Below are 60,948 nucleotides of genomic sequence, written 5' to 3'. Positions count from 1 at the left end.
ATTTTAACACAGACAGGTCAGTTCCTGAGACTTAACGGCACCACAATTCTGTTTCTTTATGTGCACTTTGGGGTCACTCACAGTTTATATAAACAACAAGATGGTTGCTGCTTCAGAATGGGGGCGCTTTTTAGCTTTTTAGCTCCTCGGTGTCTACAGCGTTCCATGGCTTTTGGTCCTTGCACTGTAGTCTTCAATGCCAGCATGTGTTTTTTGTTTGTTTTGCCAGTCCTGGGGCTTGGACTCAAGACCAGGGCACTGTTCTTGGTTTCTCTCAAGGCCCAGTGTTCTACCACTTGAACCACAGTATCACTTCCGGCTTTTTCTATGGATGTGGTACCAAGGAATCAAACCCAGGTCTTTGTGCATGCTAGGAAAGCACTCTACCATTGGGCCACACCCTGGCCAGCCAGCATGTTTGAAACCCTTTCTGCTCTATCTTCAAATTGCCTTAGGTTTGTGTCAAATTTCCTTCTGCTTCCCTCTATTTTATTTTTGTTAGTTGACTAGTTTGGAACTCAGGTCCTGCATCCAGCTTGGCTTGGTGGGGTTTTTTTGGTTTGTTTTTGTTTGTTTGTTTATTTTGTTTTTTTTTTTCTGGAGCTCTACCACTTGAGCTATATCTCCATTCCAGCATTTTACTGACTGCTCAGATTCGATTTAAACCACAGTCCTGAGTAGCTAAGATTACAGGATTTCAGGTGTGAAGCACAGGCACCTGTTTTTACTTGTTGAGACAAGATTCTGCTATGTTATTGGGGCTGAATTAAAACACTTGTATTCAAACGATCTTCCTGCCTCTAACTGTGACCTGGCAGCTAGACTTCCCCTGCATCCCAGCCCTACAGAGATGTGGACATCTTTGGGGACATTATTCTGATGGTCATAATGAGAGTCCCATGAGGGGGGATAGTTTAAGACATGGAATACTTGGAAATATCTCACTGGACCTGGAAAGGTGGGAAGATTCACTGTGGGCATTAGCAAAGGCCTAAGCCAGGAAGCAGAGCAGCCCCTGCGCAGGCCTGGAATTGGGTTATTGTCTTTTCTGTAGGGTCTTTTCTTCCCAGCAGCCTCCTGTGCTTTGATCTGAGGAGTTTAAGCTGTCAATCATCATTGATCCCTGGCATTACCCAGGGTTCCTCTAAAGGCAGGTCAGCCTGTGGGGAGAGGTGAGAGGTAGAGTCTGAAGGTCAACAGCACCTACCCTCCCTTTTATGTGGACCCCCAAGACTTGAGGTCACCTGAGCCCCAGGTGGATCCTGGTGGTGCAGCGTCCGCCTGCTGTGCCATTGACGCAAGGAAGCTCGGACCTCAGAGCTGAGCCCCTGAGGTGCACGGTTGGCTTCGGACTGGTAGTGGGCAATGTGGTACAGTGCCCCAAACCACGAGGTCAGGTAGTACCCAGCTAGAAGGCAAACAGAGGTCAGCTTCTATGAGCACCTAGAGTCCCCTCCAGTTTGCCTGCCTTCCCTTCTATGGCTTGAAGAGGCATTTGAGGCTTCCCTGTGTGTGTGTTTATTGGAGGTTTTTTATGTGTGTGGGGGGGCATGGGGCTTGAACTGGGCCTGGGCACTCTCCCTGAGCTCTTCAGCTCAAGGCTATTGCTCTACCCTAGAGCCAAGCCCCATTTCCCGTTTTCTAGGGGTTAATTGGAGATAACAGTCTCAGGTTCTTTTGTGCCCAGCTGGCTTTGAACCTTGATCCTCAGGTCTCAGCCTCCTGAGGATTACAGGAGTGAGCCACCAAGCCCGGCTTTATTGGAGTTTTAACTCAGGGTCTTAGCGTGTGTGTGTGTGTGTGTGTGTGTGTGTGTGTGTGTTTATTGGGGCTTGAACTCAGGGTCTTGGCGCTGTCCATGAGCTTTTTATCTCTTCTGTAGTGAAGGTGAGGGCTCTACCACTTGAGCCACAGCTCCAATTCTAGCATCTTGCTGATTCACTGGCGATAAGTGTCTTTGGTGGCTCATGCCTGTCATCCTAGCTACTCAAGAGGCTGAGATCTGAGGACCATAGTTCAAAGCCAACCTGGGCAGGAAGGCCCACGAGACCATTGTCTCCAATGGAACCACCAGAAAGCCGGAAGTGGGGCTGTGGCTCCAAGCGATGGCGCACTAGCTTTGAGCAGGAGAGCTCAGGGACAGCGCCCAGGCCTGGAGTTGGGAGTTCAAGCCCCATCAAGGATGGAGAACAAAGTCCCATGGACTTTTCCTAACCAGGCTGGCTTCAAACTGGGAACCTGCGATCTCAGCCCCTAGGTCTCTAGGATTAGCAGGTGTGAGCCCCAGCGCCGGCCAGGCTCCCTGCTGGGTTGGGGCGGTTCTGGGAGGGGCGGGCTCACCCTCTCCCAGCAGCTCATCGGGATCCAAGAGCTCCATCAGAAACTCCACGTCCAGCTGCGTCTCCCCAATGTGGGGGCTCCAGATCAGCTCCTCGGTGAGGGCGGGCAGGAAGGCGTCGGCCCCGAGGGGCTCTACGTGGAGCCCAAAGACAGCGATGTGGGGTGGGGTGGGGTGGGTGCCCGCCTCCCACCTGATCCTCGGGATCTGCCTGCCGTCCTGTTCCCCCACCCCGACGTGAGCCAGGAGCTTCTTCTCCTCCCCGATCCGTAAGTCACTGCACACCCAGGTGAGACGCGCCCCCGCCCCGTCCTTTCACCTGGGCTCCCGGGCCCCGCACTCTCCAGGCCCGCGTAGATGTCTCCGCACACGGCCAGTAGCAGCGCCACCTTGCGGCGCGGGGCGCACGCGGCGTGCAAGCTGTGCAGGCGGGCGTGGATGCGGTTGCGCAGGGCGGGGGCGGGGGGCGGCCGCTCAAGCCCCGCCCCCAGAGGCCCCGCCCCCGGCGCGCCCCGAGGCCCCGCCCCCGCCCGCAAGGCCAGCTGTCTCCGGCGCAGTCTCTGCAGCTGCTGCGCCCGCAAGGCGCGGAGTCGCGTCCACAGGGCGGGTTTGAGGGGAGCCAGCACTGCCCGGCACACGGCAGCCTCCACGGCGGAGCCTGCGGGGATGGAGAGGTGACACCCCGACCCTCCCTGACAGTCCCCTCCCCGCGTCAGGCCAGGTTAGAGGACACAGGTGTGCTGCCCACTGAGCTCAAAGGCATTGGGTGGGAAGCGCACGCGTGGACCCGGAGATGGCACGCCGGAGCCCAGCCGGAAGGAGAAGGGGCCCCCCCTGTGCCCGCGCTCCCCATTACCGAGATTCTCCTCCTTCCGGGCCACCCCGGATCGCTCCCTGTTCTCAAAGACCGCCCTGACGTCAGGATCCTGGGCCAAGGAATCCCGGAGGTCCGTCAGGAGGTGGCGCACATCCTGAAGCAGCTCGGTGGCTGGGTCTCCAGGCCGCTGGGGTCCCCCAGAAACGGAGGTGAGGCGCGCTTGAAGGCCCCGGTACTGCTTGGCCACGTAGCTGCTCCTGACTCTGGCCAGAGCTCGGATGTGAGCGGTGAGAAGGTCGTCGTCTTCATCCTCCTCCTCCTCTCCCTCCCCTTCCTCCTTCTCCTCTGTCAGACAGGCCGGAACTCGGCTACGATGACCCAGTTCGGGGCTGAGCGGGCCTTCGATCCAAGAGACCCGGTGTGGGGCTGGCCTCGTGGGCTCTGCGTGGAGGGAGGACTTTCTGAGATGCCCGCGTCCTCCTCTACCAGCCACGCCCCTCAGCCCTCCAGGGCCCCACTAACTTGGCCCCTGAGTCTGGACCGTGGTCGTCTCCGCCTTTTGGGGGGGCTTCTCCATCCCCCAGGCGCCGTGGGTCTCCAGGTAGAGCTGATTTACCACACACAGTGTCCTCCGCCACGTGTCAAGTTGGACTCCACCAACCAGCCGTGGATCTAGGGACCGGTGCAAATGACAGTGTGTCCCAGGTGTTCAAGAGGCACAGGGAGAATCGATTCGCAGCCTTCACTCAGGCCCAGGCCTGACTCTCCTTCCTCTTCCAGCCCTTTCCACTATTAGGACACAGAGTTCTAGGCTCCAGTCTTCCCCCAGAATCTGGATGCCCCCAGCTCTCAGCTTTAAGCTTTCCTCTCCCCTCAAACCTAGTCACCACTGGGCCACCAGTACCTTACCCCCTGTAATCCCAGCCAGGAGGCTCAGATCTGAGGGTCACATTTCAGAGCCAACCCCGGGAAGAAAAAAATCTGTGAGACTCTAATGAACCACCCAACACAGAAAGGGCCGGGAGTGTGGCCTCGTGGTGGAGTGCACTAAGATCCTGGTTCAATTCCTTGGTACTACATACGCAGAAAAAGTCAGAAGTGGCACTATGGCTCCAGTGGCACAGCTCTGGCCTTGAGAAAGCCCAAAGGCAGTGCTCAGGCCCTGAGTTCAAGCTTCAGGACTGGTCAAAAAAAAAAAAAATCCAAGCCCTGAATTCCAACCCCAGTACTGGTACCAAAGCAACAAACAAACAATAACAAAAACCAAATAATCTGGGGCCTCAAGTGTAATCGCTGCAGTCCCTGGCAAGCGGACTCACCTGAGTGTCTGTCGCCAGGTCCCAGAGCTGCAGAAGGCAAGAGCAATGTTCTGGGCAAAATATCCCTGAGAAAAGATAAAGAGGTACCACCATGTGGATGGGGTGTCTTAGGGTTCCCATTCACGACTTCAATGGGGGTAACCTATACCTGCTGGCTGATAGGAAGGCCAGGAGAAGGGGCAGGTCTGGCATGCAGATGTTGGAGGAAGCCAGAGACACACCTAGAGACAGGGAAAGAGGCAAGAAGGGATGAGAAAAGAAACTTAGGGGGGGTCCAAACCAAAGAATATTGTAAAAATCTCTGCATGGATTGAAACAGGCAGGTGTGTGTATGTGTACATATGTATGTGTGTGTGTGTGTGTGCATGTGGTGCAATGGGGAAAATATATTGTTATGAAACTGGAAATTAGGGGCTGCCGTTTAGAGCCCTCCCCTCTCCCCCTTCCCTCTGTCACTGTTTACCCAGACCTAATATCCTTCCCTCTGTCACTGTTTACCTAGATTTAACACACCTGCCATTTGTTTACCCAGACCAAAGCTGTATCTTGAGACATCCTGGTGCCCACAATCAGATGCATCTTGACTATAGATAAAGTATGAGATTTGTACTGTGATCCCCTCCCCAACATGTTTGCTGGCCTCCTTTAAAAGTACCTGCTTTTATAAATCAGGCTGCACTCTGAGATCCCAACCTTGGGGTGTAGTCCTAGTACATCAGCTCCTTTCCTGCTCAATAAACTTTTTTTTTTTTTTTTTTGGCCAGTCCTGGGGCTTGAACTCAGGGCCCCAGCACTGTCCTTGTTTTTTTTTTTTTTTTTTCCTTAAGGTGAGAGCTCTACCACTTCAGCCACAGCACCACTTCCAGCTTTTTTTTTTTTTTTCTGTGTATGTGGTACTGAGGAATGGAATCGGGTTTTGTGCATGCTAGGCAAGCACTCTACCACTAGGCCAAACTCCTGTTCCCCCAAACTTTTAACATCTGGATTGTGTCCTGAGTGGTCTCATAGTTGTTCACCTCTGGACCCCACAGTGGTAAAAGAAGCCTGTTGTTGCTAGGCTCCCACCTAGCTACTCAGGAGGCTGAGATAAGGATCAAGGTTCAAAGCCAGCCCAGGCAGGAAATTCCACCAGACTCTCATCTCCAATGAACTACCAGAAAACCAGGAGTGGTGCTGTGGCTCAAAGTGGTAGTGTACTAGCCTTGCGAGAAAGAGTTCAGGTACAGCATCCAGGCCTTGAGTTCAAGCCCCAAGACTGACAACAACAAAAATGCTGATGATGGCTTTGAGTGATAAATTTGAGATGCACTGGAAACGTAGGATGAGTGCCTCACCTCCAGGAAACTTCTGGATCCGGTAGGTTTTAACTTCTCCAGGTGAAGGTCCTGTCCTCAATACCAGGACCTGGCTAGGATGGTGGCCCACAACCAGGAAACTCTGTGGGGTGGAGTGGAGGCAGGGGTCAGCTAGATGGGTGAATATTGGATTTTTGGTTTTTTTGCCTGTTTCCCTTTAGGAAAACTCTTCCTACTCTCCCCAAGCTTTTTTTTTTTTTGCCAGTCCTGGGCTTGAGCTCAGGGCCTGAGCACTGTCCTTGGACTTTCTCAAGGCTAGAGCTCTACCACTTGAGCCTCAGCACCACTTTTGGCTTTTTTTTTTTATGTATGTGGTACTGAGGAATCAAACCCAGGTCTTCATGCATGCTAGGCAAGCACTTTAACCACTAGGCCACACTTCCAGCCCCCAGCTCAAAATTTTTATTTCAAATTCATTTGATCTACTTTTCTTCTTATTCTTCTTGTTCTTTTCCTCCTCCTCCTCCTCCTCCTCCTCCTCCTCCTCCTCCTCCTCCTCCTCCTCCTCCTCCTTATTCTTTGCCAGTCATGGAGCTTGGAGTCAGGGCCTTAGGCACTGTCCCCGAGCTTCTTTTGCTCAAGGCTTACACTCTACCACTAGAACCACAGTGTCACTTCCAGCTTTTTCTGCTTATGTGGTACTAAAGAATCAAACCTAGGGCTTCATGCATGCTAGGCAAGCATTCTACCACAAAGCCACATTCTCAGCCCTACTTTTTTCTTCTTTTTTTCTTTCTTTTGGTCATGGAGCCTGAACTCAAATAAATTAAATAAAAATCTTGCTTCTCAGGGTCCACTTATATTGAAGAGGTGGAAAACAAACAAACCCACCCAGAGGCACCCTTCTTCCTGCCTGGTATGTGTATGTAAAGGCCCTGGGGCAGGTATTGGACAATGTAAGGACAGTAGAAGATTGCTGGACAGCTGGCCCTGAGGTCATGGTCTACATCAGCAAGACAAATGCCACTACACCCAACACAGTGGAAGACAAAATGCCTCAAGTAATTGAGAAATTTCCAAATTGTCTAAGGGTCAGGACCCAGGCCTTGACTTCTGGAGATTTGTCACTTGAACGAATGTTTTTGGGGTATGTTGCTGTAAGCATGAGTCCCCAGTTATATAGACTCACCCCTGGTGGCCACAGCTGCACAAGGCCTTCAGCTCTCTGGACATCCAGATCTGGGACTTGCCACACCCCCGATCCCCTCTGCAGGCGCAGAAGTAGCCCTGGGGTGTCAAAGGTCCCTTGAGGGCTCTCGCCTGCTCCATTTGTCTGTAGAGGAAACAGCCTGGGACGTGTGGGGGCCAGATGAGGAATGAGCATGCGCAGGAAGGGGGGAAGCCCAGGGACAGAGGCTCAGGGTGAGGATAGGGGTGTCTGGGTTATAGGGACAGGAGCCCTCACCTCTGCCCCATGGTGGGGCCCTGTCTTCCAGCAAGGCCATCTGGCTCAGCCATCCTCAGGGTGCCAGAAGCCAGGGATCCATCTCTGGGGCAGAGAGGAAGATAAAACTCAGGACGCAAGGCTGCTCCAGAAAGGGTAATATTTAAAATATGCATGCCAATCTGGGCCAATCAGAATGGGCCCAGAGACCCCAGTTTTTCCAGGGGGGTGGATCTCTACTCCCTGCATGGCAGGATGTGAAGGTCCAGGAGGTAAGGTGGGTGTTGAGATGAGGTGGGAACCCCATAACACCCCTTTCCATGCTTGACAGGTTTTTTTTGTCAGTTGTAGGGCTTGAACTCAGGGTCTGGGTGCTGTCCCTGAGAGCTAGCGCTCTACCATTTGAGTTACAGCTCCACTTCTGGCTTTTCAGACATTTATTAGAAACAGTTTCAAGGATTTTCCTGCTGCTACCCATCCATGGGATGGATAACCAAGTATCCATCCATCCATCACCCATCCATCCAGTATTACTGAACAATGGGCCCAGGTGACAACGTCCTGGGTGGAGGTTGCTAAGCACTATAGGTCCCTGTTCTGTGGGATGCCGGTCCTATCAGGAGACTGATAATAAACAGCTCAACAAATAAGCCTGCTCACCAGCTGGCTGGAGTGGGAGTATGGAGAGGGCAGAGGACAGGGGCAGGTGTGCCATTCAAGGAGAGCAGGAAGGAGGGGGTAGGAAGGAGAAAGATGCCCACCTAGGCCCAGGAGGGAGGGGGGAGGACATGGGTGGTGCCAGGCAAGGCTGCATGGGGCAGCTGCCTGGTGCCAGAAGGTAGCTGTGGGTGAGGATGCCAGATGTTGAGTCCCTGGGGGCCTACCTGTTCCGGCCGGGGAGCAGGAAATGAAAGAGCTCCCCAGAGAGGAAGCGAGGTGCAAAGGGAAGAGGCGGGGCCCTGGGGACATCTGAAACCCGGCCTTCCTCCCTCCTTAGAGGGCCCTACCCAATAGTGGTCTGTTTTCCCAGCCTGGAGACGGCCAGGGTCCAAGCTGGCCCCTTCTCCAGATGTCTTAGGTACCCACCGAATGAAGAGGCACACATCTCAGGCTTTATTCTTTTGTTTTTAATTTATCTCCAATAAGCAGTATCTTCTGCCCATCCCCACGTGGTAAGTGGGTCACAAGGGAAGTGGGGGGCAGCACCCACTTTGAGAACTGGAGGCAGCCACTGGGGAGCCCTTCAGGCTCCGAGCCCCCACCCCTAAAAAAAACTGGGGTGAGTATTGGTTTACTTGGCTACCAGACGCTGGGAAAGGTAAAAGGCATGGGGGTTCCTCAGCCTTCTGTCCTGTAAGTTATAAGTTTGGGGCCCCCCTGGCCCCTGAGAATGGTTAGAGATTAGGGGAGGCTGCTCCTGCCCCTGGGGTGGTTAGAGATTGTGGGTGTTAAAGATTGGCCAGAATGAAGTAGAGACGGTGGCTGGGACCCCAGTTTTGAGAGGAGGTGGTTAAGAGACAAAGTGGGGGTACAGCTGAGTCCTGCCCATGTGAGCTGCAGGGTGGAGGGGCTGTGCTGGATGGCTGGAGCATTCATCACTGGGGCCCCTCCTTCTCTGTGGTCCTGTCCCCGTCCTTGGCAGGAGGTGGTGACTTCCTGGGAGAAGCAGGGTTGGGGTTGGGTGTCCCTGACCCCAACTGGGCATCGATGCTGGCATGTTCCCTCCGGACCAGGTCTTCTAGATCTTTCTGCAAGGGGGATGGGGATGAGGGCAAATTTCACAGAAGTCATTGGGGACCAGAAGACGCATGAGCTGGGGTCCTGGGACCCCCTCAGTGGATGGGCTGGCATCACTGGGCTCCTCACCTTCCATCCCAGGAGGTCAGCAAGGGCCAGGCAGCCCTGGTCACAGTCACCTAGCCAGGCCACATCCCTGCAAAGCAGTGGGAGTCAGAGCTCTGGTGCTAACCCTGCCCCTCCCCCTCCACACCCCCCCCCCCCCCACCTACCTATAGGCCTTCTTGGAGTCGAAGTCCATGCCTCCGCCCAGGCCCATCATCATTCCTAGGAAGGGGTCTGTCTGCGCAGGGGGAGGGGGGACAGCTAAGAGCCCTGTCTTGAGCGTACCCCGCTTCCTTTCCTTCTGTGTTCAAAGGGGACAGCTGGGGAACCCAGATAGGGTTGTGCTGCCCCAGAGTGAGTCCATGTGTATTTGGAACATTCTTTTGTTCGTTTCCCAGGTAACAGAGGTGTGTGCGCAAGTGTGTGTGTGTGTGTGTGTGTGTGTGTGTGTGTGTGTGTGTGTGTGTGTGTCCGTGTGTGACGCATGCACCCACGAGCTAGTCATGGGGCTTGAATTCAGGATCTGGGTGCTATCCCTTAAACATTTTTGCTCAAGACTAGCACTCTACCACCTGAGCCACAGCTTCACTTCTGGCTTTTTGGTAGTTAATTGGTGTAAGAGCCTCCTGGCTTTTCCTTCCAGGGGGATGGATGGCTTTGAGCCTTGATCCTCAGACCTCAGGCTCTTGAGTAGCTAGGATGACAGGCATGAATTACCCCTCCCTCTTCGCAGAAGAGTTGCAATGGGACAGTCACTTGATGACAGGCTCCAGAATGACTGCAAGGTGAGCTGGACCCCGTGGGTGGGAGGGATGGGGCGGACCCCTCCCCTTCCCTCTGGACTCACCTGGCCCGTCTTCTCCTTGTTGATGAGCAGACGTGGGGTGGAGAGCGATGCCCTGGGGCGGGGAGCTGGGGGTCAGGCTCTGCCCTGGTCCCCCATCCCTTATCACCCAGCCCCAGCCCCAACCTACTTGCCAATGAGGGAGGCGAAGGGCTGCACCTGCAGGGAAGTGCCCATGATGATGAGAAGATCGGCCTTCACGAAGTCCTGTGTGGAGAGGCCGGGGAGGGCTCAGGAGCCACGGCCAGGGCCACGGATGGAGGGGGGAGCCCACCTCCTTGGGGGCATGGAAGGTTCTGGGGGCCACTTACCGACTGCATGCAGGAGAAGAAGCGTGCTGGGAGGTTCTCACCAAAAAATATGATGTCTGAGGCAGAGACAGACAGACCAGTGGACAGACACAGGGACAGAAGGACACAATAAACTGGGAGGTAGAGAGAAGACAGGCAGGAGGGGAGGTACACGCCAGGAGACCCCGGTGGGAGTTGAAGGCCCCTGGGGAAGCTAGAACTCTCATCATTCCAGGAGAATCAGGGCCCTTTGAGCAGGGTCAGTGTGTATGTGGGGGGTCCCAACCATAAATCCTATCTCCCCACCACCCCCACGGGTGTCTCTGGCTGGACAGCTCACCAGGCTTGACCACGCTCTGACACTTCTCGCATTTGGGAATTTCATCTGAGAAGATCTTTTCTGGAATGGGTGAGGGACAGACAAAGGGTGTGAAGGTGCTGGGGTGGACACAGCTATTTTTGTCCCTATATCACCCCCTCCTACCACTGAGGAATTCCTGGGGTATCCCCCCTTTTTTGCTAGTCATGGGGCTTGAACTCAGGTCCTGGGCACTGGCCTTGGGCTTTCTCAAGACTAGCACTCTACCACTTGAGTCAAGGCGGCTTTTTCTGTGTATGTGATACTGAGGAATCAAACCCAGGGCTTCATGCATGCTAAGGGAGCACTCTACCACTAGGTCACACTCCCGGCAGGGGGTATCTCTTTTGCTTAAGGAAGACTGTGTGTGTGTGTTTGTGTGTTGTGTGTGTCTCCACATGCCAGGACTGGGTCTTGGAATTCAGAACCTAGACTCTGTCCCTAAGTGCTTTTTTGCTTAACTCTGGTATTCTTCCACTTGGTTTCCCAGTTCAACTTCTGGCTTTTTGGTGGAGATAAGAATGTCATGGAAATCCAGGTACCAGTGGCTCATGCCTGTAATCTTGGCAACTCAGGAGGCTGAGATCTAAGGATCAAGGTTCAAAGTCCATAAGATTCTTATCTCCTATGAACCACCAAAAAGCAAAAAGCCAGAAGTAAAGCTGTGGCTCAAATGGCAGAATACTAAGCCTTGAGCAACAGATGCTCAGGGACAGTGCCCAGGCTGGTCTCCTGGACCAGCACACACACAAAAAAAGAATCTTTCTCATGGACTTTCCTCCCAAGCTAGCCTTGAACTTAGATCTTCAAATCTCAGGCTCCCAAGTAGCTAGGATTACAGGTGTGGGTCACCAGCCCTCGGCAGGAGAGCTAGCCACCCCCAGATGTCCAAGGGTGGCTCCTGATACCACTGTGAGCAGCCCATGAAAGCACAGAGACACTGAAAAACACAGCCCCTGCCAGGCCTCTGGGGTCCCCTCAGCTCACCCTGGGTCAGGAAGGGACACACAGATGATGCTGAAATGGGACAAGACCTTTGTCCCAACTGCTTCCCAGCCTTGGGCTGTGACAGCCGGCCTCACTCAGTCTTTAGGACAATACCTCCTCCTTTCCATTCAACAAGCGTCCACAGAGCATCGACTCTGTGCATGTAGGGACAGCCGTGACACACAATGGGGTGCTCTCTGTATGTCACCCCAGCTGTGTGGCACACTGCTCAGGGACCCTCAGCCCAGGGTGCTGGCTGGGGGCGGTCAGCAAGGCCACCCTCCAAAGGCCCTCCTATAAATGCCACAGCTGGCATCGTCTCCAGGAGACACCAGTGGCTTTGTCCAGTCAGCATAAAGAGCATCAGAGATGGCCCTTCACTGTGCAATAGTGAGCTCTGCACCCCGTACAATGACTGGGGGGGATCAGGCTCCTCCTGCCATGACACGTGTCATGGCTGTCATTGCTCCTAGATGCTCTGTCCTTATGTGAACAGGGATAACAACTCTGTGAGCCTCATCCCTGGTCCCCATCCCTCACCTGGCCTGTATCCAGCTCCTACTCCATAGCCTCTTATTGGCAATGTTCAAAATGGCAGTCAAAATGTGACTTCACAACTGAAGTCCATAAGAATCTAATGCAACTCAAATTTATAGCTGGGATTAGTGGCTCATGCCAGTAATCTTAACTACTCAGGAGGCTGCACTCCAGAAAATCCTAAAGACTTCATTGGTAGTGAATGACTGTGATTCCAGCTAAGTGGGAGGCTATAGGAAGAAGGATCACAGTCTCAGGTCAGGAAAAGTCCCAAGAATCTATTTGAAAAGATAATGAAAGCAAAAAAGAGTGGGGGCTGGGCAGGCGTGATGATCAAGGTTCAAAGCCAGCCTGGGCACAAAAATATCTCAAAGGACCTAAGACTCTTATCTCCAATTAACCTCCAGAAAATGGGAAGTGGGGCTCAGCTTAAGGGTAGGGTGGTAGCCTTGAGCTGAAGATGTCAGGGACAGCGCCCAGCCTGAGATCAAGACCCATTAAAAAAAAAAAAGGAGTAGGGGTTTGGCTGAGCTGTTAGAGCCCTTGCCTAGCAAGTATGGGTCTTTGAGTTCAAATCTCAAACCAAAGGTGGGGCTGGGTGCTGGTGGCCCACGTCTGTAATCCTAGAGACTCAGAAGGCTGAGATCTGAGGATCATGGTTCAAAGCCAGCCCAGGCAGCAAAGCCCTGAGACTCTTATCTCCATTGAAACACCAAAAGTGGTGCTGTGACTCAAAGTGATAGAGCACTAGCCTTGAGCAGAAGAGTTCAGATCCTGAGTTCAAGCTCCATGACTGGAAAACAAACCCACCAGTGAGGTCAGAGCATATAAAAGGACAGAGCTAGGGTTACATAAAACAGGCTGCCTGACTATGGTGGGTCTTGCCCTGGAAGTAGATGAACTTGGTGAGGAGCTAACCTAGATGATAACCAGACTTCCATTGCCGGCTTGCACCCGCTGGCTGCTCCCAAGCTACACAGTGAGCAGGACACAGGGAGCCCCCTCTGTGGAACCCCAATTGCAGGCCTCAGGACAACCTCTAGCCCCTCACCTTTCATCCAGTTCAACCCGTACTCCTGCCGGCAGAGGGCGCTGACACAGTGTGACGTGTGGAAAGTGCCATGGGCCTCCACCAGGTCCTCGGGCTCCAGCCCAGCCACTCGTTCCAGGGTGTCGATGTTCTGGAGAGAGAGACAGGGAGGAGGAGTCAGGAGCAAGACGGGTCCTCATGGGCCACAAGGGAGCTGAGGCCTCAAGAGAAAGACTGGAGAGGAGGGGGCTCAGGAGGAAGCAGTTGGCAGGTGTCTGAACACATCCTGTGGTGTGAGGGTTACAGGTAGACATCTGAAGGCCCAGGAACACATTCAAATGTCTATAAGGCCAGCTCCCTCCCTCCACTGGGCCCAAGCCCTGACTTCAAGCCCCAGTACTGGCACAAGCAGGTAAAAGAGGCTGGCGAATCCTGTCAAGACTTCTGGGCCTGGGAGGAGGGGAGGGGCGGCGGTTAACTATGCGTGGCTAGATCTTTGTCTAGTTACCGGCAGCTCATTGTCTGTACCCTGAAGGGTCATTGACTTTCCATTAGGAAATCTTGTGCCAGGTGTGCCATGCTCCACCCTGAGGACCAACAGGGTTCCCATGGCATTCCCCTGGGATTCGGGGTCCTGTGACAGTTCGCCTGAGATAGGCTGAGATGATTCTCCGGTGATGCTGTCCATGTAGGTCCCGGTTTGATGTGGAAACCAAGGCTGGGAAGGTGTGGCTCGCTGTAGGCGGGGTGAATGGGGGAGTGGCACAGCCCGTGTATGTGTGTGTGTGTGGGGGGCGTGTTGACAGGCATGGCACGCTGGGGGCGTGGCTTCAAGAGTGGGTGGGGCCATGGGCGGGGCGATGGGAGGCACGGTGTGGGCGGGGCTGCATGTGGGCGTGGTCGGGTAGGCGGGGCCTACCTGTGTGTAGCAGCGCAGGAGCTGCCCCTTCTCCTTCAGAAGGCGGATGAAGTAGTGGCAGATGGTCGGCTGTGGAGGAGAAAACCATGCTTGAGGGTTCGTGGGAACACTCTTCTTGATCATAGGACCTTCACTCTGGCCTGGTTGGGGGCAGGGACGAAGCAGCGCCCCAATCCGCCTTGGTAAGCGGCAGAGTTGGGTTTACAGCCCGGTAGCCTCGGAGCTCAAGCCTGAGATTGTCAGTAGCTTGACACATGAGGAAACTGAGGCTAGCAGGCAGTGTTGGACCAGGAAGGAATGCAGGCGGGGGCAGCCTGAAGCATGCATTTAATGACTCAGGGTTGCCCATTCCTCTTTGCACTTCCCCCCGCCCCCCAGCCTCTCTCACCTTGAATTGCCCAGGATACAGCTCCTTGGTGAGAGCAAAGAAGGGTTCTGGATGTTTCTGTAGAAGACAGTGAGAGGAGGTGAGAGGAGGGCTGGGGCAGGGTGACCCTCGACCCTTCTTCCCCTTCCTCCCCTTCTTATAGATGTACCTTGAAGTAGCCAATCTCAAAGATGGCCTCTGGGTAAGGAAGATGGTACTTCTCCAGGTTGGCATACAGGCCCGTGGTTGGAGAACGGAAGTCAGGGATGCCTGCGGCTGGTGGGGGGGGGAGGAGAATGAGGTCCAGAGACAGCCCCTCAGTGACGTGACCCATATTTGTAACTCCCTGACCCTCCCACTGGACCCCTGGAAATGGCTTCCCCACTCCTGAGTGTGGCTGCAGGGAAAGGGACACTTACAGGTGGAGATTCCGGCTCCTACCAAGCAGATGACCTTGCGACCTGGAGGAAAGGCTGTGGTCATGCAAGTGGTCTCCCAACAAGGGGGTAGGGTGGGTTGGTCCCCACGTCACACATGAGGAAGCCAAGGCTCAGCTCAGGGGACACTGGCAACTAGGAGATCCAGCCAGGGGACCAAGGATGCCAGAGCGATCACTGGCAAGGGTGGCCTAAGGGATGCGCCAGTTCAAGCCCCAATACTGGCATATACACATATCAAAACAAAAACACAAACAGGGTACTTGGTTCTCTGGCCATGTGATCCAGTGGCTCTTCCTCCCACACAAATATCCCTATGGCCTCACAAGGGGGCAGAGTAGATGTGGTCCCCAAGTTCATAGCAGGACAGAAAGAGCCCCGTGGTGGCTTCAGCTGCTGCCTCTCATGCAGCCCTGGCATCTGCCCCTCCTGCTGATAGACAGACACATGTGTGCCGCTGGGGACAGCAAGGTTGAACAGAGCCTTGGATCCCACTCTGGTGTCATCAAACCAGGCCTGGCTAGATTCAGGGGACCTGAAACCAAATCCTGATTCTGCCCCTTCTCTTTCTTCTTATTGTTTTTGGTGATGGTGGTGGACCTGAAACCGTGGCCTTGCACTTTCTATGCAAGAATGACACTCTCGCACTAGAGCCAAAGGTCCACTTCTGTTTTGATTGCTGGCTAGTAGGAGATCAGAATCATAGACTTTTCTGCCTGGTCTGGCTTTGAATTCTCAGCCTCTGGTGAAGCTAGGATTACAGGCATGAGCCACCAGGACCTGGTTCTAATTCTGCCTCTTTCAAGGTGTTTGGACCATTCTGTGCCTCAGTCTACTTCTCTGCTCAAATCACACCCAAATTGGCCTCACAGCTGTTCTGTGAAGATCAAGTAAGAGGACAACTATACAGTATCGAATCCAGAGCAAGGTCAACACTGAAGGCTCAGTTTACCATCATCATCATCACAATCATCATCATCATCATCATCATCATCATCATCATCATCATCATCGATCAGGTCGTACTGGGGACCTAGGGCTTGTACTTGGTAGGTAGATGCTCTACTGCTTGAACCATGGCATCCCTCCTTTAGTGTATATGTTGCTTTTGAGGCAGCATCTCATTAACTTGACCCAGAGTGGTCTTTTTTTCTTTTCTTTTTTTTTTTTGCTGGCCCTAGGGTTTGAATTCTGGGTCTGGGAGACGTCTCTGGGCATCTTTTGCTCAAGGCTAACACTTAGCACTTAAGCCACAATACCACTTCTGGCTTTTTTTGTGATTAATTGGAGATAAGAGTCTCACAGACTTTAGTGCCCAGGCTGGCTTTGAACCACAATCCTCAGATCTCAGCCTTTTGAGTAGTTAGGATTACAGGCGTGAGCCACCAGCGCCTAGCCAGAGTGGTCTTAAATCCATTGTTCTATGTCTGCTGCCCAAGTAGTTGGGATGACAGTTGTATACCACCATGTCTAACTAATTTAGTAATTTATCACTAATCCTTCCCTCATGGATACCCTCCTGTGCCAAAGACCCAAGATCCAGACGGAGGACGCTGGAAAGAATAAAATGGCTTTGTTGCCACTGCCTGGGTTTTCTAGCAGCCTGCCAGGCCCATGGTTGGGCACAAGCCGCTGGCTGGCCTGCTGCAGGAGGCTCAGGGCAATGGGCCTGTGGCCCAGAAGGAGGGAGGTAGAGCAGGAGAAGACATGCTTAACAAAAGGCCCTTTAATATCCTCAAAGGTCCATTGTCCCTGCCAAGGACTGCTCCGGGCCTGGTTTCTCAGACGTGGGTGACTCCACTTGGCAGCCTGAAATCTCAATCTCATGCTGCCCCAGCCAGCAGACCTCCACACACCACAGCTAACACAAGCTTCCCATAACCACAGCCCACCATCCCATGAAGTTCTCTAAGCATGCATGTTTCATGTTTCCCTTAACGTGTTCATGCTGCCCCATAAGTCCATAGAGTGCTGTGTGTTTGTGGAGCTGGGGTTTAAAGTCAGGGCCTTGTAGGTGGGCACTCATGGCTCATACCTGTAATCCTAGCGACTCAGGAAGCTGAGATCTGAGGATCACAGTTCACAGCCAACCCAGGCAGAAAAGTCTGTGAAACTTTTATATCCAACTGATCACCAGAACACCCAAAGTAGAGCTGTGGCTCAAATGGTAGAGCACTAGCCTTGAGCTAAAGAAGCCCTGTGATCCTGTCCCTGAGATTGGGCCCTGAGTTCAAGCCCCAGGGAAGGTACATACACACACATACACATTTACCAGACACAGAGCACATCCAATGAAAAGGAAAGTTGTGACTGCTGAAAACCCGGATGGAGCCATGCTTAAAGCTGGGTTTAAGTGAGGACACACACCTTAGCTCACTGCTTATGAACTACAAGTATAAAGTCACTTGGGGGCCAAGCAGGTGGGAACTCACAGCGCTCACTCTGCATATAGCGTGCCACCCCTTCCAGGGTGAGCTCGTCCAGCAGACGCTCCTTCTTGGAACCCAGGCCCAGGGTCTGGGAGAAGAGATTCCGCAGAAAGTCCACTGAATGAAAACAACAGAGATGGCTGTCAGGGGCCATGGGCCCATGGATGTCCCCAGGGCTCCCACGCCAGTGCTAGGATCGGCCACCCCTCCCAAAGGTGCAAATTCTGGTCCACCCAGGGCTCCTCAGGACCCTGATCTGGCATTAGCATTCCTATGATGTTGATGGCACACTCCCAGCCCCTGCCCTCACTCTCCCCACTCTCCCCCAAGAAGATACTCACTGTCTTCCTGTCCACCGGCTGCTCCTTCCTCAGTGTCTGAGTCTGAGTCCTGGAAGGGTGGGGTGGGGTGGCCAAGCCCGAGAAGTTGGGTTAGGGGTGCAGAAGGGGGGGGGGTGACACTGAGCTGGAGGGGCTGGCTCTGGCTGCAAGGGGCTTGAAGAACAGTAGAGGGCCAGCACGTGGGCCAGGGTGAAGACTGGCCCTGGCAGCCTGGGTCCAGCCAAGGGCCTATTGCTCTAGGCATGCCTTGGCCTCAAGGTGCCTCATCCTGGAAATGGGCTCAAAGGATGCTGGGGGAAGGAGCTGAGTTGGTGAATATAATAAGGGGGTGGGACCAGTGCCCAGTGGCAGGGGAGCATTGGCTATGGTTCTCACAGTCTGCTGGTATCCTTGTCCTCCCCTCCATTCCCGTCCTGTGGAATGGCTCCTGTCACGGGAGTCACCGCATGAATGATGCCCTGTGCTTTCCTGCTTGGAGCCTCTGTGAATGGCAACTCTCTGGGCCTCTCAGCTTTCCATCTCCATGTCCTCTAGGCTACCAGCCACACCTATGCCAGTGGCCTCAGCCTAGCTGCAGGATGCTCCCTCTCTGTCCCCAGGCACAGGTCACTTCATCCTAGGTGACCGAAACCTCATCTCATCATCGTACTTGAATCTGTCCCTACCTCCCTTAGTACCCAGCATGGCCCCTCAGTCCCTTGAGAGCCTCTCTGCTGACCCCAGGGCTTCCCCTCCTCTAGCCAGTCTTCTCCCCAGGGGACATGCTTCAGCCTCAATTCCAGGCTCCTGACTTTGGTTTCCACCTCTCATCGCCTTATCGCTAGATCTAGGCCAGCTGAGACAAAAGTTATCAAGACTTCTTAAAAACAAGCCAGAGCCTGGCACAGTGTCTCACACCTGTAATCCTAGCTACTCAGGAGACCGAGATCTGAGGATCAAGGTTCAAAGCTAGCCCAGGCACAAAAAGACCTGAGACTCTTATCTCCAATTAATCTCCAGAAAATGGGAAGTAAGGCTTGGCTCAAGGGTAGGGTGATAGCCTTGAGCTGAAGACCCAAGTTCAAGCTCTATGATCCACAAAAACAAACAAACCAACAACAAAAAAAGCCAGGCTGGTGGTATACATCTGTAATCTCCGCTATTTAGAAGGTGGAAGTAGAAAGATCTTGGTCTGAGATCCAGGCAAAATTAGCAGTGACCCTATCTGAAAAACAAACTAAAAGAAAAAGGCTGGGTGTGTATGGCTCCAGTAGTAGCTCTATGGGCCTTGAGGTCATATTAGACATTGTCTTCTCTCTCTGGCATGTGTGTGTGTGTGTGTGTGTGTGTGTGTGTGTGTGTGTGTGTGTGTGTGCCAGTCCAGGGCTTGAACTTAGGGCCTAGGCACTGTAACCTCACCTTCTTTTGCTCAAGGCTAGCACTCTGACACTTGAGCCACAACATTACCTTTGACTTTTTTAGTAGTTTAATGAAGATAAACTACTAAAGGCAGATTTTTCTGTCTGGGCTGGCTTCAAACTGTGATCCTCAGATCTCAGCCTCCTGAGTAGTTAGGATTACAGGTATGAGCCACCAGCCCCTGGCCTCTGTGTGCTTGTAAGTAGGGCATCAAATTGGTCTGCTGGGGCCAGCCCTGGTCTTTCTAGTTTGTAGCTGGTGTATGTTGGCTCTGTTCTCAAGGCTGGGCATCCAGTAATAAATATGAAGTCCCTGCCCTTGTGGAGATGATGACAGAAATGTCACATGACAAGGAAAAATCCAGATAAGCACTCTTAACAATACTGATCACTCCAGAACTTTCTCTGCATAAAAACACACATTAAAAAAACAAAAAAAAAACAAAACAGAAATGGGTCATGCTTGTATCCTGCACAATATGCCATAAACCCATGTGTGTGCATGTGTGCATGTGTGTGCGTAGTACTGGAGATCAAAAACTGGGCCTTGCACTTACTTTTCTAAGCCCTGGATCCATGCCTTCAGTCCCTTTGGCTTTCAGTGAATTTTTCAGACAGGGTCTTTGCTTTTTATGACACTAATCTAGCTAGAGTTACAAGCCTAGGTTTGTTTTTGAAACAGGATCACAAATAACCATTTTGTCTGGGTTTGCCTCGAACCACCTATCTCCTCCTATCTCGTGCCTCTTACTCTGATGCTGCAACATAGTATGGCATTGTACAAGAGCACAGTTCACTTAACCTATCTGCTGACAGCACCATTTGGGCCGTTTCCAGTGTGCCTCCATTACAATGCTACAATTTATCAGCTGCTTCTTGCAGGGACTGAGGGTCTCTCTCTTTTAAACTAGGAAATCTCTAAATCTCTGCCAGCAGGCATGCTTTGGAAGGCAGAGTAACAAGAGGCTGTGACATCCTTAGCATGGCTCTGCTGTGCATTGTGGGAAGTACGGCCCCCCTGCCTCCACTTGAAGAGGGATGGACAGGCTGACATTCTAGGGGTTGCAGACAGTGAAGGCTCTGTAAGTGAAGATGGCCAGCATGTGGCATGGAGCCAGCTTCAGGGGGAGCTGGGAGAGCCTATCTACCTCTTCCTGCAGCATCTCCAGAACCCTGTGTCTACAGCCACAAGCATTCAACCTTTCCTTAGTCCTCCATGCTAGGGGACAGGGGACAAGTAACAGAACAACTCTGCCTCAAGTTTCTCACCTGTAAAATGACCACAGGCCCTGGCCCTTCATGAGGATGTGCTGACGAGATGCCACACTCGTCCTAATGTCCCCATATCTCTAACCTCCGCTCTCCCATTTTCCTGCCTCATTCCATTTTCTTTCTTTTTTTGCCAGTCCTGGGCTTGAGCTCAGGGCCTGAGCACTGTCCTTGGACTTTCTCAAGGTTAGAGCTCTACCACTGGAAACTCAGCACCACTTCCCGCTTTTTTCTATGTATGTGGAACCGAGGAATCAAACCCGGGTCTTCATGCATGCTAGGCAAGCACTTTAACCACTAGGCCAAACTCCCAGCCCCTCCATATTTTTTTTTTTTTAAAACAACCAACACCTGTCCACACTACCAGTACTATCAGAGTGTATGGCTGGAATAAGAAGCCAATAAATGCTAACTATATCTATAGACTGCTGACCACCACCTCCAGCTACCCAACTAGTCAACAAACCCATTATATTCTTTCTTGCCCTGGGACATGCTGTGCACAATGTCATTTCTCATCCTGTCTGTACCAATTTCAAGTCAATTCACTTATTACGATATCTTAGGCTGGTTCTTAGACCAGCCAGTGTACGTGTGTGTGTGTGTGTGTGTGTGAGCTCCTCCTAAGAAAGGCCTAGCTAGAATCTTCTGTGACCCATAAAGCTTGTTCCCCTAGTGCCCCAAGCTACTTTCATAATTATCCTGTCAGATTATTTGTTTGTTATCCTCCCGAGATCAGGTTGATTCAGGAACCAGAATGTCCCAAGCTAAACAAGTTCAAAAGGGATTATGGGTGGGGTAGGGGGTACCAAGTCTGTCTCTGACAGTTCTCCAAGGCCATCAGGCTGCACTTGGTGGGGTTAAGGGATTAGGGGGGATGAACTGAGGGCCCTAGGGATAATTCTCCCCTTGGTCACCTCCCCTCCATGCAGTGAGAACTAGGGGATCAAATCCATCTCTGTCCTTCCCTCCACCCTTTCCCCATCTCACCTGGGCCTCCTGCACCTTCCCTGCCTGGGTCTCCAGAGGGTCAGAGGCTGGGGAGGAGGGGAGTAGACGTGGTTATAGCTGGAGGGAATGGTTAAGGGGCTCAGGGTGGAGGGGTAGTGGGCGAGAAGACCCACCAACCAAGTTATACTGGGGTAAAGGATGGTGGTAAAACAAAAAAAAAATTAGGTAGGAGGGAGGGGAAGGGGAGGAAAGGCAAGGTTGGAATGGAGGACTGGCTGGAGAGGTGGAGGGGGTGGAGAGGCAGGAGGGGAGGATAAGAAATGGGGGTGTCAACGCTGCGGGTGGACTTCGGAGCTGGGAAGGACTCAGCAGTGTGTGTGTGGTGGGAAGGTGAGGTTTGCAAGGCAGCGCCAAGTGTGTCCAGGAAAAGGAGAGATTCAAAAGGGGGGTTCCTGGGGCTGAGAAGGGGGTGTGCGAGGAGGTACAGTGGGGGCGACAGGCTTAGGACAGGCACTGGAATCAGAGGGAAGAGACATCGCGGGGGGGGGGTAGCACCCCACAGATGCTCAGGACACCAGGTATCCTTAGCAACGGGGTCCACGCCAACTTAGGTCCTTAGCAACCAGGGTCCTTAGCAACCCAGGCGCGGGAAATACGCGATCACACATTAGTCACTTAGCAAACGGACCTTCGTTTGGAAAACCCGTCAATCGAGTAAAAGGGACCCGTTAGCAACAGCCCCCCGAATTCCACCCACTCCGCGCACCACCCCTACCCCGAACCCGCAATCCCCACAACTCCGGACCCCGGGGCCTGCACCCCGCAGCTAGGCCCCGGCGCGGCCCGATCCTCCCAACCAGACCCCCAACTCACGGTCCGGTTCGGCCATGGGCGCCGGGCGCGGGGCCCTCGGGGCTGTCACCGGCTGCTCTGTCCCGTGACGGCACCGGAAACCAGAGGGGCACAGGAGGACGGGCGGGGAGTGGGGGAGGAAACTACAACTCCCGGCAGTCTTCACGGCTTCCCTTAGCGCAAGGAGGGTCTTTCACCAACGGGACTACGAATCCCAGAAGGCAAAGCGGCCACAGCCATTTTGGTAAAGGGCATCCGGAAAATGTGGGGACCGACTAGATTGCGCTATCCATCCAGGTACTGTGATTGGTTAACGTGCAGCATGGGGGCGGGAAATAAGCAAGGCCTCCAACTCTGATTGGATAAATTAGGGGGGCGTGACTTTTTCTTCGGGAATTCCCAGCAGGGCGGAAGCTCCGGCGCTAAAGCAGAGCCCAGCGACGGACGGGCAGGTGGGGGACCCCCACCGAGGTGGCAGTGGGGGGGCCATGGCTGGGGTCGCGTGCTTGGGAAAGGCTGCGGATGCGGATGAATGGTGTGACAGCGGCCTGGGCTCTCTGGGTCCCGACGCAGCGGCTCCCGGAGGACCAGGGCTGGGTGCGGAGCTGGGCCCGGGGCTGTCGTGGGCGCCCCTCGTCTTTGGCTACGTCACTGAGGATGGGGACACGTGAGTGATCCTTAGACTGATCCAGCGGATCCCTGGGAACCGACGATTCCTTTTCCATCCTGGTGCCTGTGGCTTTCTGACTTTTTCATTCTTAAATCTGACTTTCCATCCTTAACACCCCCTGAGCCCCAAGTGGTAGGAAAATTAGACTCTTACCATCCGAAACCTGCGATTTCCACCCTTCCTTTCCTTGAACTTGAATTCTCAGATCCTGGAATCCACATCCGACCCATTGATCTTCCAAACCTGCTTTGAATCCTCCTGATCCCAGTCCCCAGATCTTTGTAAACACTCTGCCTTTCCCGCCCCCATCATTTAAATACAGTCTTTGGTCCAACTGATTTATGAGCTCCAGACTTTGCTTTCCAGAATGAATACTTGACCCTCACCGATCTTCCCATCTTAAATTCAAAGAGAGAACTAAATTACCTGAGAATGGAGATTCATTGGTCAATGCAATGTTTCTGTGGCACTGCCATGTTCCTGGCCCTACTCTAGGTGCTAGTGGTGAGGGATGGAGGAAATGCAAACCTGGATTGTCAGATTTCAGCCTCCTGAGTAATTGGGATTAAAGTCAAGGGCCACTCACTTCTCTGGCTTGTTTCTTAAAGTAGTAGCTGAGGTCATTATGTGAGCATTTCCTTCATTTCTTTTTCTCTTCTTTCCTTCCTTCCTTCCCTCTCCTCCCCCCTTTTTTTTTCCAGTCCTGGGACTTGAACTCAGGGCCTGGGCACTGTCCCTGAGCTTCTTTGGTTCAAGGGTAGCACTCTACCACTTGAGCTACAGCACCATTTCTGGCTTTTTCAGTTTATGTGGTACTGAGGAATCGAACCTAAAGCTTCATGCATGTTAGGCAAGCACTCTGCCAGTAAGCCACATTCCCAGCCCTTGTTTGTTTGTTTGTTTGTTTGTTTTGCCAGCCCTGGGGCTTGAACTCAAGGCCTGAGTACTGTCCTTGGGCTTTCTCTAGACTAGAGCTACAACATCACTTCTGGCTTTTTCTATGTATATGGTACCGAGGAATCAAACCTGGGTCTTCGTGCATGCTAGGCAAGCACTCTACCACTAGGCCAAACTCCCGGCCCTCTCCTTTATTTCTAATAGGTATTTAAACTTTCCTTCTAAATACTGCTTAGGCAAAAATATATCAAGTTTTTATTTTTCATATTAAGCATATTTTAGTATACTTATTATTATTGTTGTTGTTGTTGTTGTTATTTTTGCCAGTCCTGGGCTTGAGCTCCCAACCCCAGTATACTTTTTTTTTTTTTTTTTTTTTTTGCCAGTCCTGGGCTTGAGCACAGGGCCTGAGCACTGTCCTTGGACTTTCTCAAGGCTAGAGCTCTACCACTAGAGCCTCAGCACCACTTACGGCTTTTTTCTATGTATGTGGTACCGAGGAATCAAACCCGGGTCTTCATGCATGCTAGGCAAGCACTTTAACCACTAGGCCAAACTCCCAGCCCTTATTTTTAATTTCAAATTTTGCTAGGAAGTTATATAGAAGTGTGTTGACTGTCACATAGTTGGAAACTTTTTTTTTCTTTTTCTTTTTTTGTCAGTCGTGGGTCTTGCACTCATCCTGGGCACAGTCCCTGAGCTCTGCAACTCAAGGCTAGTGCTCTACCACTGGAGCCACAGCACCGCTTCTAGTCTTCTGGTGTTTAAGTAGAGATAAGAGTCTGGCTTTGAACTGTGATTCTCAGATCTCAGCCTCCTTAGTAACTAGGATTACAGGTGTGAGTACCGGAACCCCCGGTTTATGTTTGGAAACTTTGTTTTTGGTCGTGAGGCTTTGGAACTCTGGGCCTGGGCACTGTCCCTGAGCTCTTCAGCTCAAGGCTAGTGCTTTACCACTTGAGCCACGGTACCACTTCCATGTGTTTGGAAACTTTCTGTTGCTGATTTTTAATCTAATATTGTGAGCAGAGAAGATAGTTTATATGATTTGCATTCCTTTAATTTTCTTTCTTTTTCTTTTTGCCAGTCCTGGGCTTAAATTCAGGGCCTGAGCACTGTCCTTGGGCTTTCTCAATGCTAGAGTTCTACCACTTGAGCCACAGCACCACTTCTAGCTTTTTCTATGTATGTGGTACTGAGGAATCGAACCTGGGCCTTCATGCATGCTAGGCAAGCACTCTAAATAGGGGCTGGGATGTAGCTCAGTGGCAAAGCGCTTGCCTAGCAAGTGCAACATCCTGGTTTTGAGCCCCAGTACCTTAAAAAAAAAAAAAAAAAAAAAAAAAAAAGCAAGCACTCTACCACTGGGCCAAACTCCCGGGTCTCATTCTGGGTTTTTTTTTTTTCTATTTTTCAGTACTAGAAATGGCGCCTAGAGCCTCTCAAATGCTAAGCAAGCACTCTACTACTGAGCTACCTAGCCCCTCACTCCTTTAAATTACATAAAGGAAGGAAAGATGTGGCTCAAGTGGTAGAGCACCAGCCACGAGAGAAAAAAATAGAGGAGCCAGCTCAGAGTTCAAGCCCCAGTAACTCAGGCAGACAGGCAGACACACACACCTATAATTCTGAGTTTGTCTATGCTGGTAATTCTCAGGTTTGGCTTGTTGTAGTTTGAAGGTTACATGAGATGGATGTTTAACAACATTGTTACATTTTGTTATTTATTTATTTATTTTTTGCCAGTCCTGGGCTTGAACTCAGGGCCTGAGCACTGTCCTTGGACTTTCTCAAGGCTAAAGCTCTACCACTCAAGCCTCAGCACCACTTCTGGCTTTTTTTCTATATATGGGGTACCAAGGAATTGAACTCAGATCTTTGTGCACGCTAGGCAAGCTCTCTACCACTAGGCCAACCTCCCAGCCACTACATTTTGTTATTCTTGGTTTTGAAGCACAGTCTTGCTATGTACCCTAACTGGTCTCAAACTTCTCTTTCCACAGCCTCCACTTCCCAGGTCCTGGGTTTAACAAGCGTAGGCTGCCATGCCTATTCGACTTGCCTTGGTTTTTGAAATGTTGTTCCTGATACTGGGGTTCTGACTCATTTTACCTTTAGTAAGATAAGTTCTTAGTTTTTTGCGAGGCTAAGTCTAGACCAAGATCCTCTTATTTTTCCACCTCCCACATGGCTGGGGTGACAGGAGTCCACGGCCACACTGGATCTTCACTGAGCCTTGACTGCTGCCCTGTCTCTGTCCCTAGGGCTTTGCACTTGGCCGTCATCCATCAGCACGAGCCCTTCCTGGATTTCCTCCTAGGCTTCTCCGCGGGTACTGAGTATCTAGACCTGCAGAATGACCTCGGCCAGGTGAGACATCCGGGATTGTAAGGGTTCAGGGGGTCCCAGGTTCTCAATGTGACCTTGAGCCCTGCCCTGCCCTCCTGCAGACCGCCCTGCATCTGGCAGCCATCCTGGGGGAGGTGTCCACCGTGGAGAAGTTGTACGCAGCGGGTGCCAGCTTGCTGGTGGCAGAGCGTGGGGGCCACACCGCACTGCATCTGGCCTGCCGGGTGCGGGCACACGCCTGCGCGTGCGCGCTGCTCCAGCCCCGCCCCCAATACCACACCTCTGACCCCAGCCCCGCCCCCGAGGCTGAGCACCCTGAACTCTCTCAAGAGAAGGACGAGGAGCAGAGAGAGGAGGACTGGAAATTGCAACTGGAGGCTGAAAACTACGAGGGTGAGCAGTACCAGGCAGGGTGGGCATGGGTTCAAGACCTGGCCCCTTAGGCAGACCTCAGGAAAACATTAGATATAGGAGGCCCAGTACCCACCCCCACCTCCACCCAAGACCTGCCATCCCCCAGACCCAGCGCTGTCAGGATCTAGTTCTCCACTTGCATCTAAGAAGCCACAGGCCCAGCCCACTCGGGAGAAATTGAGGACATTCAAAGCTTAGGCTTCATGAAACCCTGACATCTGGGTACCCAGCCCCAGGGGCGGTGAGGAGGGGGGCAGCTGGAGGACCTGCCTCATCTGGGATTCGTGGGAAAAATGCTGCCTGAACTGTGATCTGAGCATCTGAGTCTGTAAGCCCAGCTGCCTCCGGAGATAGACTGACATCACCTGCCACCCAAACCTGGTCGACCTCAGGAGCCCCAGAGTCATGGTGCTGGGAGCCCAGGCCCCTCACCCCTCCATCTGACACCCGTCCCTCTGTCCCCAGGCCACACCCCACTCCACGTGGCCATCATCCACAGAGACGCAGAGATGGTCCGGCTGCTCTGGCATGCTGGAGCTGACCTCAACAAGCCGGTGAGCCACCCGAGCCGGGCAGGTGTGCGTGGGGTGTCCCCTCCCGTGCCCGCTGACCTCTTGGCTGCACCCCGCAGGAGCCCACGTGCGGCCGGAGCCCCCTACACTTGGCAGTGGAGGCCCAAGCTGCGGATGTCCTGGCACTTCTCCTGAGGGCGGGGGCCAACCCCGCTGCCAGAATGTACGGGGGCCGCACCCCCCTGGGGAGCGCCCTGCTGAGGCCCAGTGCCCTCCTTGCCCGCCTGCTCCGTGCTCACGGAGCCCCCGAGCCTGAGGATGAGGACGACAAGCCTGGCTCCAGCAGCAGTAGTGACGACAGTGACGGTGACAGCAAAGATGAAGGCGTGAGTTGCAGGGGAACTGGGGTGACTGATTAGGGGACCTGGCTAAAACCAACAGCCAGAAGGGGAGGAGATGATTAGGGAGTGGGTAGCTGTATTTATGTATTTACTTTCTTACTCACTCATTTATTTATGCTGTGGGTCATGGGTCTTGAACTTGGCCTGGGCGCTGTCCCTGAGCACTCAAGGGGGTAGCTACTCGTAGTGAACTCAGATGGAGCCCTGTACCCGTGGCTCACACCTGTAATGCTGGCTCCTCAGGAGGCTGAGATCTGGAGGATTGGGATTGGAGGCTATCCTGGGCAGAGCAGCTGTTAAGCATGCATCTTCATAACAAACAGCAAAAAGCCAGGCTAGAGGCATGGCACAGGTGGTAGAGAGCTAATTCATTAAGTGTGAGGCCCTGAGTCCAATCAACAGTGCTGCCCCCACCCCCCAAAAAATGTATAAATAAATAAAACAACTCAGGCCAGGCCAGGCACAGTGGATCACTCCTGTAATCCTAACTACTCAGGAGGCGGAACTCTGAGGATTTCTGTTCAAAGCCTGCTCTGGCATGAGACTCTTATCTCCAATGAACGACTAGACAACAAGAAGTGGTGCTGTGGCTCAAGGGATAGGGAAGTAGTCTTGAACTGAAGAGCTCAGGGACAGTGCCCAGGCTCAGGGGTAGAGTGGTAGCCTTTTAGCTGAAGAACTCAGGGACAGTGCCCAAGCCCAGAGTTCAAGCCCCATGACCCATAAAACAAACTCAGCCAGGCCAGGAGTTTGGCCTAATGTTTAAGAGTGCTTGCCTAGGATATATGAAGACCCAGGTTCAATTCCTTGGTGCCACATGCATAAACAAAACCAGAAGCAGTGAGAAGCAAGATCACCAACGAGGATTGAGGAGCTAAGGCAGTGCAAGGGGAGACGGGGCAGAGGTGGAGGAAAGACCTTAGTGGTGGCGAGAGTGGACACAGGCCCCATGGCTGGTGGTGGGCGGAGCAGGAGTTAGAGAACTGGGCTGTGGGCAGGGACCTTGGGCAGCAGCCACTGGCAGAGGTGGGAGACACCTCAGGGAAGGGTGAGGGTGGACCCAGGAGTGAGGTGCTATCCTGGACACCCCAGGTGGCAGTGAATGTTGTGGGTGGTGAGGGTAAAGAATGTGGGTAGAGGCAGAAGGGAGAGGGGGGAGCAGAGATGCTGCTTTCTGGGGAGGGGGAGGCGTGACTCGCAAAATGGGGCTATATGTGTGTATGTGTGTGTGTGTGAGTGTATGAGAGAGACAGAGACAGAGAGAGTTCTGAGGCTTGAACTCCAGTCCTGGGCACTGTCCCTGAGCTTTTTTTTTTGCTCAAGGTTAGCACTCTGCCGCTGGAGCCAAAGCTCCACTTCGGGTATTTTACTAGTTCATTGGAGGTAAGGTTTATGGACTTTCCTGCCTGAGCTGGCTTCGAACCTGGATCCTCAGATCTCAGCCTCCTGAGCAGCTAGGATTACAGGGGTGAGATACTGACACCCAGCTCAAAAAAGAGGCTTTGAGAGTGTGCAGGTTGAAGGGGACCTGGAGCCTCAGACTTAGAGGTGACTCAGCAGCCACCTGAACCCCTGTGCCACCCTCTTCTGTCCCCAGGATGAATATGATGACATTGTGGTTCACCGAGGCCAGACTCCAAACCCGTCACCTCCCCCTCCAGCATCCAAACCTCTTCCTGACGACCCTGACCCTGCCTGATTTCGTGTTCATAGCGTTTCTGATTTAATAAAGTCTCAGTTCTGACAAGCAAAGCCCTCTCTCTGTTCCTGGGTCCCCAAAGATGCAGGCCAAACATGGTGGTTTGCTGTTGCTTTATTCACTCAGAGGGCAGGACGGGGGTGGGGTAGGATACTGGGGGTTCCTGAGCCCCGCTCCCCTACTCAGATTCATCCCCTCTGACTGGATTCTAAGGCATACCTTCCTCCCCTGCAGGTCAGGGCAAGTAGGTGCTGGGTGTTGGGGGGGGGGGATTCTGGGGATCAATAGTCCTGAGCCAGAAGGGTACAAGAGGGGGGACGCATGAAGCCAGAATCAGCCCTCCCTCCTCAGCTCTGCCCCTAGCGTGGCTGTGGCCTTCTTCAGCTCATCCCGCACTCGTTCCAGCCGCTCCTCCTCCTGTTCCTGGCATCAGAAATGGATAGCCAATAATGATCATGGGACTAGCAACCGACCACCCCCAGGATGTGACAGCCACCCAGCATGGTATCACGTTAGTTTCCATGACCCGGCAGCCATGGTGCCACTGTCTAGTCTCCTGAACAGGATGGCAGTCCCCTTATCACACAGTGACAACAGTGGCCAACTGGGGTACTTGACATTCATGGTGACTCTAAGCACACAGGGGAATCCCCACGGCCAAGCAGAGCCCTCACTTAGATGCTGCTGCTGTGTGTGTGTGTGTGAGCACACACACGCACACTGGTACTGAGACCTGAACTCAGGACCTGGATGTCATCCCCGAGCTTATTTCCTCTAGGCTAGCACTCTACCGCTTGGGTCACAGCTTCACTTCCAGCTTTTTGCTAATGAGGTAAGAGTCTCATGCACTTTCTTGCCCGGGATGGTTTTGAACCATGATCCTCAGATTTCAGCCTCCTGAGAAGCTAGGATGACATCTGAATAGCTGAGGCTCAGCTATTCAGATTCATCGGTGGTGGGCCCTGCTGTGTGGGAGCTTTGGGTTCGGTCCCCACTGAGCCATCTGGTGGCCCCACCCCACTCACCTCCAGTTCTGAGGCCTCCTCTTCCTCCTCCTGGTGGTGGTGAAGGTGGGGGGTGCCCCCAGGCCTCTCCCCTTCACCCCTCCGGCCACGCTGCCACGAGCTGTGGCCACCCCCCTTCTCTGTCTGGAACTGGGCAGACAACTCCTGGCTGGTTTTCTCTGGCCCCCGTTTTTGGGGACCCCCAGCATCCTCCAGCTGCTGCTTCCATAGCTCTTCAAACATCTCCCCAGGCTGCGTCTTCCTTTCCCCCTCTTCTTCCTCCTCTTCTTTCTCTTGACGGAGCCGGCCATGCTGTTCCTGGAGCAGGTGCTCCCGGGCTTCAGATTTGTGTGTCCTCTCTGCCTCCTCTTCCTCTTCCCTCACCGACTTGATCTTCCCAGCCGCCTCCTCCTCCAAGTCCCCACCCAGGAGCCCTTTCTCCTCTTTGGGGGACACGCAGCCATGGGGCTCCTTCTCGCAAATCTCTGACAGAAAGAGACAGAATGATCTATGCAGGAAAGACCCTGTGAAGGGATGGATGGGGGTCGTATCCCGTGGGGACCAGAAGAAGAAAACTGGGAGAGGAAGGAGAGGAGAATCAGGGCTGGGACTCCCCCCACTCCCCCTTCCACAGCAAGAAGCCATCAAGATGGAAGCCATGGTCAGGAAACAGTCGGGACAGTGCCACTAACCCAGGGCAGAGGGTTGTGGAGATAACAGGACATGCTCATGTGGGCATGACGGGGACAGGGTGGGCTGGAACAGAAGAGTACCACCTTGCTTACCCTTGTAGAGGAGAGCAGTGCAGGGCCCCCTGTGTGCCCGGCCCAGACTCAGGACCTCTGCCAGACAGAGTGTCAACTGTGGACAAGGGAAGAATCAGAAGAATTGAGGGGAGCCGGGGGGGGGGGGCTTGGAGGCCCAGAGGAGATAGAGCAAGACAGATAAGGGGGTACATCTTCCTCACCTCCCTTTTGGAGGGACTGCTGGCCAGGGGAGCTGTAGTGGCTGTGGAGAAAACAAGATGAGTGCTGTCCTCAGTACTGAGCAGAATTTCTGGGAGTCCGGAAACCCTGCTCCATGCTCCATGCACAGGTTTCCGGACCCAGGCCGCTCCCACCCCTGGGTTTCTACACTCACCGGACCCCAGCAGTAGTGGCAGCAGCAGCAGCAGCACAGAGCAGGTCGTGGGGTGCGGCATGGTAGGGAGCTGGGTCCCCCCGATCCTGGGCTGGGTGGCTCCTGCTAGTGCCTTTATAACCCTCACAGTGGCCAGAAGGGGAGCAGTGACAGCTGTGGGGCGGCCGCCTGAGCCCCTCAATTATTCATGGGGACAGAGCTCTGCACGCATCCCCTCAGGGGCTTCCTGCCTGGGACTGGGGAAAGGAGCAGGTGCCCTTCCCAGACAAGACCCAGGTTCAAGTCCACTCTCCTCAGGCTTCCGTTTCCGTACCTGCAAGCAAGCTGTTCCACCTGACCTCCGCAGTGGGGCCTGTGCTCCTCCAGCTCTGCCACCTGCACCTGTGCAGCCCAGAGCGGCCTACCTTTTGGTTTTTTGGTGCTAGTACTGGGACTTGAACTCAGGGCCTGAGCACTGTCCTTGGGCTTTCCTCAAGGCTAGAGCTCTACCACTTGAGCCACAGCACCACTTGAGGCATTTCTTATATACGTGGTACCAAGGAATCAAACCTGGTCTTCGTGCATAACAGGCAAACGCTCTACCACTAGTCCAAACTCCCGGCCCCTAAACTACAGTTATTATTTCCAGTTTTGTTTTTGTTTTTGCTGGTTCACTGGAGATGAAGTTTCATGGACTTTCCTGCCTGGGGCTGGCACATTGAACCAGGATCCTCAATCTCAGCCTCTCAAGAGGCTAGGATTAGGGCTTGGAGTTTGGTCTAGTGGTAGAGTGCTTGCCTGGCATGCATCTGGGCTTGATTCCTCGGTACCACATACACAGAAAAAAGCCAGAAATGGTGCTGAGGCTCAAGTGGTAGAGCTCTAGCCTTGAGAAAACCCAAGGACAGCACTCAGGCCCTGAACTAAAGCCCAGGACTGGCAAAAAAAAAAAAAAAAAAAGCTAGGATTATAGGTATGGACCATTGGCATCTGGCTCTAAGCATTCCTGGGTGTGCGCCAGTTCTGGCTTTGAGCTCAAGGCTTGAACTTTGTTCCTGAGCTCAAGGCTAGCACTCCACTTGAGCCACAGCACCACTTCTGACTTTTTCTGTTTATGTGGAGCTGAGGAATGGAACCCAGGGCTTCATGCTAGCAAGCACTCTATCACTAAGCCACCTTCCTTTTGGGGGGGGCTGTGGTCATGGGAATTGAACTCTGGGCCTGGGTGCTGTCCCTGAGCTCTTCAGCTCAAGGCTACTGCCCTACCCCTTGAACCACAGCACCACTTCCAGTTTTCCAGTGGTTAATTTAAGAGCCTCACAGACTTTTGTGCCAGCGCTGGCTTTGAATCGCGATCCTCAGATCTCAGCCTCCTGAGCTAGGATTACAGGTGTGAGCCACCAGGCCCAGATTCTAAACTCTTTTTAAGATGCTTTCTGCACTAATGAAGGGTGATTCTCCTGCCTCAGCTGGGATTAGCTTTGGTAAAATTCATCACAGACTACATGACAGTGCACTTCTAGTCTGGGGGCCACACCAGTGAATGCACAGGCCAACACAGCCCTCTTGGGCTCACACTGGACAAGGGGAGAGAGGAACAGACAACAAGCACACGTGTGACTAGTGAACACAACAGAACATATCACAACTTTGTCTTTTATGTTGTTAAGATGTAGCCACTAGAGGGCGGGGCCAGGTAGTTTCCGGTCTTCCCAGGGAGACAGTAGGCGACTCCTGCAACTATCTCAAAGAGGAAAATGGTGCACAGGACCAGTCCAGGGGACAGGGAGAGTACAATGGGAAGCTTCTGGAATTTTTTTTTTTTTTTGGATGGTCCTCTGAGGCTTGAACTCGGGGCCTGGGCGCTGTCCCTGAGCTCTTTTGCATGAGGCTAGCACTCTACCACTTGGAGCCACAGCTCCACTTTTGGTTTTCTGGTGGTTAATTGGAGATGAGAGTCTCATGGACTTTCCTGCTGATCCTCACATCTTAGCCTCTAGAGCAGCTAGGATGACAGGCCTGTTAGACCAGTGCCTGGCTGTGGTCACTAATTTTTGGATTCTGTGGATGGTCACCCAGAGACTCTAGGCAGGCAGGCAGGGCACTTCCCATGCTCACAGATGGACCCATGGGACTTGGTTCTGACAGTTTATTGGGGGACCTTCAAGTTCAGGGGAGGGAAAACGGGGATGATCTGTTCATCTCTCCCCACTCCTGGATATCCCACCTCTTCCTACAGGCTGGGCTACAGTGCTCAGGCTGATGACTGACCCTAAGGGAAGAGGAGGAAGAGGAGGAGGAGGGAGAGCAGAAGGAGAAGGAGGAGGAAAAAGAAGAGGAGGAGGAGGAAGAGGAGGAAGAGGAGGAACAGGAGGAGCAGGAGGGAGTAGGAAGGAGGAGACTCCACAAGTCCAGGCACTCAAGATGCTAAAGCTGGCATAGGCTCAGGGATACAGGTCCCCGGGTGTCCTGGCTTCTGGACTCCTAGGAATTGGTGACAAGCCCCACTGGCTGGGCCCAGCCAGTCCTCAGCTGGACACCGTCTGGCCAGGAAGCCGGGGCTTCTGGGGTTGGTTGGGGCCGATGTACAGGAGTGGAGTGTGGGTGGGGGCTGTGATCCGATCGCTGCCCACATAGGGCTGGAGGACAGGAGGCACGAGCACTGACCCATCCTGGAGACAGAACAGACCCATGACCACGCTGCCCCAGCCCCAGCCCTCTTCTCTCCGTGGTCTGGGTGGGGACCCTCGCTCCCCGCAGGGCCTCACCTTTTGCTGGTTGTTCTCCAAGAGGGCGATAAGGAGTCGGGGAACAGCACAGGCCGTGGCGTTCACCTGGAAGTGGGGACACACTCAGGACCTGCAGGACCTTGCAGTGGTCCTGAGAGGGCAGAGGGGGGCTGCGCCTCACCGTGTGCGCGAACTGTAGCTCTCCAGCCTCTGTCTGGAACATGATATGCAGGCGTCGGCTTTGGAAATCCGTGCAGTTGGAGGCGCTGGTGACCTGGAGGGATGAGGTGAGGGTGGGGGGCAGTGGAGAGGCTCAGCCATGGGGAGGGGGGCTCCTTCTGTGGCCTCCATGGGGTAGAGCTTACCTCTCCAAAGGAGCCTCGTCCTGGCATCCAGGCCTCAATATCAAACTTCCGGTAGGCAGGAAGGCCCAGTTCCTGGGTGGGCATGTCCAAGACCCTGTGGGACAAGGGCGTGGCCAACGTCAGGCAGTGGAGGAGGAAAAGGATGTGACAGAAGAGAGGTGACAGCAAAAAGGAGGGAAATATTACCAGTGATGGCGGCGGGCCTGGTGGGGTAAGCTCACGTCTGTAACCCCAGCTAAGTGGGAGGGAGGTGGAGGAAGGAGGGAAAAAGCACGAGGCGCTTTTTGTTGTGGTTGGTCATGGCATTTGAACTCAGGGCCTGGGGGCTGTCCCTGAGTTTTTTCACTCAAAGTCTGTATCTACCACTTGGAGCCACAGTGCCACGTCTGGTTTTCTGGTGGTTCACTGGAGGTCAGAGTCTCATGGACTTTCCAGCCTGGGTTAGTTTTGAACTGTGACCCTCAGATATCAGCCTCCCGAGTAGTCAGGATGACAGGTGTGAGCCACCGGTACTCAGCAAAGGCATGGGATTCTATCTGGGGATATATATATCTATATATCTACATATAGATATATATATGATATATTTATGTATATATATCACACACGTATATGTATATGTATATATTATAGCCAAAGGTCCTGGGGCTGTAGATCAAGGGACAGAGCAAGGCCCTATCTGTTTTTCCCACCTGCCCCTCCCAGCCAATGACAAAGAGGAAGAGGTGAGACTGGGGTGCACAGGCTGCTCACTGTGCCATTCTCCCCTTCTCCGCACCGGAAGTGCAGGCCCAACTCAGTCAGCAGCTCCACCTGCAGGGCCAGGAACTCATCAAGCAGCTGCGAGCTCTGCTCCAGCCCGGGGCCCGTCACCCCAAACATCTCCACCTGGGCCAAGGGTAGAGACATGTGGTCAGGAGGTGCTGGATGGTGCGGGTGACCCCCGATCTGCCCCCTTCCCGTTCAGTTTCACTCACTTTGGTGAAATGGTGGACACGGTACAGCCCCCAGGGCTCTTTCCCCATGTGCGTCTCTGCCCGGTAGCAGGTACTGGAACACACCATCCTGCGGGGACCAGGTGAGGTGAATCAGGAAGGGCAGAGAGGAGAGGACAGGGGACAGGGGCCAGGCTCAAGGACACTGGTATCACCTGACTGGCAGGTCCCGGAAGGCCACGGCATGGTCCATGAAGTAGCCTGGGAGGAGGAAGAGGAGGAAGGGGCGGGATGGGGGTCAGCCAGGACTGCCTCACTTTGCCAAAAGCTTTGCCCTGTGCCAGATCTGACCCAGGGCCAACACGTCACGTGACTTGTGCAGTCAACAACCCACACAGTGGCGCTGACTGGCTGGCCCCAGAGTTGTGCTGTGTCCCAGGCAGGAAGCCCCCTACCTGCCTTCCCCCACAAAGCCACCCGCTCCTCACTCGGGGCGCTCACCTGCCAGGCCCACCTCTGCTGTCCCGGCCAGGTTGAGATCTGGGAAGCGTGCGGGGTCGATGTTGTAGATTTGGGAGGGGCTGGCATTGGGGGTCATTCCGCAGCCTTCCTGGGGAGAAGCCACAGGGGTCAGGGTAGGGGGCAGGTAAACTTGGCATACACAAGCCCAGCTTCTCCCTAAAAGTATCTGGAATTTCCTGCCACTCCCCCCGATCCCCCGCCCCCACTTATAGCTAGGGCTCCAAGGCATCTTTCTAGGGGAACAAGTTTGTCCCCCTTCTGGGGGGGGGACCCCAGAAGAAAGCTTGCCACTCAAAGCCTCACTCACAAACACAGCTCCCCGCAGGAGGTCTGGCACCGTCATGGGAATGAAGCCCTGTGGGGGAGGGGTGGGGGAGAGGGGGGTCAGTGAGGGACCCCCAGCTTTTACCCCAGAGGAACGTAGGGTCTGTGCTGCTGTGAACTACTACTCCTCCTTGGCTCCAATTCTTTCCTTTACCCCATCCCACACAGGTGCTGTTCCCCTGCTTACGCCCTCCCATGGCTCCCCAGTGCCCTCTGGCGAAGTCCATCTGCTCCTGTGGCCAGCACCATGCCCAGCCAGCTGACTCCCTGTTCCAATGGGTATCACGTCTCCCAGTGCCCCGTAGCAGGCATAGAGGGACAGAGTTACAAGGGTGGGCATTAGGGTGGGTCACTTAATGTCGCCTTTGCAGGCCTCAGTTTCCCCATCTGGAAAGTGGGCATAATAGCCTTATTTCATCAAGCTAGCACATTTGAATTGAACCTGTCCGCTGTAGATGAAAACCTGGGCAGGAAACCATAATGAGAGCGGGGACCACCCTCCCTTCCCCTTCTTGGAGCTCTCTGAGTGCAGGGGCAATGCCTCCCCATCCAGGCAGCCCTCCTGCCCCATACCCGGCGCACGAGCTTGCTGAGGGTGAAGCTGACCAGGCCGTGCTGCAGGAGGGCCCCAGCGCCTCGCAGGTAGTAGGAGCGATGGCCCGACACGTGGGACAGGCGCCTAGAAGCACACAGGGTGCCTATGGGTGACGGAGGAGGGGAGGGAGGGCGAGGGGACGGGGGCAGAGGCCCAGCTGCCAGGCAGGGGCAGCTCCGACATCAAACATTGATGCTGGTTGGGAGAGGCCCTGGCATTTCCACCTGGAAGGCAGGAGCGGCTGCCAGCTGCTAGGTGGGGATGGTGGGGGCGGGGAGGGGGGGAATGGACGGACAAGAGACCCACTCACCTTTGACGGATGATGTCAAGTTTCTCGCCTATTTCCAGGTGGCCCCGGGGTTGGAAAGAGAAAGCTGGGTGTGGGAGGAGACACAGAAAGAGAGGGAGGAAGGGGATTTGAGACAGTGTGGAGGAGACAGCCCTAAAGAAGCAAGAAGAGAAAAGATAATGAAGGGGAGGAGGAAAGAGATGGGGGGAGGGCAGAAGAGGATGGAGGCAGAAAAAAATGAAAGATTATAGCCAGGTGCTGATGGCTCGTGGCTGTTATCCTAACTACTCAGGAGGCTGAGATCTAAGGATCACAGTTTAAAACCAGCCTGGGGAAGGAAAGTCCACGAGACTCTTATCTCCAATGAACTACCAGGAAACTGGAAGTGGAGCTGTGGTTCAAAGTGTAGAGCGCTCGCCTTGAGCTAAAGAGCTAGGGACAATAATGCCAAGGCCTTGACTTCAAGCCCTGCAACCACACACACACAAAAAACCACATACAAAGAAACAAAAATAAAATAAATGAACAGAGAGACGTGACAGGGGACAAGAGGAAGGAGAAGGAAAGCTTCAAGGAAGGGGCAATGAAAATCACAGTGCAAGGGGGGGTGAGGCACATTTCCACATAAGAGCACGAGCTGACATACAGGCCACGGGCTGAGCAGGCCACTGAGGGAGGGAAAAGGGATAAGGATTGAGACCTGCTGCCTAAGAGACACCTCAAAGGGAGTCGCTGGTGCTCATGCCTGCAATCCCAGCTACTCATGAGGCTGAGATCTGAGGATCTCTGATGCCAGCCTGGGCAGGAAGTCAATGACACTCTTACTTCCAATAAACCAGCAAAAGGCTAGAAGTGGAGCTATGGCCTGAGTCAAAGCCCCAATACCAGCACACGCACACACGCACACACACACCCCACAGGAGACAGCCCAAGCCTGTGAGGCTGCTCCAGCTGGGCCCTCTGCCCCCCGGTGTGGTGTGGCCTACCTGGTTTGTCTCCAACTACATGGACCACTCGGGCCTGGCTCTCATCCCCGACGGGCTGTAGGCAGATAGGGGCATCAAGGGGAGGTGGTGGCGGGCAGCCTCCCTTCCTCTCCCCTTCCTCCCTGGCAGCCCAGGGCCCTTTACCACATCCGGGTGAGTCTGGTTGGGCAGCTTTAAGGCCTGCAGGTAGAACTGCTCTTCCAGCTGGGCCTCCCTGGGGTAAAGGAGTGAGAGCTGCATGCGGATTTCCCGGCCCTGTGTCCTCAGAGCTAGGTACTGGGGGTCCTGGAGCAGGACAAAGGGATTAGCTCAAGGCAGCATCGTGAGTCCCTCAGTACTGAGTGCACAGCAATAGGCTGCTTCCATCCAGCACCCTGGAATTTCCTTTCCGGGGATATCCAGTCCTGGGGCAGGTTCAAGCTTAGCCAGCTGAGGCGATCTGTGGCTCTTCCCTGGGTGAGAACCCCCCCCCCCACTCCCATCCCCAAGCCCCTGGGCACAGCTGATCTCTTGAGAATTTACCCCAGCACCGTGGGGAAAGTGTGTTCGACCCTGCCGTCCCTTTCCACAAAGGGAGAAAGCTGGGAGCTAAACACGAGAGGAACTAGAATCAAGCATGGGGCCAGGACCTGGATCTAGCTATAACTAAAGCCAGTTTTGGTTTCATGAAGTAAGGGAGACTGGTTTTTCTTTCTCCTGAAACTTGAATCATTTATGGTTGAAAGACTAGCGACCAATTCTCCCTGCCCTCCTCGGATCAGCACAAGATGTCAACTTTTTGGGTACCTTCTGCACTTCGCTGCTGTTCTTGTTTACCTGGTTGGAAAGAAAAGGGAGGAGATGGTCAGGATGATAAATCTGAATTTCCTAGTACTATGAATGTGGTAGTCACCCCTTGACACAACACACTGTGCCTCAGTTTCTCTTCTGGGAAAGCTAGATAACCTAAAAAGAATGACATAGTGAGTGTTCGGTGCCTCCACCATACTGAGGGAGGGGCTCTGTCACCATCTTTTATTTTGTCATTCGTGGGGCTTGAACTCAAAGTCTGGGCACTGTCCCTGAGCTTTTTCACTGAAGGCTTGCACTCTAGCACTCAACCACTTTAAGCCACAGAGCCACTTCTGGTTTTCTGGTGGTTCACTGGAGATCAGAGTCTCACACTTTCCCACCCGACTGGCTTTGACCTGCGATCCTCAGATCTCAGCCTCTTGAGTAGCTAGGATGACAGGCGTGAGCCACCGCACCCAGCTAATCTCACTTTTTAAAATTTATGACGCTCCTACTTAGGCTTTCTCGTGGCTGGTGGCAAGCACCACCACACCTAGCCTTTAGCACCGAGCTCACCAGCAAGTCTCGCACAGTCACAGCCACGGCTTCCTTCTTGGCCTCCAGGCTCTGGATCTGCTGCCGCAACTGCCAAAGCTCTTGCCATGTGGAAATCTGTGTCGGTGCAGGAGGGAAAGGTAAGAGCGGGCGAAGCTGCCACCTGCTGGCTGTCTGGATAGCCCCTTAATGCCCTCTTCCCTTGAGTATTGGGTCTCCCTGCTGTGTAGTGGACACATGGCTGGCCCCACGGTGAGACCTTTCCCAGCCTCCTTTGCAATCACATGGAAGTGTATCAGTGTGGGTCTTAGGTCACCTCCTGAGACACTTGGTCAATAACTAGAGCAGGCTGGCTTCGATCTACAGGTCCTCTGGCCTCAGCCCCCTCTAGGTAAAGTCCCTATCTTTGGACTCTCTTTTCCTTTGTGCTTGTCCTGGGGCTTGAACTCAGAGCCTGGGCACTGTCCTTGAGCTCTTTTGTTCAAATCTAGTGCTCTACTACTTGAAACCATAGCTCCACTTCAGTTTTTTGGGCGCCTAGTTGGAGATTAGGAGTTTCATAGACTTTCCCGGGTAGGCTGGCTTCCAACCCCAATCCTTGGATCTCTGCCTCTTGAATAGCTCATAAGAGTGAGCCACCGGTGACCGGCCTTGCCCCCCTGCTGCCTTTGTCTGGAATGAGTCTGGATCACGGAGGGCGCTGGTACCCAATAAGTTTCCCAGAGCACCCAGTGTGCTGTATGAAAGATGCAACACGGGGTTTTAAAGATACACGAGGCATCTAGGAGGTCTTTTAGAGGACCACTGGCACATAAATGGGTGCCATGCACTAAGACAACTAGAAAAGCTTGGAAAGGAACTAAAAATCATGCGAATACTTTGCTCTCCCTGCAACCCCGGGCCCCAAACCCGGCGCATCTAGCAAGCTCCGTGGCTCCAGCTTGGCGCATGCGCACTCACAATTGCAGGGAGGTCGGCCGGTCGCAGCTCCCCCTTGCGGAGCTCCAGGGCGCGCGCAGCCTCTTCTGGGCATGCGCACAGAGACTCCATGTCCAGGTGAGGCAGGGCGCTGTAACCCTCGCGCGCGTGCTCGTATAAGAGGTTCCGTTGCCGTTTCTCCGTAGCAAAACTTCTCTTTGGATTCGGGATGCACATGCGGCTTCCCCAGGGCCGGAGCTCTCGAAGAACGAGAACTCCGAAGCGCCGAGACATGGACGCAGCCATCTTGGATCGGGAATCGAGAGTCACACCCCTTTTGTCCCGCCCACATTTCGTTTACACCAATTGCAAAGCAGCCGTCGTGTGTGTGAGCATGAACCAATCAGATCGTGGAAGAGAGACGCGTTTGCCGAGATTGACTCTCTCCTTTCCCAATCGTTGAGTGTGTCCCGCCTCCTCAGTGACGCAGATAACGAAACAGCCAATCGCCGTCCAGAGACTTTCCGGAAGGGACTGTCCGTGGAATCGGCGTGTCTGTAGCTCGGGCCCCGGACATCCAGGTCAGTGGCGCTTCCCTCCGGCTCCCGCTTCCCTCTCCCTGCCTGGGGGCTAGGACGGCCCGGGTCCCTCACTCCAGAGCACGGCTTGAGGGTTGAGGCCCTTAGAGGAAAGTTCCTTAGTGGGACGGGGAGAGTTTGGCCTCTCTTGCTTTCTGAATGTGTTGTCCCCGAACACAGGGACGCCCCAGGTAGCGGGATGTCCTGGCCTGGTCTTCTCGGTGGTCTCCACACGTCTCTAACGCATGGTAAGTGGGTTTGGGCTGCAGAAACGATCCTGTACCTTCACTGAGTATTTATGGTCTCCCTCACCGGCTGGGATTCCCCCCGAGCGAAGGTGTTTTTAGTCATCCATTCTTGTGATATCTATGTGTCAGGCACTTATGGGGTGGCTTGGCTTATGTTCTTCCACTTGGCTTAGATATCAAGTGTTTCTCCTGCACTGAGCATGGCAGTGCGTGTCTGTAATCCCAGCCATTTGGGAGGTGGAATTAGGTGGTGGCAGCCAAAACCAGCCTTGGCGAAATTGACAAAACTGTCTCAAGAACAAAATACAAATGAAAGGGTAGGAGCATGACTCAAACGACTGGAGTGCTTGTCTAGCTATGGAGAGACCTTGGATTTGATCCCCAGTCCCTTGGAGGAGGAGGGTAGGGTTCTGCTTTGTATGTGCGCATTGACCATAGAGTTTGAACAAACTCAGGGCTTTGACGCTGCCACTTGAGCCGCAGCTCCACTTCCTGGGTTTTTGCCAGTTAATTGGAGATAGGAATCTTAGGTAGAACAGGCGCCACAGACTTACACCTGTAATCCTAGCTACTCGGGAGCCTGAGATCTGAGGATCACAGACGAAAGCCAGCCTGGGCACGAAAATACGTGAGATTCTTATCTCCAGTTAACCACCAGAAAAGAAACTGGCGCTGTGGCTCTAGTGGTAGAAGGCTAGCCTTGAGCTAAAAAGCTCAGGGACAACACCTAGGCCCAGAGCTCAAGCCCCACAACCAGGAGGAAAAAAAAAAGACTTCCTGGGACTTCCCAGTTTGGAACAATGATCCTCAGATCTCAGGCTCCTGATGCCTAGGAGTTCAGGTATGAACCGCCTTGCAAAATGCTCCCATTTGTGCCTGGAATAATAACCTTGTTCTGCTCTTCTGCCTTCCCATTATGCCTCTCCAGGCCTGGCCCTGGTCCCCCGGTTCTGGGCCACACGCTGCATGGCTACCCTGAACCAGATGCACCGTCGGGGACCCCCTAAGAAGCCACCTGTGCGTCTTGGCCCCACGGAGGGACGGCCACAGCTAAAAGGCGTGGTTCTGCGTACATTCACCCGCAAGCCCAAGAAACCCAATTCAGCCAACCGCAAGTGCTGTCAAGTGCGCCTTAGCACTGGCCGTGAGGCTATCTGCTTCATCCCCGGGGAGGGCCACACTCTGCAGGAGCACCAGGTAGTCCTGGTGGAAGGTGGCCGCACCCAGGACCTGCCTGGCATCAAACTCAAAGTGGTGCGGGGCAAGTATGACTGTGGTCATGTGCAGAAGAAGAAGTAACCCTGGCAACATGGTGGGTCGAGTAGCCAGTCTTATGGGTTCAAACCCCATTTTGATTCAGTATCAGGATTGGCGTTAGCCTGCTGAGATTCTGGGGGTGACTTGGAAAAGCAACCCCCACTTCCAACACCCTCAGCTTCCGTGTTCCGGGTGAGCACGGACTATCTCTTGCTGGAACAAGCTACTGTTCTCCTAGCAGCTGAGCCAGGGGTCTAATAAACATGTCACTGGTGTTGTCACTTCCCTGTTCAGTATTCTTATGACCTTGGATGTCTCTTCCAGAAAAGTTCTACTGGCAGTGGCTGTGGGGTTAGGTGAAAAACATTTTCGTGTCTTGTGGCCTGGACCTTACCACAGGTGGAGGGTGGGGCCAGATAAAGCCCCACCCTAAAGTAGTCATGGCCATCTAGAAAACAGTAACTAAATGAAAGAGAGGTATTGAAAGGGTTGAGGGGTGTCTGATTTACACCTGAGAGCTTTGTGGCTTTTTTTTTTTTTTTTGCCAATCTTGGGCTTGAGCTCAGGGCCTGAGCACTGTCCTTGGACTTTCTCAAGGCTAGAGCTCTACCACTTGAGCCACAGCATCACTTTCAGCTTTTTTCTTTGTATGTGGTACCAAGGAATTGAACCCGGGTCTTCATGCACGTTAGGAAAGTACTCTACCACTAAGCCAAACTCCCCGGCCCCCTTTTTTTTTTTTTTTGGCCAGCCCTGGGTCTTGAACTCAAGGCCTGGGCACTGTCACTGAGCTTCTTTTGTTCAAGACTAGCTCTCTACCACTTGAGCCACAGTGCCACTTCCAGCTTTTTTTCTGTTTATGTAGTCCTAAGGAGTCGAACCCAGGGCTTCATGCATGCTAGGCAAGCACTCTACCACTAAGCCAAATTCCCATCCCTGTAGTTATGTTCTTTGTTAGGTAAACTCAGCCTGGGTGCTATCCTTGAACTTTTTCCCCCAAGGCTAGCCCTTTGCCACTGAAGCCACAGTTCTACCTTTGGCTTTTTAGTGGTTCATTGACGATAAGAGTTTTACTCTTTCTTTCCTGGGCTGACAAGGAACCATGATCCTCAGATCTCAGCCTCTATAAGCCACAGTTAACCACTGTCTTGGTGAGGCAGGGTTTTTTTGTTTTTGTCCTTCCTGGGTCTTGAACTCTGGGTCTGGGTGCTACATGAGGTCTTCAGCTCAAGGCTGTCACTCTACCACTCCAGTATAGCAACACCACTCTTGGTTTTCTGGTGGTTACTTGGCGATAAGAGGCTCACAGACTTTTGCCCAGTCTGGCTTTGAACCCCAGCCTCCTGTGTAATTAGGATTTCAGGCATGAGCCCAGCAGGAGATAGGGTTTTAATGTAACCCAAAGTGACCTTGAACTCCATATTCTCCTCTCAGCCTGTAACTGTGCTGAATGCTTCTCTGAGCTGTTTCCCCCTCCCCCTCCCCTCTCCCTCCCCCCGAAAATGGCTTTCGTAGCAATCATGGCCTCTTGTCATGCTGGACCTGACCTCATAGATTCTAATAAACTGTAGGAGTTGTCTCACTGGGTTCTGCTCCCAGTGTGGTCCCAGCCCTATGTCCTCTCCTTCCTGGCTGGTGACCTGGGAGTTCTAGATGACATGATACCAGGAGGATCCCTGAGGTCTTCCCTGGGAGCCCTTTGTGTATCCTGACCACCACTGTGTTTGGGGAGCTTTCCTGCATCTCTCCCAGATCAGTGTGAAGCCTGACTTCCTGATTATAAACTTGGGAACCATCTGGTCTTGGACATTCTCCTGGGCTGGAGGCAAAACACATAAGAGATCCCAGCTGCCCACATCACCTCATATTCAGCACCAATTTTATTGAACTAATTGATTGGCCATGCCCAGTCTGGGCAGAAAGGAGGGGAGGCAGGAATTAGAGGAGCTTCCGCTCACAACACACCTTGCTCTGGGAGAATGGGATACAGGACAAAGGGGTCCCCCCCCTCACGCCAAGGAAGAGCTACATGGGGGCAGTGAATACATTGTCCCGAACTGACCAGGTACCAGACCCCTCAGCTAAATCCCAAAGACTTGCCACTGTAATTCAACTTGGCCTCAAAGCTCCCAGATCATCCTAACTAGTGCTGGGACTACAGGCATGCATCACTATACCCAGCCGGTTTCTTGTCTCAACCTACCCACTGACACCTCAGGCCCAGGAACCAAAGTTGTCAGGGTCATAAGACTTCCCCTCCCCTGGCAAAGGGAGGAAGCTACACATTGCCTGGTTGGTCCTGGTTTGTCATACAACACAAAGGTCACCATGCTGAAGCAACAGGAAATGAGGTACATGGGACCCCAGTTGTCCCTGGAAAATGTGTTCTGGGCTGTGAAGCCATGCTTGGTTCTGGTGATGCCCAGCAGGGGGCAGTAGGTCCCTGAAGGCTGGGTCAGACTTGGCTTGGGACAAGATGATCCTGACTGACGCTGGAGTGGGTCACTGGGGTGCCATTGTGCCCCACCCATCTGTCCTGTACTACACGAAAGACATGGAGCAGGTGCTGAGGTTGGTGAAGACATAGGAGGAGGAGAACCTGTGATGCTCTCCATCTTGGCAGAGGTCAGCAGCAAAAAGCCCTTCATTTTCTTTGCATGGCTGTGTAACTACCAGTCATGAGAAAGTTGTGTGTGGGCTTTCTTGGGGTGGGGGTGGGGTGAGCCACCGCATTGGCTTGTTCCTGAGCTGCTTTTGCTCAAGGCTAGCATTCTACTACTGGAGCCACAGTGTATTTCTGGCCTTTTCTGTGTATGTGGTATTGAGGAATGGAACCCAGGGCTTCATGCATGCTAGGCAAGCACTCTACCACCAAACCACATTCCCAGTCCCCCACTCCCTTTTTAAATGGGATCTTTTGGATGCTGTATCTGTGTGTTTGGGGTAGTAGGGGAAAGAGGGCAAGAGTGTAAACAAGAAGCCATGGAAAATTATATAAAGTGATCATGACACAGTAGGCTTGGGAACCAGCCTGGCTTGGCACCTGAGACATTAGTCATTTACCATCCTCCCTTTGCCTCTGTTTCTTCAACTTCATTTTGGAGATAGATTTTAACTTACCAATGCATTCCAGCACTTTTAGTAGTGTCCTGCACACACGGCAGGTAATAAATGTTGTGTTCAATCACCAGTGCGTGTGGGGGGGGATTTCGAGGAACAACAGAAATAAGCTGTCACAATCTTTCCTTAGGTCCAGGCACAGTGGCTCACACCTGTAATCCTAGCTATTCAGGAGGCTAAGATCTGAGGATCAAGGTTCAAAGTCAGCTGGGGCACTAAAGTCAGATTCTTATCTCCAGTTAACCACTAGAAACCAGAAGTGGCGCTGTGGCTCCAGGGGTAGGGTGGTAGCCTTGAGCTGAAGAGCTCAGGGACAGCGCCCAGGCCCAGAGTTCAAACCCCAGGACCAACAAAACAAAAAACAAACAGTGCTAGGAATCCAGATGTCATAACAGACCCTCAACGAGTATTTGCTGAATGAAGAATGGCTGGAGGTGTGAGGGGAAGGGAAACAAAAGCACATTTACAAACCCAAAAGTAGGACCCTTGCCCCAGGAATGAGCATAGGACACTCGAAGTCTCAAAGCAGGTCTGAGAAGGAGCCCTTGGAGCCAGTGTCAGGTTCCTGGCCACTGCCCATTCCCACGGTGCTCCACCACCCAGCCTCTGAAAACACAGAGGCTTGAAGACAAACGCCGCCTGCCAGACTCCCCCAGCAGCGCTCCCCATCTGTTTCGCCCACAGGCGTCTTCTTCCTCCCCTGCCCCAGGCTTGCTAGCATCCTGGTATCCAAGGTATCCTCCTGATACCTTGACTATATCAATCAAAATAACTGTTTCCTCTGCCCAGATGTTCCACCTGCCTCCCTCCCACCCCAGACTCCATCCTCGGCGTAGCCCCGCCCACCCTCCCTGCGGGGGTGGGGGGACGGGCTCCTTGGATTCTCCCATTGGCTCTCTAGAGCTCACCACGCCCACCCATCAGCCTGAGTCCCCCTGGCTCCTCCCATTACTGACGTAGCTTCAGATCCTGGCCACGCCCCCACACTCCAGCCTGCATTCCCTCTGGTCCTTTCCATTGGTTCTCTCTCCAGGGATGACCACGCCCACTCCACTCAGGATAAACCTTCCTGACTCCTCCCATTGGTCACGGCGCTCCCAAAACTGGCCACGCCCACCGTCGCCCTTCATTCCTCCCCCGCCCCCGCCCTCCAGCCCCGCCCCGCTCTAGGCCCCAATCTCCACATAGGAATTGAAGTTTTGCACAGGCGGCCATAGCACAGATCGGGACCTCCTGGTCCTCGTCCTCGCCGCAGGGTGGTCGGCGCTGGACCAGGGCGTAGAAGGCGCTGCAGTCGCGAGCAAGCTGCAGCAGTCTCACGGAGGGCTCCTCCACCACTGCCTCCTAGGAAACATTCCACCTTGATTCTCTGAGAACAACCAAGAGAGGAAAGCACAGGGCCAGGAGATTGGCCTAATGGTAGAGAGAGTGTTCTAGCCCAAGGACAACGCTCAGGCCCTGAGTTCAGTCCCAGAACTGGCAAAAAGGAAAGAAAGCACAGAGCTGGTCCCACTCAGTCTGTCAGGACCAGTAAGCTGTGCACCTGTAAAGTGTACAATTTGTTCTAATCTCTCAAGACAGGGACATTACCTCCCCCTTCCTAGTCAGCCTAAGGTTAAGGCAAAAACTGACTTGCTTTCTGCCCCTATAAATGCAATTGTCTTAAATAAACAGGCTCAGCCAGGTGCCAGTAGGGCATATCTATAATCCTAGCTACTCAGGATGCTGAGATCTGAGGATCACGGTTTGAAGCCAACCCCAGTAGGAAAATCTATGAGACTCTTGTCGAAAACTACCCACTAAAAAAAGACAAAAGTGAAGGAGTGGGGGAATTAATGCACCATCTATCTGGCAAGTATCATGTAACCCTTCTATTAATTACAATAAAAATATATGAAAAAAAAAAGTGAAGGAGTGGCTCAAGTGGCTGAACCCTGGCATTGAGTAAAAAAACTAAGAGACCGCTCACAGGCCCTGAGTTCAAGCCCCAGGAACAGAACATGGAAAAAAAGGGGGGGGAAGGGGAACAGGAATTTGGCTTAGTGGTAGAGTGCTTGCCTACCATGCATGAAGTCCTGGGTTTGAGTCCACATATACAGAAAAAGCCAGAAGTGGCCCTGTGGCTGAAATGAGAACTAGCCTTGAGAAAACTGTGGCTCAAGTGGAAGAATGCTAGCTTTGGGAAAATGAAACTCAGAAGCTCAAGCCCATTCTTTGAGTTCAAGCCCCAGGACTAACAGAAAAACAAACAAACAAAAAACCACCTAACCAAGCTCTTGCTACATACATTTCAGGCTAGTCTTAAGTTCCTGATCCTCTTGCCTCAGTTTCACCCCCAGTGCTGAGATCCATCATACCTGTCTCTGAGTGTAAAAAAAGAAAGAAAGAAAGAAAGAAAGAAAGAAAAAAAATCCTGGAAATTAGAGCTGGGTCCTTTAAATGTTTTTTTTTTTTTTTTTTTTTTCCTGTGCATGCTGTTGCAATACTATGTTTATACAGTAGAGGGCACCAGAGGCAGGGGCTGGGCTTCCGGGCCATTCTCGCAGCCTGGGATCAGACCTTAATCCAAACTGCTGCAGGCTGAGGTTTCTGCGGCTTGGACTAGTTTCTCGAGCATCTGGCTTCTGCAATAATTAGCAGACAGCAGCAGTAGCACATCACTGCTTCAATGTTTTTCCTAGCCTCTTCTTAGAAAGCAAGCTTCCAAGCTGGGCGTGGTGGCCCCCGCCTGTAATCCTAGCTACTGAACAGGCTGAGATCTGAGGATCAAGGTTCAAAGCCAGTCCAGGCACAAAAGGACCTGAGACTCTTATCTCTAACTAACCCCTAGAAAATGGGAAGTGGGGCTTGGTTCTAGGTTAGGGTGGTAGCCCAGAGCTGAAGAGCTCAGGGACAGTGCCCAGGCCAAGTTCAAGCCCCATGATCCACCAAAGAAAAAAAAAAAGGCAGGCTTGCAGCAAATTCCATCACATGGATTCGTTGGCCCATTGGTGAAGTCGCCCAAGCCCTCCCTAGCAAACTCAGGATCTGATTCTGGTTTTTCCTATCTCAGAACAAGGAACGGTATAATTTCTTCTTCTTTGGGGGTTTGTGTTGCCTAGATTGGCCCCACTCTACTAGCTCCTGCCTTGGTTTCCTGAGTAGCCGAGACTGTCACCACACTCAGCATTCTACCTGATTTGCTCACTGTGTTGTAGCAGCCAATCCCTTTCCTCAAAACCTCTTCTAGTGAATACTTTATTTTCAATATTCTAATGTCAGATGACTGTATGCTTTCAGTTTCCTGAATGACAAAATAGAGCATGCGTTTTCCCAGCCTCATTTCCTTCCTTCAGCATAATGTCTGTGTGATTCATCCGCATTGTTCCATGTATCTCTCAGCAGTTCCTTCGTATTTTTTTCCTTGCTGAGTAGTATTCCATCAGACAGCTACATGACAATGTGTTAATTCACTTCTTAGGATGGGTATTTGATTTGTCCCCAGTTTGGAGCTATCATGAATAAGGAATTATGATCTATCATGTACAAATGTGTATGTGGACAGAGCTCTGCATTTTTCTTGAGTGAGTCTGTCGGAATGGAATTCTTGGGTCGCAGGAAGTGCCCCACAGTTTTCATCTGCTCAGTCCAGTTGTGCTCCAACAGGAATGAATGAGCGTCACACTTGGCATTGCCAATCTTGGAAAACTTTTACAAAGGAGTTGGGCGCCAGTGGTTTACATCTGGAATTCTAGCTGCTCAGGAGGCTGAGATCTGAGGATCACTGACCCACGGATTCAAAGCCAGGCCTGACGGGAAAGTCCATGAGATCTTCTTATCTCCAATTAACCAGCAAAAAAAAAAAAAAGCCAGAAGTGTAATTTAAGGCTCAAGAAGTAGAGTGCCAGTCTTGAAAACCTTAAGGGACGGTGTCCAGGTCTGGTGTTTAAGCCTCAGGACCAGTGCACATGCGCACACACACACACACACACACACACACACACACACCCTAGGAAGTGGGTGCCAATGGCTTATACCTGTAATTGTAGCTACTCAGAAGGATAATATCTGAGGACTGTGGTTCAAAACCAGCCTCAGGAAGAAAGTTTGTGAGACACTTATCTACAATTAACCATCAGAAAATTGGCAGTGGCACTGTACTTCAAAGTGGTAGCATACAAGCCTTGAATAAGAGAGCTCAGGGACCGTGCTCAGGCCATGAGTTCAAACCCCATGACTGACTTAAAAAAAAAAGGGGGGGGCCGGGAGTTTGGCCTAGTGGTAGAGTGCTTGCCTAGCATGCACGAAGACCCAGGTTCAAGTCCTCGGTACCACATACATAGAAAAAAGCCGGAAGTGGTGCTGAGGCTCAAGTGGTAGAGCTCTAGCCTTGAGAAAGTCCAAGGACAGTGCTCAGGCGCTGAGCTCAAGCCCAGGACTGGCACAAAAACAAAACAAAAAAAACAAAGCCTAGTATGGAGGGAGGAAGAGGGAGAGAGAGAGAGAGAGAGAGAGGAGGCGGGGGGGGGGGGGGGGGGGGGAGTGGTGGTGGGGGCAGGGAGAGAGACAATGGGCATATGGCAACCCTGGTCCTCAGGGTTGGTAAAATCACATTTGGGGAGGCCCCTCCTCCTACATGCCCTTCCCCTCGCCCTGGGGCTAGCCCCCCTCCCCCAAGTCTTTACCCTCCTTACCTCCAATTTGCCTAACCTGTATCAGAGCAGGTATCCATCCATGGCTCAGCTGTGAGTCCACCCATAGGTCTGATTTGGAAGAACTGAGTGGAAGCCCCTGCCCACAGAACGCTAGTACTGGGACTTGAACTCAGGGCATGGACACTGTTCCTGAGCATTTTTTTAGTTTTGCTCAAGGCTGGTACTGTACCACTTGAGTCACAGTTCCACTTCGGGCTTTTTGCTGGTTAAGTGGAAGATAAGAGTCTTACTTTTCTGCCCTGGCTGGCTATGAATCCCATATCCTCAGATCCCAGGCCTCCAGAGTGTCTGGGGTTACAGACACGAGCCACTAGGCCCCCTGGCTAATAACAGTAATAATTTTTCTTTTAAAGCTACCGAGGGCAACATCGTCCTCTATTTTTCCAGGTTCTGCTGTTCCAAGTATTCATTCTATTAATATACCTAGGAAATTTTATCACCTAATTTCAGGGATTTCTTTGATTAATGTTCAGCCAACTCCAGTTTCAACAGCTTTAAGTCCCACTTTGAAGCTTAATTAATTAAACTCTGAAATGTTCTGCTTTCCCAAAATTTAAACTGCTCAATATTCTTCCGGAAGCTCCTCAGAAATTTCTCCCAAGCAAAAACCAGCCTAAGCACTTAACATTTGCAATAAATTAAGCATATCAAATCATTTAAACATTTACTCAGTGAAAACCTCTTTTATTCGACTTTCAGTACAAATCTCAAGTCTAAAGTAATGAATGACTCAATTATGCAATTTATATTGGAACATGTTCATTTATAAAACTCATTTGTAGCACTGTCAATGATAGATTCTCTTAATCTTAAAATGACTTTAATACCAGTCATCCCTGATTTTTTTCTTTTTAGTTATTTGTTTCTTCCCTCCTTTGTAGGTTCAGGGATTGAATTGCACTTGAACCACAGGTCCAGTCCCTTTTACAGATAGGTGCTCACACTGTTTTTTTTTTTTTTTTTTGGCAGTCGTGGGGAGACAGAACGTACAACTACTGTTGTATCCAGCTCCCCACCTGTGAGAAGAAGTCTTTTGTGGTGTCTGCCCGTCCCCTGAAGTTCCTCTCCTAAGGGCTTGCTGGCTGGACTCTTGGCATCCCTTCTGACAGTGTACATCACTGATTGGTACCCTACATTTGTGTTATTACACAAATAATTAATTAAATATTTTAAAAAGTATGCCCCCCCTTTTTTTTGACCAGTCCTCGGGCTTGAGCTCAGGGCCTGGGCACTGTCCTTGAGCTTTCTCAAGGCTAATGCTCTACCACTTGAGCACAGCACCACTTCTGGCCTTTTCTGTTTATGTGGTAGGCAGGCTCTCTACCACTAGGCCTCACGCCTGGCCCCAAATTAAGACATTTTTATTAGGGCCAGGCACAGTGGCCCATGCCTGTAATCACAGCTTCTAAGGACAATGGGAGGGTGGTAAACTGATGCCTGTGTGGGGAAAAAGTTATCAGATACTCAAGGTATAGTCAGAAGGAATGTAGCCTGAATCTGGTCCCAGGCAAAAATTTAAGATCCTGTTGAAAAACAAAATGAATGAGAGCTCTGTGTGTGGTTGAAGTGGTAAAGCACCAGCCTAACATGGACAAGGCCTTGAGTTCAAACTGTATCACTGCAAAGAGGAGGAGGAGAAGGAGGAGGAGAAGGAGGAAAAGAAAGATTTAGATCTCAGCTTCCTGAGTAACTAGGATTAGAGGTGTGTACCACCAGTGCCCAAATTTATTATTGTTTTGGCACAGACTCTCACCATGCAGCTCAATCTGTCCACCAATTCACAATCCTCTCATCTTACCCTCCTAAGTGCTGAGATTATAGGCATGCACAACAGAACTCAGCAAGGCTTGACCTTATACTAGGTCCTTCAGATCACCTCCCTTTTCTGAATCTCTTTTCTATGAAATTTGGAAATATTGAAGACATTGAAATATATGCTCCCAGTGCACACAGCATTTACTATGTGCTTCACTTGTAATAAGTCTTCACACGTATGCCTCTTCAGGTGCCCAAGGCCACCAGGCTGCAGAAGTGAGGCTTGACCCTGAGAAGTTTGACCCCAGTAGGAAAGCTCTTAGCCAATCCTGTGTATTGCCACCTAAGGCAGGAAGCATGTAACCAGACAAGACAGAGTTGGGCCTAAGGCCAGTGTGGTGGACTCAAGCTGCTGTCTTCCAAGGAGATTTCTTAGGAGACAAGTGAAAGGTTTGAGGTGTGTATCCTGTTGTTTCCTTTAGCAACCTGACCTTTAATTTCTCTCTGCAAGGGCTTTCAGAACCATTAACACTCACCAGCCTGAGACACAAATCTCAATCCTGCCACTGTACAGCAGTTCTGGCCACAAAGCTTCCTCCTCCAGATTCAGGATCTGCCTCCTAAGACACCAACTAGGAAGGCAGGAGAGAGGGTCATAAGGACAGCTGGCTGTTTTGAACCCAGGACCTGGCCCTTGGAGAGTGCAGGGGCTTCACCTGAGCGTGGTCACGAAGAAGCCCCAGACAGGGAGTCATCTCCCTTGTACAGATCTAGCCATCTCTGGAGGCCTTCTATCAAATAAAGAAGGTGCTGGTTAATTCCAGGGTTCCACTCAAAAGATCATCCAGTAGCTGGGCGCGATGGCTCACGCCTGTCATCCTAGCTACTCAGGAGGCTAAGATCTGAGGATGGTGGTTTAGTCCAGCACGGGCACTAAAGTCCATGAGACTCTTCAATTAACCACCAGAAAACCCGAAGTGGCACTGTGGCTCAAAGGGTAGGGCGGTAGCCTTGAGCTGAAGAGCTCAGGGACAGCGCCAGGCCCAGAGTTCAAGCCCCATGACAAAAAAAAATCACCTGCCCATCACCTCAATGGAGGCTCTGCCCAGGCCATGCCCACAGATAGGCTTCCTTCTGGTCTCTTCCCCTCTTTGTTCTGGCTAGTCCTGGGGGTTGAACTCATGGCCTGAGCGCTGTCCTTGGGCTTTCTCAAGGCTAGAGCTCTATCACTTGAGCCACGGCACCACTTCTGGCTTTTTCTGTGTATGTGGTACTGAGGAATCGAACCCAGGGATTCTTGCACGCTAAGGCAAGCAAGCACTCGCCCACTAGGCCCAGCTCCTGGCCTCCCCTTCCCTCCCCAAACCCCACCCACCAGTTCCCCAGAGGCCTCCCCGAAGTTTGAGCCCCGCCCACATTGGCTTTTCATAAGCTCGTCCCAGTAGCTCCACCCACTTACTCTTTTGCAGCTCCGCCCCAACCGGTCCCACCAGCTTCCTTTCAATCCCTCCCTGCAGCCCTACCCATCGGTTCTCCTCCGACTCTGCATGAACGCAAGCTCTTGCAGGCCACGCCCCTAGCTCCTCCCACATTTCCCCCGCTCCAATAGCAACAACCCCTGGCTCCCTCAAAGCTCTTTCCCTAACTCCGCCCACTATCTCCCTATGGCCACGCGCACCCGTTCCCTGGAGGCCCTACCTCTAGCCCCGCCCACCAGGCTCTGTAGGCCACGCCCCGAATTCGTCCTACGGACACCTTTTCACCACGCCCTTCAACTCCACATGCATCCACAGGCGCCTTTGAAATCTCACCCCCAGAGCCTCCCGCGGCTCCCTTGCCCCGCCTCTAACTCCTCCCATTGTTCCTCTTAATTCCCGCCCCTAGAGCTCCTCCCACAGCCTTCCTTTAACCACACCTCTTCAACATCCCCCCTCCAATGACCCGCCCGTAGCCACGCCCACATCCTCTTCAGCCACGCCCACTCACCACCCTACCCATCGGCCCCTGGCTCCAGGCCCCATGAACCCGCCCCCATTTTATTCAAGCCACGCCCCCTCCACGTCTATGTTTATTTAAACATCCTCATTACCCCACCCACCTGCTCGCTGGCGCCCCGCCCCTGGACCCGCCCCAGGCTCACCAAACCACGCCTCCTCCACAGTCCACCCTCCAATGGCATGCGACTTTGCGGCGTCTCTCTCTTTAACCACGCCCCTTCAACGCCCCCCCACCCAGCGGCTCCGCGGTGCCCGCCACAGCCGGGCGCGCTGGGCTCATGCAGCCCCACTTTGACTGCACTGGATGCGGGTGAGGTTCCTCCCAAAGGGCTGCCGCCCGCCGACATGGCCCAGGGGAACAAGGCCTGGCGTGGCCCGCGGGGTGAGGCGGCTGTGAACGAGCAGCGAGCCCAAGCAGCAGCTGGGCGCGGCTGGTGGCGATGGGGTCCCGGGCCATCAGGGTTTGGGGGGGCACGTGGCTCGGGATCCCCAGGAGCAGCTCCGGGAAGGGAGGCAACTGGCTCAGTCTCAACGCTCTTTTGGATCCCTGAAACTGTCAGCTGTCTCCATACCTCTCAGTCACTGGTCTGTCCTCAGGTGTACACCCCAGCTTACCTTCAGGTCCATACCTGGCAGACCCCTGGCATGTTTCTAGGGTGCTCACTGCCCTGGCCTCTCCACTGTTGGGCTCCCCACTCTTCCCCCTTATTGTCCAGCCTCTCTTCCTGTTTCCTTTCCTCTCCACACCCCATCTCCTCTTTCTGTCTGCCTTGGGACATCCAGCTTGACCTTAGCTGCCTAGAGATCCAGGGTCCAGGATCCAGGGTGAGTCCACCACCGGTGGCCTTCACCAGACGACCCATTCTGTTGAAGAAGCCTGGCGCCCAGAAGCCACAGTTGTTTCCATCAGGCATCCCAGTGGAAGGCCTCCATTAACCCTTTTAAACTTTCATCACAGGCTGGCCACCTGTAGCTCACACCTGTAGTCTTTTGCTACTCAGGAGACTGAAATCTAAGGATCAGTATTCTAAACCAATGTAGGCAGGAAAAGTCCATGAGACTCTTACATTAACCACCAAAAAGTCTTAAACAGAGGTGTGGCTCAATTGGTAGAGAACTCCAGCCTTGAGGATTGCTGGCTCAGCGATCTTTCTTCCTTAACCTCCTGAGTGCTAGAAACAGAACTAGAATTTTAGATCCCAGATCCAGATTCCTGGGCTTTCCATATGGCAGATGTAGCACTTGCCAAGATGCAAATAAAAACAGCATTGATGAAGGGCAGAGAAAGATTTCTTACATGGCATGGGAAGACAGCATTTCAGTACATCTTCAGCCATCTTCGGGGTACAGACACAAACTTTAGATTTAAATAGACAAGGAATTAGGGCAAAAGATGAAACACAGTCACTGATGGATAGCTGGGTGGATTCTCCCATGACTTTCGTTTTAACAACATTTTTGTTTTGTTTTGTTTTGTTCTTTGGCAATCCTAGGGCTTGAACTCAGGGTCTGAGAATTATCCTTGGGATTTCTTAAGGCTAAAGCTCTACCCCTTGGGCCATAGTACCACTTCTGGCTTTTTCTCTATATGTGATGCCAAGGAATCCAACCCAGGTCTTCAGACATGCTAGACAAGCATTCTACCACTAGGCCAAACTCCCGACCGTGGTTTAACATTTTGATGGCTAATCATCCTTTGTGAGATACTAAGAGAAAGAAATCATCTGGGCAATGGTGGTTTATATCTATCATCCTAGCTACTCAGGTAGCTGAGATCTGAGGATCGTGGTTTGAAGCCTGGGCAGGAAAGTCTATGAGACTCATCTCCAATTAAGCACCTAAAAACTGGAAGGGGTGCCCGAGTGCGGTGGCTCACGCCTGTAATCCTAGCTACTCAGGAGGCTGAGCTATGAAGATCAAGGTTCAAAGCCAGCCCAGGCACAAAAGGACCTGAGACTCTTATCTCCAATTAACCTTTAGAAAACTGGAAGTGGGGCTAGGTTCAAGGGTAGGGTGGTAGCCTTGAGCTGAAGAGCTCAGATAGAGGGCCCAGGCAGAGTTCAAGCCCCATGACCAGCAAAAAAGAAAAGAAAAAGAGCTCAGGAATAGCACCCAGGCTCTGAGTTCAAGCCACAACTGACCAAATGCGGGGGTAGGGGGGCGAGAAGGGGGAATCCTATTCTCTTAGGGTTTAGAGGTGACAAGGAATAAGAAAGCCTGTCTGAATAGATTCCCTGTGATAAAACTGTTACCTGTATGAAACAATTGGAGAGAAGACACCCAAACACAGCTGCACTGCCTGTCTCTTGATGCGCCATCTGCCAACTTGAGATGATGCCAGCAAAGCAACACCAGATGTGCCCTTGGCCTAATCTTAGACTTCCAGGAATTGTGAGCCAAATTAAACGACTTACCTTTATCAAATTAGCCTCCAGTATTTCCTTATAGTAGTAGCAAATAGACAAACATATTCTCCAGTTAAGAAAAACAGAGGCAGGGCACAGTGGCTCCCGCCTATCATCCTAGCTACTCAGGAGGCTGAGATTTGAGGATCGCAGTTCAAAGCCAGTCCTGGGCACTAAAGTCTGTGAGACTCTTATCTCCAAGATAAGAGTGGCTCCAAGGGTAGGGCGGTATCCTTGAGCTGAAATGCTCAGGGACAGCACTCAGGCCCAGAGTTCAAGCTCCATGACTGGCAAAAAATAAAAGAAAAACAGATGGCCAGAGCCTTGAGCAAAAAGAAGCTCAGGGACTGTGATCAGGCCCTGAGTTCAAGCCCCAGGACTGGCAAAAAAAAAAAAAGGCTCACAGATTTTCTTGCCAGGGCTGGCTTTAAACCTTGACCCTCAGATATCTGCCTCCTAAGTAGCTAGGGTGACAGCTGTGAACCTCTGGGCCTGGCCTTAAACACACTACAAAATTGACACATTCTGGAGCTGATATTGATGAATGAATATTTGGAATTGGGTAAGAAGAGGTTTTTTTTTGTTGTTTTTTTTTTGCCAGTCCTGGAGCTTAAACTCAGGGTCTGAGCACTGTCCTTGGATTTTCTCAAGCCGAGAGCTCTACCATTTGAGCCACAGCACACTTCTGGCTTTTTCTAAGTATATGGTACCGAGGAATTGAACCTGGGTCTTTCCACATGTTAGGCAAGCACTCTACCACTAGGCCAAGCTCCAGGCCCCAAGAAGTGTTTTTTAAATGTCCCTCAGCCCCGCAGCAACACTGTTAGCAAATTTTTTCTTTCTTTCTTTCTTTGTTTTTTTTTTCCCATCCTGGAGCTTGAACTCAGGGCTTGGGGCACTGTCACAGAGCTTCTACCACCTGAGCTACAGCATCACTTCAGCTTTTTCTGTTTAAGTGGTACTGTGGAATGGAACCCAGGGCTTCATGCATGCTAGGCAAGCACTCTACCACTAAGCCACACTCCAGGCTCCAGCCAAATTTCTTGTCTGTTCATCTCTGCTGTCATTGTTTTATGCCAGTGTCCTTGATTCTCCTGACCTTGCTCCTGCAGGGTGCCAGCCACCAGTGACAGCTTCTGGTGGCTTCTCTAAGCTTTCTTGATGTCTATCACAAACGTCTGACCAAGATCTGGCACCAGAGTCTCATACCTGTCATCCTAGCTGCTCAGGAGGCTGAGAGCTAAGGATCCCAGTTCAAGGTCAGCTTGAGTAAGAAAGTCCATCTGACTCTGATCTCCAGTGAACTGGCAGCAGAAATACAGAATTGGAAAACGGTGGTTCAAAGTAATGGAACACCAGTCGTGAGTGAACAAACTCAGGGAAGGCACTCAGGCTCTGAATTCTAGCCCCAGGCCTGGCACATATATAAAAAGGAATTTTTATTTTATTTTTCAAAGTCTGAGACCAAGACTCTTAATTTTGTATCTGACACTTCCATTCATCGGCTGGCTCTCTACCAACTGAGCCATGCCTCCAACCCCAAGAACTTCCATTGTTATTACTGAAACCCAGCCCTGAACTTGCTTTTACACAAAAACAAAGTTTGTAACTTTCTGGCACATACAACTTGTTTACTGAGTCAAACAAAGGAAGTTTATTCAGTGGTCACCATTTTGGTTTCTGAGTCACAAAGACAATGACACCTGTGTCTGATTCCATTGTGGCAAATTCAGTTGGCATTCTGAAAGATTCTTGCCCCTCCTCCCCCCAGTCCCCTTGCTGCACACATTCCTAAAGCCCATTGTAATGTCTTCTGGCATAAGGAGGCTTGAGACTTGGCTTTATTTTTTCTAGAAATGACTTTCCTCTGATTCCTCTGATCTGGAGGTGGGGTTCAAGGCTCACCCAGCATGTACCAAGCCCTAGGCTCTGGACCCAATGCCATACCTACTTGCCTTAGTTTCTTTTTATTACAATGAGGGGTATTGTCCTGATTCAACATACATTTGTATGTGGGTGGGTTATCCTAGCCGTCATTTCATCTCAGGGTGACAGAAGGAGTATAATCAAATATTTATTAGAACGCAAATCAAAAGTCAAAGGAGAGTCAGGTGTCAGTGGCTCATGCCTGGCATCCCAGCTACTCAAGAGGCTAAGATCGGAGGATTGCGGTTTAATACCAGCCTGGGCAGGAAAATCCATGAGACTTTGATCTCCAATGAACCAGCAAAAAGTCAGAAGTGGAGCTGTGACTCAAGTGGTAGAGCACTAGCCTTGAGTGAAAAAGTTCAGGGACAGTGCCCAGGCTCTGAGTTCAAGCCCCAGTCTTGCGTGTGAATACACACACACTCTCACACACGTACATGCACACACTCATACATGCAAAATCAACTGTAAGTCTGTGGCAAAGATGCACATTTGTTTATCATATGAACCAATGATTATGATTATTAATATATATATTTAAAAGATTGAACACAGCCAGGCTCTGGTAGCTCATAGCTGTTATTTTTGCCTAAGGAGGCTGACATCTGAACACTGTGGTTCAAAGCCAGTCTGGACAGGAAAGTCTCTGAGACTCTTATCTCCAATAAACTACTCGGAAAAAGCCGGAAGTGGCACTGTGGCTCAAATGGTAGAGCGCTAGCCTCGAACACAGAATGTCTCAGGAACAGTGCCCAGGCCCTGAGTTCAAGCCCCAGGACCAGAAAAGCAAAACAAAACACCTGAACATTTAAGGATGCAAGCAAATAAAAACATATTCTTTTTTTTTTAGAGCAGGTTTATTCTTAATTGTCAAATCTTGGAAGCAGCCAGTTGTAGTGATACATACCTGTAATCTGAGGATCTCAGTTCAATGTCAGCCTGGACAGGAAAGTTCTTGAGATTCTTATCTCTGGTGAACCAGTAAAAGCCAAGAAGGCGAAGGAAATGGTGATATTGTCCAAAGGAAGTCATGTAATTATTACTTGACTTATGAAATAGTAATCCCTCCATAGAACATCTTGAAATAACAATAAAATTTTCTTTTCTTTTATTTGCTTATGTTTTGCCTGTCCTGGGGCTTGAACTCAGGGCCCGGGCTTGGTCACTGAGCTTCTTTTTGCTCAAGGCTAGCACTGTACCATTTGAGCCACAGCACTGGCTTTTTCTGTGGTACTGAGGAATTGAACCCAAGGCTTCATGCCTGCTAGACAAGCACTCTACCACTAAGCCACACTCCTAGCACTCTTTATTTTGATATTAGAAAAATAAACTGACTAACTAATAAAGTGTTAAAATTCTGTTTTAGAAAAAGACAGGAAGGGACCGGGAGTTTGGCCTGATGGTAGAGTGCTTGCCTAGCATGTTCAAAGATCAGGACCAGGGTTTGATTCTTTGGTACCATATACATAGAAAAAGCCTAAAGCTGGGCGCAGTGGCTCACACCGGTAATCCTAGCTACTCAGGAGGCTGAGATTCGAGGATCAAGGTTCAAAGCCAGCCGGGCACTAAAGAACCTCCAATTAATCACTAGAAAATGGGAAGTGGGGCTGTGGCTCAAGGGGTAGGGTGGTTGCCTTGAGCTCAGGGACAGTGCCCAGGCCCAGAGTTCAAGTCGCACAACTGACAAAAATAAAAGTATAGGCTGCCTTCCTAAGTCACTAGAGATGACATCGAGCCATCGGGCTCGTCCTGGTGCTGGAATAATGGAAGCACTGCTGTACCTAGCCAGCAGTTGAGGTGAGTCTGGAAAGAATGTTCCTGTCAGGACTGGCCTTGAGCCACCATACCCATCGATCGTGGCTTAAAAATGACAAGCTGGTTCCTGGAAGTGCAATGTCTGAGCAAATGAGCTTCCTTCTCTGGGCCTCAGTGTCTTCATCTGGAAAATGGGGTCATGAGGAACCCTTCTGGTGCATGACACACGGTGAGAGGCCAGCTGCCTGTACCGGTGACTGCGACAGGGAACCACAGATGAGCGGCACTGGGGCTACCCCGCGAATCTCTTGCAGTTGAGACATTTGAGTCACTGTCCCTTCCTGATGCAATCGAGGCCTGGTGGCACGCGCCCTGGGCACGCCCCTTTGTCACGGTGGTTCTCTTGTCCCTGATGCATGACGGCATACGTTACTCAGAATGCAAACACCAGGCTGCTTCCCCTGCCGGTCTCACGTTTGTGCCCCCCTCCATCGCCACACCTGGAATTCTCTCAACTCAGGAGGCTAAGAACAAGAGGATCACAGTTCTAGGCCAGCCAGGGCAGAACTATTCCTTGAGACTCCGTAAACATGGAGAAAAGATGGACAGAGTGGTATAGGCCTGTGAGCTCAGCAATGACAGGATAGGGGAAAACATAGGCAGAAAGCAAAGACACCAATTCTACAAATCACCAGGAAAAGGCAGGGCTGGAGGTGTGGTTCAAAGGTATGGCACCAGTCAATGCAAATATAAAAGCCTCGAGTTCAAATCCCTAGTACAACAGAGACCGAGGGGCATGTGGGTGCAGCTATTGGAATAAACAATAACTGCTGAGGAGGAAGGGGATATGGAAAAAACATCTTATGGTAATATTACTTAGCTGTGTGTGTGTGTGTGTGTGTGTGTGTGTGTGCCAGGTTTGAACTCAAGGCCTTGTGCTTGTTACCACTTGAGCCATACCTCCAGCCCCTTCTCTCTCTTTTTTTAATGCAATAGTTGTTTTCCATATAGGGTCTCAATTTATGCGCATCTGGACTGTGATCCTCCTATTTGCATGTTCCCAAGTCACTAGCGATGACAGACATGTCCACCATAT

At 52.2% G+C, this 60,948-nt stretch overlaps 6 protein-coding genes across 8 annotated transcripts; 2 read left to right on the top strand and 4 right to left on the bottom strand.

Moving 5' to 3' along the window:
- Positions 1-1,081: 1,081 nt before the first annotated feature.
- On the bottom strand, positions 1,082-7,321 carry Rinl (Ras and Rab interactor like). The gene is made up of 11 exons (XM_090322176.1): positions 7,235-7,321; positions 6,959-7,118; positions 5,809-5,911; positions 4,623-4,695; positions 4,475-4,539; positions 3,678-3,827; positions 3,195-3,596; positions 2,658-2,996; positions 2,341-2,472; positions 1,245-1,408; positions 1,082-1,160 (listed from the first exon to the last, which is right to left on the bottom strand). The coding sequence occupies exons 1-11, from the start codon at positions 7,285-7,287 to the stop codon at positions 1,107-1,109; spliced, it is 1,695 nt and encodes a 564-aa protein (XP_090178302.1). The 5' UTR covers positions 7,288-7,321; the 3' UTR covers positions 1,082-1,106.
- A 1,004-nt stretch (positions 7,322-8,325) lies between these two features.
- Positions 8,326-22,297, bottom strand: Sirt2 (sirtuin 2). The gene is made up of 16 exons (XM_090322686.1): positions 22,085-22,297; positions 21,251-21,297; positions 17,595-17,643; positions 17,257-17,370; positions 14,807-14,848; positions 14,557-14,663; positions 14,409-14,465; positions 14,021-14,089; positions 13,123-13,252; positions 10,530-10,589; positions 10,211-10,266; positions 10,030-10,106; positions 9,903-9,954; positions 9,223-9,293; positions 9,080-9,146; positions 8,326-8,961 (listed from the first exon to the last, which is right to left on the bottom strand). Exons 1-16 carry the CDS (start codon positions 22,098-22,100, stop codon positions 8,809-8,811), a joined length of 1,167 nt encoding a protein of 388 aa, XP_090178812.1. The 5' UTR covers positions 22,101-22,297; the 3' UTR covers positions 8,326-8,808.
- On the top strand, positions 22,176-29,049 carry Nfkbib (NFKB inhibitor beta). Of its 2 annotated transcripts, none has more exons than XM_090322685.1 (6): positions 22,176-22,360; positions 25,895-26,000; positions 26,081-26,372; positions 26,859-26,947; positions 27,025-27,291; positions 28,904-29,049. In XM_090322685.1, the coding sequence occupies exons 1-6, from the start codon at positions 22,326-22,328 to the stop codon at positions 29,003-29,005; spliced, it is 891 nt and encodes a 296-aa protein (XP_090178811.1). In that variant the 5' UTR covers positions 22,176-22,325; the 3' UTR covers positions 29,006-29,049. The 2 variants fall into 2 exon arrangements, with proteins under 2 accessions (XP_090178811.1, XP_090178810.1); XM_090322684.1 differs by lacking the exon at positions 22,176-22,360 and adding an exon at positions 22,472-22,730.
- Positions 29,050-29,112: 63 nt separating this feature from the next.
- On the bottom strand, positions 29,113-31,972 carry Ccer2 (coiled-coil glutamate rich protein 2). The gene is made up of 4 exons (XM_090322096.1): positions 30,977-31,972; positions 30,795-30,870; positions 30,031-30,494; positions 29,113-29,428 (listed from the first exon to the last, which is right to left on the bottom strand). Exons 1-4 carry the CDS (start codon positions 31,208-31,210, stop codon positions 29,339-29,341), a joined length of 864 nt encoding a protein of 287 aa, XP_090178222.1. The 5' UTR covers positions 31,211-31,972; the 3' UTR covers positions 29,113-29,338.
- A 1,540-nt stretch (positions 31,973-33,512) lies between these two features.
- On the bottom strand, positions 33,513-40,447 carry Sars2 (seryl-tRNA synthetase 2, mitochondrial). Its single transcript, XM_090322097.1, has 16 exons — positions 40,160-40,447; positions 39,221-39,316; positions 38,660-38,689; positions 38,018-38,158; positions 37,874-37,928; positions 36,909-36,972; positions 36,577-36,682; positions 35,987-36,034; positions 35,659-35,767; positions 35,373-35,418; positions 35,200-35,287; positions 35,001-35,110; positions 34,223-34,316; positions 34,039-34,131; positions 33,897-33,962; positions 33,513-33,800 (listed from the first exon to the last, which is right to left on the bottom strand). The coding sequence occupies exons 1-16, from the start codon at positions 40,421-40,423 to the stop codon at positions 33,657-33,659; spliced, it is 1,554 nt and encodes a 517-aa protein (XP_090178223.1). The 5' UTR covers positions 40,424-40,447; the 3' UTR covers positions 33,513-33,656.
- Positions 40,448-40,642: 195 nt separating this feature from the next.
- Mrps12 (mitochondrial ribosomal protein S12) lies at positions 40,643-42,481 on the top strand. Of its 2 annotated transcripts, XM_090321893.1 has the most exons (3): positions 40,643-40,698; positions 40,876-40,943; positions 41,872-42,481. In XM_090321893.1, the coding sequence occupies exons 2-3, from the start codon at positions 40,895-40,897 to the stop codon at positions 42,240-42,242; spliced, it is 420 nt and encodes a 139-aa protein (XP_090178019.1). In that variant the 5' UTR covers positions 40,643-40,698; positions 40,876-40,894; the 3' UTR covers positions 42,243-42,481. The 2 variants fall into 2 exon arrangements, with proteins under 2 accessions (XP_090178019.1, XP_090178018.1); XM_090321892.1 differs by lacking the exon at positions 40,643-40,698 and having other exon boundaries at positions 40,705-40,943.
- Positions 42,482-60,948: the final 18,467 nt, after the last annotated feature.

The sequence above is a fragment of the Megascapheus bottae genome, chromosome 31 (assembly GCF_031878675.1).
Source record: "Megascapheus bottae isolate mThoBot1 chromosome 31, mThoBot2.hap1, whole genome shotgun sequence".
In the NCBI taxonomy this organism is placed as follows: domain Eukaryota; kingdom Metazoa; phylum Chordata; class Mammalia; order Rodentia; family Geomyidae; genus Megascapheus; species Megascapheus bottae.
Note: the sequence above shows the minus strand (reverse complement) of the source record. Positions and strands in the feature narration are given on the sequence as shown.

Excerpts from the sequence above, each read along its gene's own strand:
- Sars2 (XM_090322097.1), bottom strand. The coding sequence starts at position 40,423 with ATGGCTGCGTCCATGTCTCGGCGCTTCGGAGTTCTCGTTCTTCGAGAG. Across the intron at positions 39,317-40,159 it reads CGGCCGACCTCCCTGCAATT|ATTTCCACATGGCAAGAGCT; the intron begins GTGAGTGCGCAT and ends GCACCGACACAG. Across the intron at positions 37,929-38,017 it reads ACCAGACTCACCCGGATGTG|CCCGTCGGGGATGAGAGCCA; the intron begins GTAAAGGGCCCT and ends ATCTGCCTACAG.
- Ccer2 (XM_090322096.1), bottom strand. The coding sequence starts at position 31,210 with ATGCCGCACCCCACGACCTGCTCTGTGCTGCTGCTGCTGCTGCCACTA. Across the intron at positions 30,871-30,976 it reads GCAGTCCCTCCAAAAGGGAG|TTGACACTCTGTCTGGCAGA; the intron begins GTGAGGAAGATG and ends CCTTGTCCACAG. Across the intron at positions 30,495-30,794 it reads CACTGCTCTCCTCTACAAGG|AGATTTGCGAGAAGGAGCCC; the intron begins GTAAGCAAGGTG and ends TCTTTCTGTCAG.
- Nfkbib (XM_090322684.1), top strand. The coding sequence starts at position 22,552 with ATGGCTGGGGTCGCGTGCTTGGGAAAGGCTGCGGATGCGGATGAATGG. Across the intron at positions 26,373-26,858 it reads GGAGGCTGAAAACTACGAGG|GCCACACCCCACTCCACGTG; the intron begins GTGAGCAGTACC and ends CTCTGTCCCCAG. Across the intron at positions 26,948-27,024 it reads GAGCTGACCTCAACAAGCCG|GAGCCCACGTGCGGCCGGAG; the intron begins GTGAGCCACCCG and ends TGCACCCCGCAG.
- Rinl (XM_090322176.1), bottom strand. The coding sequence starts at position 7,287 with ATGGCTGAGCCAGATGGCCTTGCTGGAAGACAGGGCCCCACCATGGGG. Across the intron at positions 7,119-7,234 it reads GGCCCCACCATGGGGCAGAG|GCTGTTTCCTCTACAGACAA; the intron begins GTGAGGGCTCCT and ends CACACGTCCCAG. Across the intron at positions 3,828-4,474 it reads ACCTGGCGACAGACACTCAG|ATCCACGGCTGGTTGGTGGA; the intron begins GTGAGTCCGCTT and ends ACCGGTCCCTAG.
- Mrps12 (XM_090321893.1), top strand. The coding sequence starts at position 40,895 with ATGTCCTGGCCTGGTCTTCTCGGTGGTCTCCACACGTCTCTAACGCAT. Across the intron at positions 40,944-41,871 it reads CCACACGTCTCTAACGCATG|GCCTGGCCCTGGTCCCCCGG; the intron begins GTAAGTGGGTTT and ends ATGCCTCTCCAG.
- Sirt2 (XM_090322686.1), bottom strand. Across the intron at positions 17,644-21,250 it reads GGAAGGTGCAGGAGGCCCAG|GACTCAGACTCAGACACTGA; the intron begins GTGAGATGGGGA and ends CCACCCTTCCAG. Across the intron at positions 10,590-13,122 it reads CGGGTTGAACTGGATGAAAG|AAAAGATCTTCTCAGATGAA; the intron begins GTGAGGGGCTAG and ends CACCCATTCCAG.